The following is a 72089-nucleotide window of genomic DNA, read 5'->3' as shown; positions in this document are numbered from 1 at the left end:
GATAAGGACGGCGCGCCCGTTGCTGCGGGGAAAAGACACCTCAAATTATTCCCCATAGAGAGAGAGAAGGAATGATTGAAATGTATGAAAGGGTTGTTCGAAACTGACTTACTTTGGATGATAAGGCACGAGGAAAATTTCCCGGTCCTTATTCTGTACCATGAAGTTTTGGAGGTAGTCCCTAGCAGTTTCACGCTCAAAGTCGCCGAGACTCAAGAAAGACTCGTGCATGTAGTACGGATCCGCCACACAGATTTGCGAGACTTCTTCACTGTTCATGACAGAGCTCATATGTAGCGCAAAAAGGCGGACGATTGTAAAATCGAGCCGCCTTGTGAGAAACATCTCAAAGATATGGTCAAACCGCAAGAAGAACACCTCCGCGGGACGTGTCTCGATGTAGCACCTCCCCTCAGGCACACGAGCCGCGTATGTCGGATATCCTGGATCCTTTAAGGCTAGTAGGCTTTTCTCAGTCGACAGCACATGGTCGTGCAGTCTCCTGAGATCCCCTGATAGTGCCTTCAGTGGTTTCGGCGGTAGCATCGGCTCGCCCGTGAGATGGAACATGGCCGAACCTTTCACGGGTACACGCTCTTCAGAATGCATCGTTTGGCTGCTATGTGCTCTGGCTTGTTTGGAGGCAGCTATCTTCCCCGATCTCTTTCTCTCCTTTTTCTTGGGCACAGCTTCTACACCCTTCCTTAACCCCTGCCCTAGTGTTCCCGGGCTAAGTACTGTACGACCCTCGCACTGGGATAGTTGAGCCTGTGTTGAGGCGGCATCTTCAGGCGTGTCCTGTGAGGATTTCATGAAGAGAGACTTTTTTCAATCCCTGCTACGACCTTCCTGCCTGGGCATATCATCCATATCCTCATTAGCAAGCTGATAGCCCGATTCGTCATATGGTTGACTCATCAATTCTATGTCACAGTCATACGCATTTGTATTGAGGAAATCCATAGGGTCGACCTCCGTCTCATCATCCATACTCTGTTCTACAGGACAAATTACATCAGCCAACACTATTGCACCCGCTTCATCATGTCGTCCGCCGCTCTCACCCGGCACTACAGGAGCTGGTAATTGCGTAGGCGGGGTGGTGGTCTCCGCACATGCTTGTTGATGTGTGGTTATTGGTGTGCTCTCGGTCGGCTCCAGACGAATAAGATTCTTCGGCCATAGCAGCACCCAACCCATGCACCGCGTGCATCCGCAATATCCATGGCACACCTGGCCTGCCACATATCCGTAACCAAGATAGTCGTGCACTGTCGTGATCAGCGCGGCTCTCATGTTGAAATACTCGCCTTTGTTGGCGTCCCATGTCTTGGCCGGTGTTTTCCATAACGTGTCTAACTCCTCCTGAAGTAGCCCCAGATACAAATTAATATTATTTCCTGGTTGTTTCGGCCCTTGAATAAGCATGCTCATGTGAATGTACTTCGATTTCATGCACAACCAGGGCGGAGGTTGTACATCCATACAAACACGGGCCATGTGCTATGGTTGGTGCTCTGGTTGCCAAACGAATTCATGCCATCGGTACACGCGCCGAGCATGATGTTCCTTGCATCACATTCAAAATACCGATAGAAGCTGTTCAACGCTCTCCACTGGCTTCCATCCTTGACGTGTCTTAGCTTCGGATCATCTCCATCGTAGGGCTTCTTCCTCTCCGCGTGCCAGTGCATTAGCTTTGCTTCCTTGGGATCTACAAAATACCTCTGGAGACGGGGAGTGATCGGTAAGTACCATACCACTTTCTGGGGACATTTCTTCCTGGCCTTCTTGTATCGAGAAGCATTGCACACCGGACAACTTGTTTTTTCCGCGTGCTCCTTCTGATAAATTATGCAATCGTTGATGCATGCATGGTATCTAACATGTGGCAGATCAAGAGGGCACACGATCTTCTTGGCCTCATCAACACTACTAGGACATAGATTACCCTCGGGAAGAACATCCTTTAGGTACTTGAGATGCTCATTGAGGCTAGTGTCGGTCCATTTGTTTTTAGCCTTCGTCTTCAGCACTTGGAGCGTGAAACTCAAGCGAGTCACCTCAGGATTGCAACCATCATACAATGGAGTGGTCGAGTCTACCACTAGTTGCTCCAGCTTAGCCTCCTCTCTAGAAGCAGCTCTCTCAGTACTCGTCTCCTTGCGAAGCAATGCTTGAACATGAGGGTCCCGCACGATTGAACTTAGTACCGATGAACTCTACTGCGTGGAGTCCATGTCGTTCTCTCCGCCGCCATGTCCGGCCCCTTCTCCGCCGCCATGTCCGGCCTCTTCCCCGCCGCCATTATCGATCATCTCTTCGTCTTGCCCCGTGTCATCATTGCCTGCCCTGTCAGCATCCTCAACATCGTCATCCTCATCTTCAGTTATCCACCGAGTATAGCCATCCATGAAACCAGTCATGAGCAGGTGCGCTTCGACACGACCATCGACATGGGGGTCAAGCCAAACTATTCCTTTACATTTTCGACACGGACATAAAACCTCTGTCAGGTTATTTTCCTTCATGTCCTGCACCGCCGACCGCAACCACCTGTCCACCATCGTTCCACTGACCATCGTGAACTCTGCACGGTAATAATAAACAAATTGATTATAAAAATGCGTGCATTCATCAAAGTCATACAAAAATTCGGCATGACCTTCCTTAAAAGTAGGACATATATAGATCTAGAGTTTGCCCGGAATTCGCCGAAACAGAAATAAATCGACATTTCGGCAAAACATAGGCAACTCAAATGCACAATTTGGCGTCAACTCATGCCACACACACAATTTCCATAAAAATATCACACACACATGCATAAACATATTTCCATTTTGCAAAAGCGTGAAATATTAATCACACCTCTATCTCGAGATCGAGCACATGGTGGAGATGATGATGTAGGGAGGTCAAAAGTGCATAAAGCTCTTCTTGACAAAGAAAGATCTAGTTAGGGGGCAAATAGGTCACTTAACTAAATGCTACATCTACCTAGCTAGCTAATTTAGGAGGAGACAACTTCAACTAGTGGAGGGGGGAGGAAAAAGAGAAAGGAGATGAATTAATGGAGGTGGTGTAGTTATAGCTAGGAGTAATGAAGAGAGAGAAAGGTAGGTAGAAGAGGGAGAGTAATGGGGGGAGAAGTATTGAGGAAGAAGAAGAGTGAGAGAGGGAGGATGTGGGAGGGTAGGGGAAAGGGAGGAGAGGAGATGGGGAGGGGGAGGTGGAAAAGGTGGTGGGTACTGCGTCTTAGCAGTAGCGCGGGAGAGAAAATGCGCTGCTGCTAAGAGCGTAGCAACATCGCGCTTTCCTGTCACGCGCTACTGCTAAACGGGCCAAACTTGTGCACATTTTCAGAATTAGCAGCAGCGAGGTGACAAAAAAGTGCGTTGCTACTATGGCATTAGCAGCAGTGCGCTCCCTGGCACCGCGCTACTGGTAAACTTATGTCTTTGTGTACTGTCGGTGGATTTTTGTAGCAGCGCGGTTTAAGCGTCATGCGCTACTGCTAAGTTTGCACCAGTAGCGAGCTTTCCGTAGCCGCGCTGCTACTACTTAGCAGCAGCGCCTGTTTTTATGCCGCGCTGCTGCTAAGATTCTGTGTATTAGGTTTTCCCTAGTAGTGATAGGATGCTAGTTTATCATCAGTGACTCTACATTCTTGTCCGTCTGCCATGCTATACTATCGGGCTATGATCACTAGGGAGGTGATCACGGGTATATACTATATATCTTATACATGATACATGTGATGACTAAAGACGGGTCAGCTCGTAGAGTACCCGCGAGTGATTCACGGATTGGGGGCTAAAAGGACCTTCGTCCCCAGGGCCCTCTGGGTGGATCTTTGTGGCGGAGCCACAGGGCAGGTTGAGACCACCTAGGAGAAAGGTGGGCCTGGCCCTGGTCGGCGTTCGCGATTACTTCAAAATAACACGCTTAATGTGATCTTGGTATTTGATCTGAGTCTGGCCACTGGCCTATACGCACTAACCAACTATGCGGCAACAGTTATGGGCACTCGACATCGTGGTATCAGCCGAAGCCTTCGTGACGTCAGCGATTGAGCGGCGCGCGCCGGGTTGGACTGGAACGCTGATATGTCTCCAACGTATCTATAATTTTTGATTGTTCCATGCTATTATATTATCTGTTTTGGATGTTTATGGGCCTTATTAAACACTTTTATATTATTTTGGGACTAACCTATTAACCCAGAGCCCATTGCGAGTTTCTATTTTTCCTTGTTTTACAGTATCACAGAAAAGGAAAATCAAACGGAGTCCAATTGACCTGAAGTTTCACGGAACTTATTTTTGGACTAGAAGAAGCCCACTGAGTATTGGAGATGGACCAGGAGAGTCCCGGGCGCGCCCACCCCCCTGGGCGCGCCCCCTGCCTCATGGACAGCCCGGAGGTCCACTTACGTACTTCTTCCTCCTATATATACCAATATACCCTAAAACCATCGGGGAGCACAATAGATCGGGAGTTCCGTCGCCAGAAGCCTCCGTAGCCACCTAAAACCAATCTAGACCCGTTCCAGCACCCTGCCAGAGGGGGAAATCCCTCTTCGGTGGCCATCTTCATCATCCCGGTGCTCTGCATGACGAGGAGGGAATAGTTCTCCCTTGGGGCTGAGGGTATGTACTAGTAGCTATGTGTTTGATCTGTCTCTCTCTCTCGTGTTCTTGAGGTGGCACGATCTTGATGTATCGCGAGCTTTGCTATTATTGTTGGATCTTATGATGTTTCTCCCCCCTCTACTCTCTTGTAATGGATTGAGTTTTCCCTTTGAAGTCATCTTATCAGATTGAGTCTTTAAGGATTTGAGAACACTTGATGTATGTCTTGCGTGGGATATCCGTGGTGACAATGGGGTATTCTATTGATCCATTTGATGTATGTTTTGGTGATCAACTTGCGGGTTCCGTGACCTTGTGAATTATGCATAGGGGTTGGCACACGTTTTCGTCTTGACTCTCCGATAAAATCTTTGGGGCACTCTTTGAAGTACTTTCTGTTGGTCGAATAGATGAATCTGAGATTGTGTGATGCATATCGTATAATCATACCCATGGATACTTGAGGTGACATTGGAGTATCTAGGTGACATTAGGGTTTTGGTTGATTTCTGTCTTAAGGTGTTATTCTAGTATGAACTCTAGGATAGATTGAACGGAAAGAATAGCTTCATGTTATTTTACTATGGACTCTTGAATAGATCGATCAGAAAGAATAACTTTGAGGTGGTTTCGTACCCTACCATAATCTCTTCGTTTGTTCTCCGCTATTACTGACTTTGGAGTGACTCTTTGTTGCATGTTCAAGGATAGTTATATGATCCAATTATGTTATTATTGTTGAGAGAACTTGCACTAGTCAAAGTATGAACCCTAGGCCTTGTTTCAAAGCATTGCAATACCGTTTACGCTAACTTTTATTACTTGTTACCTTGCTGTTTTTACATTTTCAGATTACAAATACCTATATCTACCATCCATATTGCACTTGTATCACCTTCTCTTCGCCGAACTAGTGTACCTATACAATTTACCATTGTATTGGGTGTGTTGGGAACACAAGAGACTCTTTGTTATTTGCTTGCAGGGTTGTTTGAGAGACAATATCTTCATCCTACGCCTCCCACGGATTGATAAACCTTAGGTAATCCACTTGAGGGCAATTTGCTACTGTCCTACAAACCTCTGCACTTGGAGGCCCAACAACGTCTACAAGAAGAAGGTTGTGTATTAGACATCAAGCTCTTTACTGGCGCCGTTACCGGGGAGGTTAGTGCTTGAAGGTATATCTTTAGATCTTGCAATCGAATCTTTTTGTTTCTTGTTTTAGCAATAGTTTAGTTTATAAAAGAAAACTACAAAAAAAATATGGAATTGAGTTTGCCTTATACGCTTCATCTTTTTAATATCTTTCGTGAGTATGATGGAAAGGAAAATTGTGCCAAAGTGTTAGAATAAGAATGCATTAAAATGTTTGGCACTAAATATTTGAATGATGAGTATGATTGTAATGTTGTTAGTATGAATTCCTTGAATATCTGTGATGCTAATGATATGCAAAGCCATAAGCTTGGGGAAGCTATGTTTGATGAAGATGATATTTTTTGTCCCCCAAGTTTTGATGAGAAAATTTATTATGATGAAAACATGCCTCCTATTTATGATGATTATATTCATGAAAGTGGATTTGGAGAGGTCATGACTTTATTTTGTGATGAATCCACTATTTCGGAAGAGGTTCCAATTGATTATGAGAACAAAGTTGCTATCTATGATGATTATTGTGATGAATTGTATGCTATAAAGAATAATGATATCCATGAAACTTGTCTCATGATTTTAGTTTTCAATTGGATTATGCCTCACATGATAATTATTTTGTTGAGTTTGCTCCCACTATTATTCATGAGAAGAATTTTGCTTGTGTGGAGAGTAATAAAATTTCTATGCTTGTAGATCATGAAAAGAATGCTCTAGGTGTTGGTTATATTGTTGAATTCATTCATGATGCTACTTAAAATTATAATGAGGCAGGAATATATGCTTGTAGGAGTTGCAATAATATCAAGGTTCCTCTCTATGTGCTGAAAATCTTGAAGTTATGATTGTTTTACCTTCCTATGCAAGTTGATTATTGTTCCCGCAAGTTTTTTGCTCACAAAATCCCTATGCATAGGAAGTGTGTTATGCTTAAATGTTCTAGTCATATTCTTCATGATGCTCTCCTTATGTTTCAATTCTTATCTTTTATGTGAGCATCATTGAAATCATCATGCCTAGCTAGGGGCGTTAAACGATAGCGCTTGTTGGGAGGCAACCCAATTTTATTTTTGTCCCTTGATTTTTGCTCCTGATTAGTAATAAATAATTTATCTAGCCTCTGTTATGATTGAGTTTTTATGTTTTAGTTAGTGTTTGTGCCAAGTAGAACCGTTGGGAAGACTTGGGGAAAGTCTTTGCGATCATGCTATAAAAAACAGAAACTTTAGCGCTCACAAGAATTGCTGCCATTTTTTATTGGAGAGTGCTATTTAGTTAATTATTTTTGCAGGTGATTAATAGATAAATTCCTCACGTCCAGAAATTTATTTTAGAATTTTTTGGGTTCCAGAAGTTTGCGTTAGTTAGAGATTACTACAGACTGTTCTGTTTTTAACAGATTCTGTTTTCTATGTGTTGTTTGCTTATTTTGATGAATCTATGACTAGTAAAATAGTTTATAAACCATAGAGAAGTTGGAATACAGTAGGTTTAACACCAATATAAATCAAGAATGAGTTCATTACAGTACCTTGAAGTGGTGTTTTGTTTTCTTTCGCTAACGGAGCTCACGAGATTTTCTATTTTGAGTTTTGTGTTGTGAAGTTTTCAAGTTTTAGGTTAAGTTTTGATGGATTATGGAACAAGGATTGGAAAGAGCCTAAGCTTGGGGATGCCCATGGCACCCCAAGGTAAAATTCAAGAACAACCAAGAGCCTAAGCTTGGGGATGCCCTGGAAGGCATCCCCTCTTTCGTCTTCGTTCATCGGTAACTTTACTTGGAGCTATATTTTTATTCGCCACACGATATGTGTTTTGCTTGGAGCGTCGTTTTATTTTCTTTAGTTTTGCTTGATGTCTGAATAAAATACCAAGATCTGAAATTCCTTAATTTTAGATAGTCTTCATATAGTTGCATAATTATTCGACTACTCATTGATCTTCACTTATATCTTTCGGAGTAGTTTGTAGTTGCTCTAGTGCTTCACTTATATCTTTTTAGAGCACAGTGGTGGCTTTATTTTGAAGAAATAGATGAACTATCATGCTTCACTTATATCATTTTGAGAGTCTCTAAACAGCATGGTAATTTGCTTTGGTTATGAATTTAGTCCTAATATGATGGGCATCCAAGAGGGATATAATAAAAACTTTCATATAAAGTGCATTGAATACTAAGAGAAGTTTGATACTTGATAATTGTTTTGAGATATGGAGATGGTGATATTAGAGTCATGCTAGTTGAGTAATTGTGAATTTGATAAATACTTGTGTTAAAGTTTGTGATTCCCGTAGCATGCACGTATGGTGAACCGTTATGTGATGAAGTCGGAGCATGATTTATTTATTGATTGTCTTCCTTATGAGTGGCGGTCGGGGACGAGCGATGGTCTTTTCCTACCAATCTATCCCCCTAGGAGCATGCGCGTAATACTCCATTTTGATAACTAATAGTTTTTTGCAATAATTATGTGAGTTCTTTATGACTAATGTTGAGTCCATGGATTATACACACTCTCACCCTTCCACCATTGCTAGCCTCTCTAGTACCGCGCAACTTTCGTCGGTACCTTCAACCCACCATATACCTTCCTCAAAACAGCCACCATACCTACCTATTATGGAATTTCCATAGCCATTCCGAGATATATTGCCATGCAACTCTCCACCATTCCGTTTATTATGACACGCTTCATCATTGTCATATTGCTTTGCATGATCATGTAGTTGACATCGTATTTGTGGCAAAGCCATCGTTCATAACTCTTCCATACATGTCACTCTTGAGTCATTGCACATCCCGGTACACCACCGGAGGCATTCATATAGAGTCATATTTTGTTCTAAGTATCGAGTTGTAATTTTTGAGTTGTAAGTAAATAAAAGTCTAATGATCATCATTATTAGAGAATTGTCCCAGTGAGGAAAGGATGATGGAGACTATGATTCCCCCACAAGTCGGGATGAGACTCCGGACGAAAAAAAAGAGGCCGAAGAAGCCCAAATAAAAAAAGAAAAAAAGAGGCCATAAAAAAGAGAAAGGCCCAAATAAAAAATAAAAAAATGAGAGAAAAAGAGAGAAGGGACAATGCTACTATCTTTTTACCACACTTGTGCTTCAAAGTAGCACCATAATCTTCATGATAGAGAGTCTCCTATGTTGTCACTTTCATATACTAGTGGGAATCTTTCATTATAGAACTTGGCTTGTATATTCCAATGATGGGCTTCCTCAAAATTCCCTCGGTCTTCGTGAGCAAGCAAGTTGGATGCACACCCACTTAGTTTCTTTTTGAGCTTTCATACACTTATAGCTCTAGTGCATCTGTTGCATGGCAATCCCTACTCACTCACATTGATACCTATTGATGGGCATCTCCATAGCCCTTTGATATGCCTAGTTGACGTGAGACTATCTTCTCCCTTCTGTCTTCTCCACAACCACCATAATATTCCACGTATAGTGCTATGTCCATGGCTCACGCTCATGTATTGCGTGAAGATTGAAAAAGTTTGAGAACATCAAAAGTATGAAACAATTGATTGGCTTGTCATCGGGGTCGTGCATGATTTAAATACTTTGTGTGGTGTAGATGGAGCATAGCCAGACTATATGATTTTGTAGGGATAGCTTTCTTTAGCCATGTTATTTTGAGAAGACATGATTGCTTAGTTAGTATGCTTGAAGTATTATTATTTTTATGTCAAAATTAAACTTTTCTCTTGAATCTTATGGATCTGAATATTCTTGCCACAATAAAGAATAATTACTTAGAGAAATATGTTAGGTAGCATTCCACATCAAAATATATGTTTTTATCATTTACCTACTCAAGGACGAGCATGAATTAAGCTTGGGGATGCTGATACGTCTCCAACATATCTATAATTTTTGATTATTCGATGCTATTATATTATCTGTTTTGGATGTTTATGGGCCTTATTAAACACTTTTATATTATTTTTGGGACTAACCTATTAACCTAGAGCCCAGTGCCAGTTTCTGTTTTTTCCTTGTTTTAGAGTATCGCGGAAAAGGAAAATCAAACGGAGTCCAATTGACCTGAAATTTCATTGAACTTATTTTTGGACCAGAAGAAGCCCACGGAGTATCGGAGATGGACAAGGAGAGTCCCAGGCTGCCCATGAGGGTGGGGGGCGCGCCCCCCTGCCTCGTGGACAGCCCGGAGGTCCACCGACGTACTTCTTCCTCCTATATATACCAATATACCCTAAAACCATCGGGGAGCACAATAGATCAGGAGTTTCGCCGCCAGAAGCCTCCGTAGCCACTGAAAAACCAATCTAGACCCATTCCGGCACCCTGCCGGAGGGGGAAATCCCTCTCCGGTGGCCATCTTCATCATCCTGGTGCTCTCCATGTCGAGGAGGGAATAGTTCTCCCTCGGGACTGAGGGTATGTACCAGTAGCTATGTGTTTGATCTCTCTCTCTCTCTCTCGTGTTCTTGAGGTGGCACAATCTTGTTGTATCGCGAGCTTTGCTATTATAGTTGGATCTTATTATGTTTCTTCCTCATCTACTCTCTTGTAATGGATTGAGTTTTCCCTTTGAAGTTATCTTATCGGATTGAGTCTTTAAGGATTTGAGAACACTTGATGTATGTCTTGCGTGGGATATCCGTGGTGACAATGGGATATTCTATTGATCCACTTGATGTATGTTTTGGTGATCAACTTGCGGGTCCGTGACCTTGTGAATCTATGCATAGGGGTTAGCACACGTTTTCGTCTTGACTCTCCGGTAGAATCTTTGGGGCACTCTTTGAAGTACTTTGTGTTGGTTGAATAGATGAATCTGAGATTGTGTGATGCATATCGTATAATCATACCCATGGATACTTGAGGTGACATTGGAGTATCTAGGTGACATTAGGGTTTTGGTTGATTTTTGTCTTAAGGTGTTATTCTAGTACGAACTCTAGGATAGATTGAACGGAAAGAATAGCTTCATGTTATTTTACTACGGACTCTTGAATAGATCGATCAGAAAGAATAACTTTGAGGTGGTTCGTACCCTACCATAATCTCTTCATTTGTTCTCTGCTATTAGTGACTTTGGAGTGACTCTTTGTTGCATGTTGAGGGATAGTTACATGATCCAATTATGTTATTATTGTTGAGAGAACTTGCACTAGTGAAAGTATGAACCCTAGGCCTTGTTTCAAAGCATTGCAATACCGTTTACGCTCACTTTTATTACTTGTTACCTTGCTGTTTTTACATTTTCATATTACAAATACCTATATCTACCATCGATATTGCACTTGTATCACCATCTCTTCATCGAACTAGTGCACCTATACAATTTACCATTGTATTGGGTGTGTTGGGGACACAAGAGACTCTTTGTTATTTGGTTGCAGGGTTGTTTGAGAGACACCATCTTCATCCTACGCCTCCCATGGATTGATAAACCTTAGGTCATCCACTTGAGGGAAATTTGCTACTGTCCTACAAACCTCTGCACTTGGAGGCCCAACAACGTCTACAAGAAGAAGGTTGTGCAGTCGACATCAAACGCCTGCTCTTGTATAAGGGAGGCTAGGTCTGCTCGCCGGCCGCGTACGCAACGTGCAGGTGTGCAATGGGCATGGGCCCAGACCCTTGCGCCATAGGATTTAGACCGGCGTACTGACCTCTCTATTGTGCCTAGGTGGGGTTGCAACGTGTTGATCTTTCAAGGCCGGACATGACCCAGGAAAGTGTGTCCGGCCAAAGGGGATCGAGCGTGTTGGGAAATGTGGTGCACCCCTGCAGGGAAGTTTATCTATTTGAATAGCCGTGTCCCTCGGTAAAACGACGACCCGGAGTTGAACCTTGACCTTATGACAACTAGAACCGGATACTTAATAAAACACACCCTTCCAAGTGCCAGATACAACCCGGTGATCGCTCTCTCACTGGGCAACGAGGATGGGATCGCCGGGTAGGATTATGCTATGCGATGTTACTTGGTGAACTTACCATCTACTCTCTTCTTCTGTTGCAAGATGGAGGTTACCAGAAGCGTAGTCTTCAATAGGACTAGCTATCCCCCTCTTATTTTAGCATTCTGCAGTTCAGTCCACATATACTACCCCCATTCATTGATACCAATACATATGTAGTGTAGCTCCTTGCTTGCGAGTACTTTGGATGAGTACTCACGGTTGCTTTGTTCCCCTTTCCCCCCTTTTTCTATACCTGATTGTTGTGACCAGACGTTGGAGTCCAGGAGCCAGACGCCACTGTCGATGACGACTACTACTACTCGGGAGGTGCCTACTACTACGTGCAAACCGCTATCGACGACCAGGAGTAGTTTAGGAGGATCCCAGGCAGGAGGCCTGCGCCTCTTTCGATTTGTTTCCCAATTTGTGCTAGCCTTCTTATGGAAAACTTGTTTAACTTATGTTTGTACTCAGATATTGTTGCTTCCGCTGACTTGTCTATGATTGAGCTCTTGTATTCGAGCCCTCGAGGCCCCTGGCTTGTAATATGATATTTGTATGGCTTATTTTATTTTTAGAGTTGTGTTGTGATATCTTCCTGTGAGTCCCTGAGCTTGATCGTACACATTTGCGTGTATGATTAGTGTACGGTCAAATCAGGGGCATAACAGTGCATGTAGTGATGGGATAGGCGAATGAGGCTCGACTGGTTGACGGACTTACATGACCCAGGATGGTAACCTCGACGCAGAGCCCATGTTGCCGGTGGCAGTTTGTAGCTTCTCGTAGGAATCGCTCCGAAATCAGCCGGACCTACTAGTTCAAGCTCTCGCCATGTCTCCTTGACTAGCTTGTGATTCGTGAGTTAGCCATTGGTTGAAAAGAAGTCCTCTAGATGCAGAAGAACTCCCAGAAAAAAAATTAGGAAGCACTTTTGAATGCCAGTACGTATTTCTAAGTTATATATATAGTGCAAGCGGATGAGTTGGCTTGAACTTTGTTGTATAGCTCGATGTTCTCGGGTGTGTGCAGGTTACTGTAGCATTATGTATTCTATGATGCTGAATCAATGTTTAATTAGTAGGAATAGTGTAGTGTATATGTAGTTTGTGTGTATTGGCGTGATGCAAATGCTCATGTCTAACATCTGAGATGGTACATAGGTAATGAAAATTCTATGTAATGAACCGATTTCCAAAGTTTATTATGGATCCTAAGAAAATTTGATGTTTGCATATAGTTTGTAATGAGATGTAATGTATCTTTGGATACCTCCATTAAGTGTGCTCCTACTACTATCGATGGTGGCGAGCCTACCATGGTTCTCGTCTTACTACATATCCATGATGAAGATGGTACACCAAGAAGACATTCCTGCGGATGAGGAGGAGCTTGTGATTTTCAGGCTTGGCCTGCCTGACTAGATCATGAAGCACGGAATCATGCATAGGCGGGCGGCGCGCCAAGGTGTCCGCCAAAGCGTGTGGCGCCAAGTAGAAGCCCACCTCACTTGACCCACTAGCACCCATCACCGAACATGAGGAGGAGGATTCGAAGTCTGGCTTTTACACAATTACATTGCTCTTTCCCATGGCCTAATCTATTTTTTTCTATGTTTGGTGGCCTTTGTATCACCCTTCTATTATTTTTTACTCCTTCCCAAAATGTCCGCCCTATGAGTCAGAGTTTATATTTTAGCCGTCATATTCATGTAGTATTATTTTATACCTTCAACAAGAATTCACGGAGTACAGGAATCTCAACAAATGCCTGGTTTACATTGAGGAGCTGATGATTAAATAAGAGCTCTTGGATGGATTGATGGGTTTCTCCTAGGTAATAAGACTGGGATCACTCCTCCCACAACCAATAATTATTGATGAGTTCAATAATTCTTTTCTGGTCCATATATTGATTGTTCATTGTTTTGCAAGTACTAGGTTTTTTCACCATGCATGTATAAGAAAGTAGAAACTAAATAATATTTTACGAGCAATTCACTATCTTTTTATGTAGCATTAAAGTAGGTTTAACTTGGTACTTACGTGGCAAGAGAGTTCAGGGTGAGAAATTGTACCTAGGTTTAATTGAGTAATGTCAAAGTAGCAGAAAAGGCGAACCTTGATTACATCACTTGACTATATCACTCATGCAAGTGTTTTCCCATTGCGATGCATAGGTACATGAGTTAGAGACATGGAAGAAACATTTTTTTTCTCCCAATGCAACGCACGGGCACATTCCCTAGTATATCATATGAGTAAATGGTTGAATGAATTGAATATCATAAATCTGAAATTATATATGTTTTGTATGCTTATCCCATGGGGAGTAATGACTTCACATATAAGAAGTATAGGTGGTAAATTTATTGAAAGTTTGCAAACATAGTATTGGTCACTTGAACAATTCATGAAAGAATATTGAAGGAAGAGAGGTTTCACATATAAATATACTACATCTTCTATGATTGTGAGCCCCATTAATTATTTTCAAACTTGAGAAAATTAGTTGAAGTTGGACAAGGAAGACAACATGATGAGTTATGCTTGGGTATATTTGTATAGACGTTATATTGTTATGGATCCTCCAACATGTGGTGCTTGCTTTTTAGAATCTTCTGCTAGCCAAAAAATTTGTACTAAGCGGGAATACTGTTTGTGCATCCAAAATCCTTGAACCAAGTTTCTTCAATGACTATCCATCATATCTACCTATATGCAGTATTTACTTGTCGTTCCAAGTAAATTAGCATGTGCCAAACTCTAAACCTTCAAATAATAATCTATTTTGTATGGCTGAATCGTTCATGTAGCGACTAGGGGCTGTCGGTATCTTCCATGCTAGGTGGGTTATTCTCACATGAGTGTTTATTCACTTATCATTCACGAGAGAGTATCTAGTAATTGGGATGCCCAATACTATGATCAAAAGATCAAAAACAAAATCATAATTAATTAAACAAAACTCCCCCAGGACTGTTGTTGGTATGGACGGTACCCGTTGTTTCGGACGAGCCGTGGAGTGTGATTGTTGGTGGAGGGGGAGTAAAAACTTTACCATTCTATTTGGGAACCGCCTATAATATGTCTAGCATGGAAGATAGTGAGAACTCTCGGTCGTTACGTTGACAATGAAAGCATACTTTTCAAAATTATATTCATCTCTGTTTTAAAAGCTTCGAGCTCTGGCACCTTTGCAAATCCCCGCTTCCATCTGCAAAGGGCCTATCTTTTACTTTTATGCAAGAGTTAGTAGTATTCCTTCTCATTCGAACCTACTCTTTAGTTGGCAAGCATTATGTGATCGGGAAACATCTAAGCATATATGGCCATTCAAATATATTTGATCATGAATTATTACTGTTGACAATTATCTATATGATAAATAAGTTGGGAGGCAAAACACTAAGCCCCTATCTTTCTCTGTGTTCAATGGATGCTATTTTGTTCTAAAAATATGCTTTGAGTGGTAGCAATCATGGAAGACTATATGATAGTTGAGTATGTGGGATTTTCTAAATCAAAGCTCTTACATAGACCCTTCCTGAAAAGAAGATGAATTGCAATTGTTTGATGACTGAGAACCTAGTTTGTTAGTTTTCAAGAAAGTTTATGATCTATGCTTTAACAAGCTACTGGATCATAAGAAGTTTTATGCGATGAGCTGCTATTTGTGATATATAATGATGCTACAAAAAGTGATTCAAATTATCATTGATCAAACTTGTGCACTTGCTAGCATTCACACATCATAAATTATTTCTTTTATCATTTTCCTCCTCGAGGATGAGAAGGAATTAAGCTTGGGGATGCTGATACATCTCCAATGTATCTATAATTTATGAAGTACTACCAGAAATGCCCGTGCATTGCAACGGGAGAAAGATAATAATATCACGGACATCTAGCCTAATAATCATGACTCGAAGACTCCATCTTGCCTGTCGTGCAAGTCCATGTCCTCTATTTTAACACGGCATCCATCTATCACGGCTTTTCCTAATTTCCGCCCTCACTGACGGGTACCCCGATGTCCATTTGATCATATTGCATCTAGATGTGGTCAATCCCAAGGCGATGAGCTTGACCATCACATGACACACCTATCATTGAATCGCACCAGCCTAATGGATTAAATTGCCCCAATGCAACGGAATGTTTAAACTAACCTGTTGAGGTGGGGTTGAGCGATGCCCTCTGTGTCCCTCGGGCACATGCTCCATACAATTTCTCCTGCACAACCTTTGTGCTTCATTATGGAGCAAACATCCGTGGCCCTGTACGAAGGTTGTCCAAATCAAGGAACTGGGTTACAGTCTAGGTCGCTAATGCAAAAAATGATCGGTCACTCTGTGGTAGGGTTCTTTAGGAGGACAGTTCAGAACATTGGACATGATAATGTGCGGCTAACGACAATGTTGGACACTTATCCCCTACCACATTGAGCGCTAACTCGGTAGCATGCTAGCCGTTCACCGCCAAGGCAACTCGCCTACAACTCCAAGCAACTAATATCAATTTATGATTCTAGGGGATGTGCCCACTCCCATGACATGTTCGCTTCGCTGCATGCGGCCACTGCCTCAACAAGATCTATCGTTTGCTAGTTCTGTGGAAACCATGCTTTCTTGCCCTGATTGGCTCTACCAACTCAGCCAAATCAATAGTTGTCTAATTCTCTCTTCTAGTTGCGTCGCTAAAGTATATATGAACTTAGACTGCACAAGGTTCAGTAAATGAATATGCACACTATCAACTTGTGTGTACTCTTGTCTTAATTTGGATATGTGGCGCCAACATGTTGTTTGAATCCATTAGTAATGGTTGATTGGTGAAGCTATAGTTAGATCTCATAGTACTTTCAGGTTGCAATATGAATTGAGCCGACAACTACTTGAAGAAAAACAAAAAGATGTAGTATTGCAAGTGCAAGTGTGAGTGCGAATTGTTTGGGATTGGGACGAAAAGAATGTTATCTGTTGTAGTGTATAAATATGATATAGCTCATTTTATTCCATGAGAGTCGGCTGGCGTAGTTGGTAAATGTGACTCATGCCCGTATTTTTTGCTCATTTTCCAAAAAAAATGGAACTCCAGTAGGCCCGGGTCCATGAGAGAAGAGTGTTCATCAAGACTTGTTCGCAGAAGGAATGTTGTACACAAATTGTGACTCGGTGTATGAAACGCCGCCGATTCTATTTGACCCTTGTGAGCATCAAAACATTATCGCTTCGCTGAAGGTAGCATTTAGACGGCCGACTTTTTCGGACCTTTCATTCAGAATTTCAAAATTTCTTCAAATTTTTAGAAAATGTTCGTATCTTTTTTCAATAGAAGTTAATAATTCTAAAATTTATTAATGTTCTTAAAAAAAATTCTCATAATAAAAAAAGTTCACCGTATAGAAAAAAAAAATTCGCCATACATTTGAAAACTCATCACTATATATAAGAAAAGTTCATCATGTATAGGAAATTTCTTCAGTGTGCATTTAAACAAATCACTGTATATTTAAAAATGTTTAGTATGTATTTGAAAAATGTGCAATGTATACTAAAAAAACTTCATTTTGTATTTTTAAATTCACTTTTTTCAAACATTTCGGAATTTTGTTGCTAGTTAAAAAATTACATTTGAAAAAATATTCACCATATACTAAAAAATGTTCAGTGTATATTTATGGCCTAGCGCTAATTTTCTCATCACATTGACCTGCAAACTAAAGGCTCTGTGTTCAATTCTCCCTCGGGCCCCCTATTTTTGGCTACTTTTCTAAAGAAAAAATCAGAAATGTCCTATGCACATTTATAGTGTAGCACTGCTTTTCAACACCAAACGTCATAAGGGTGAGTGGCTAGCACCTTAGCCATAAACCTGGAGGTCCCGTGTTCGATCCTCCCTGGGTCCGAAAAACTCAGAAAGTGAAAGAACATGTGGTGCCCCCATGTTTGGTTTTGGTAATTGATGACAATCTCTATGGACTAATGGTTGCCTTGAGTTATATTTGAAGGTTTTGTCCATAGGCTTTTCTTGGAGTACATGTGTTGGTTTCAAGGAGAGTTTGTGTCGACCAAGGTGCTATTAAGGAATTATCCAAAGATTGGTAATGTGAGAGTTGAGCTTATTGCAAGCATGTATTGAAGAAGAAGATTGTGTGATCATTCATGTTTACCTTCAAGACATCATCCAAATGAAGAGAGTTGGAAAGATTCAAGGTTGATCAAGACTAAGTCAAGAGTGAATCAAGTTAATCAACTCACAAAGTGTAGAAGATGTACCGAGAGGGATCAAATGATCCCATGGCATGGTAAGCATTGTCCATTGTGCTTTGTGTACTAACCCATGGTCTATGTGAGAGTTCTATGTGGGGTTAGGTACGTGTTCATGGGCTTGCGTCAAGAGGAAGATATCACTCAACCCATGGAGAGGATGACATCAAGTGATGATCGTCATCAAGATTGTTGTGTGCAAGTTCAAGTGGAGCATCACGAAGAGATCAAGCTTGAAGCTTGCCATCCATTGTGGTGTCAATGGACTTGTGAAGATGTGCCGAAGAGTGGCTCACCCATAGTGGAGTATGGGGGAGCAATCATCTAGTCTCCATCGACCCAACGCAATCAAGAAAGGTGGTCCATCTTGAGGAGGACAAGATCGTCATCATCTAGGCCTACCACCGCAAGACTTGGGACGAGTTTTTGGTCCGGAGCGGTACTACCGCTGTAGGAGCCGCGGTAGTACCACTCTGGAGCGGTAGTAAAAAATTACATCCGCTCCAATTTGCGGTAGTACCGCTGCAGCCTTTTCAGAACACCAAAACTGCCACAACTTTTGCAAATGGACTCCGAATTCGACGAAACCACGTTTGTTGGAAACCTAGCGACAAGGGATAAAACAATCATGATAGAAATACTAATAAGAATAAAATGAGAAAAGGCCCAAAAGAAAATGGTGAGAACCCTTCCTCGGATAAGACCGGTAAAACCTCCAACACCGAAAACATCATAGAAGACGCATGCAAACTCCATTTTCGATGAACTCAAGCTTGTCATCAAGATGACCATAAGCTCTAAGACTCACAAAGAGAACCAAACAAGAACCAAGAAACATGATGCAAGGATGCAATGGTTTGAGCTCTCGACGAACGATACGATCAAGCTACTCACTTGAGAGCCCCTCTTGATAGTACGGCTATCGATCCTATAACCCGGTCTCCCAACTACCACCATGAGACCGGTAAAATAGAAAACCTATCAAGGTCAAACCTTTGCCTTGCACATGACGATCTTGTCCTCCTCAAGATGGACCACCTTTCTTGATTGCGTTGGGTCGATGGAGACTAGATGATTTCTCCCCCATACTCCACTATGGGTGAGCCACTCTTCGGCACATCTTCACAAGTCCATTGACACCACAATGGATGGCAAGCTTCAAGCTTGATCTCTTCGTGATGCTCCACTTGAACTTGCACACAACAATCTTGATGACGATCACCACTTGATGTCATCCTCTCCATGGGTTGAGTGATATCTTCCTCTTGACGCAAGCCCATGAACACGTACCTAACCCCACATAGAACTCTCACATAGACCAGGGGTTAGTACACAAAGCACAATGGACAATGCTTACCATGCCATGGGATCATTTGATCCCTCTCGGTACATCTTCTACACTTTGTGAGTTGATTAACTTGATTCACTCTTGACTTAGTCTTGATCAACCTTGAATCTTTCCAACTCTCTTCATTTGGATGATGTTGATCAAGCTTGAGTTCATTGAAAACGGAGTTTGCATGCGTCTTCTATGATGTTTTCGGTGTTGGAGGTTTTATGGTCTTATCTGAGGAAGGGTTCTCACCATTTTCTTTTGGGACTTTTCTCATTTGCTTCTTATTGGTATTTCTATCAAGATTGTGTTAGCCCTTGTCGCTAGCTTTCGAACAAACATGGTTTCGTCGAATTCAGAGTCCATTTGCAAAAGTTGTGGCAGTTTTGGTGTTCTGAAAAGGCTGCAGCGGTACTACTGCGAATTGGAGCGGATGTAATTTTTTACTACCACTCTAGAGCGGTACTACCGCGGCTCCTACAGCGGTAGTACTGCTCCGGACCAAAAACTCGTCCCAAGTCTTGCGGTGGTAGGCCCGGATGTATTTTTTTAGTACCGCTCGCAAGCAGTAGTACCGCTACCCTTTGCGGTAGTACCGCGATCCCTAGCAGTAGTACCATGAGGACGAGCGGTAGTAGCACTCCGGCGGTTATACTGGTCTTTTGCCTCCTCGCTGTTGTGTTTCAAAGGGCTACTACCGCTCTAGCGGTAGTACCGCTCAGTGCGGGCTGTGAGCATAGCGGTTGGATTTTTCCCCACCTATAAAAGGGGGTCTTCTTCCCCAATGAACCTTATCCTTTTAGCTCGTGTTCTTCCCCCATTGCTGACCTTCTTCGAGCTTGCTAACTCTCAATCCCTCCAATGATTCTTTCTAGTTCTTGAGGGAAAAGAGAGAGGAGATCTAGATCCACGTTTCCACCAATCACTTTCTCCTCTAAGTGAGGGGAACCCGTTGGATCTAGATCTTGGAGTTCTTCGTGTTCTTCTTTCGTTCTTCTTATCATTTTCTTCCCTGGCATTAGTTGCTTTGGTGGGATTGGGAGAGAAGGACTTGGGCACTCCGTGTGCCCTTGCCATTGCATTTGGTGCATCGGTTTGAGTTCTCCACGGTGATACGTGGAAGTGAAGTTTGAGAAGCTTATTACTCTTGGGTGTTTGGGAACCCTAGAGCTTGTTCCTCTTGGGTTCCTTGGTGCCCTAGACGGTTGGTGGTGTTCGGAGCTTAATCATTGTGGTGTAAAGCTCCGGGCAAGCGTCGGGGTCTCCAATTAGGTTGTGGAGATCGCCCCGAGTAATTTGACGGGTACCGGTGACCGCCCCCAAGGGTTGCCAAAGTGTACGGGTTCGGTGACCGCTCCCAAGGGTTGCCATTTGTACGGGTTCGGTGACTGCACTCAACGGTCCCTTAGTGGAATCACGGCATCTTGCATTATGCGAGGGCGTGAGGAGATTACGGTGGCCCTAGTGGCTTCTTGGGGAGCATTGTGCCTCCACACCGCTCCAAACGGAGATTAGCATCCGCAAGGGTGTGAACTTCGGGATACATCATCGTCTCCGCGTGCCTCAGTTATCTCTTACCCGAGCTCTTTACTTATGCACTTTACCTTGTGATAGCCATATTGTTTCTTGTCATATATCTTGCTATCACCTAGTAGTTTATCTTGCTTAGCATAAGTTGTTGGTGCACATAGGTGAGCCTAGTTGTCGTAGGTTTTGTGCTTGACAAATTAACCGCTAGGTTTATTCCGCATTTGTTCAATCCTAAACCGTAATTATTTTAAAAGCGCCTATTCACCCCCTCTAGGCGACATCCACGATCTTTCAGAAAGGACGTGTGGATGGTTTTCAAAAAAAATCTGGAGAGTTCAAAAAAATCTAGAGCGACGTACAAAATTTGTGAATTGACGTAAGAAACCATGCTAGACCAAAAAAAGTGGACAAACAATCCTTCCTTTAATATTAGGGAAAGATTCATGCCATGTGTCAGTGTCAAAACCGGCGGATCTCGGGTAGGGGGTCCCGAACTGTGCGTCTAGGCCGGATGGTAATAGGAGGCAGGGGATATAATGTTTTACCCAGGTTCGGGCCCTCTTGATGGAGGTAAAACCCTACGTCCTGCTTGATTAATATTGATGATATGGGTAGTACAAGAGTAGATCTACCACGAGATCAGAGACGCTAAACCCTAGAAGCTATCCTATGGTATGATTGTATGTTGTAGTTGTTGTGTCCTACGGACTAAAACCCTCCGGTTTATATAGACACCGGAGAGGGTTAGGGTTACACAAGGTCGGTTACAAAGGAGGAGATATCCATATCCGTACCGGCTAGCTTGCCTTCCACGCCAAGTAGAGTCCCATCCGGACACGAGACGAAGTCTTCAATCTTGTATCTTCATAGTCCAACAGTCCGGCCAAAGGATATAGTTCGGCTGTCCGGAGACCCCCTAATCCAGGACTCCCTCAGTAGCCCCTGAACCAGGCTTCAATGACGATGAGTCCGGCGTGCAGTATTGTCTTCGGCATTGCAAGGCGGGTTCCTCCTCCGAATACACCACGAAAGAATTTGAATACAAGGATAGTGTCCGACCCTACAAAATAAGTTCCACATTTCACAAATCTAATTTGCTGACTTGTTTTGGCAGCATGACGTTATGTCATGGCCCGGTGATTATTCAAATTGTTTCCTTTAACTAGCCCCGCACATAACGCAAGGCAGTTTTTTGACACGTCTTGTCAAAGCAGAGATCGTGTCCCCTTATTACGGGATTCTCATCAATACGGGCGTGGGTAACCCAACTGCGCCATCGATTACGGCGCTTGGGGGATAAGCGAGTTTTACCAGGCTAGTGGGGAGCGCATAGTTTCGTCCGCCCATATAAAGGGATAAGGATTCACCTTTTCATCCACGCCTTCTTCCTCCTTTGCTCATCCATTTTCACACACTCGAGCTCTAGCGCCCAAATACGCAGTTCCCACCTCAACCTTCTCCATCCATGTCCGGAGCGGGAGGCAGGTGGATGGTCTCCTCCGTCACGGAGGGAGACATCAAGAAGCTGAGGAGAGCCGGATACCTACCCGACGACATCGCGCACCGGCTCCCAGATGAGGTGCAGCTCATCCCCACCCCCGGGCCCCATGAGAGGGTAGTGTTCCTCACCCATTTCCTCCGCGGACTAGATTCCCTCTCCACCCATTCGTCCGGGGGCTCATGTTCTACTACGGCCTGGATTTCCACGATCTGGCCCCGAACTTTATCCTCAACATCTCGGCGTTTATCCTCATGTGCGAGGCCTTCCTCTGCATCAAGCCCCACTTCGGCTTATGGCTGAAGACCTTCAATGACAAGCCGAAGGTTGTGGGCGGCCGCCAGGCGGAGTGCGGAGACGCCATGGTAGGCAAGATGCCCAACGTTACATGGCTCGAGGGCTCCTTTGTGGAAACCATAAAGGGGTGGCAATCGGGGTGGTTCTACATCACCGAGCCGCGTGACCCTGCATGGGCAGCGGCCCCCCAAGTTCTGATCTGGCATCCCCACGTGGATCACCTCCTGGAAAGGGAAGGGCCTGTCCTGGGGTAGTTCAGGAGAGCTGACCGGACTCCAAACATGTATTCAAAGCTTGGTGAACAAGAAGCTCAAACTCGTCAACGTGATCCAGGTCATGCTCCACCGCCGGATCCTCCCGTGCCAACTACGACACTTCAACTTGTGGGAGTTCCACCCGGCGTAGCACCAAACTCTGAACGGGCTCTTCGACACAACTCACGAAGATGCCTGGAGGGTGCTGTCCAAAAGCGCTGTGGTCCCCCCTCCCATTACTGAGGATCGCGGATTCAGCGTGAAGAGCCAAGCCAGTGCGATAAGCTACTTTACCTTTCACAGGATACTTATTTTTTATAGATTGACTCCATGCGGGATCTAAACTCTCGTACCTTTGACAGGACTGACGGAAAATGACCGGACAGATCGACTGCCTGGCTCCCTTGCCCGAAGGCCCAGCAAACGCTCTCCTGACGGAGATGCTGACTCCGGCTCCTTACAAGGTGCCAGAGAAGACCAAGAAGGCCAAGGGAACCCGAAAGAGTTCCTGACGCCAGGTGTTATTGGACTCATTGTCCGATGACTCCGCGGTGCACTCCTCCCCTGAAGATGAGGAGGAAGAAGAAGATGCTCCCCCTTCAGTTGGGGGAGACAAGAAAAGAAAGGCTGCCCCAGCTGGGGGGCCGAAGGGTCCAAGAAGGGAAGGACTCTTCTTCCGGATAGTTCCACCGCCGACGACGACGGCGAAGACGAGTGGTTGCCCAGGGCCAAGCCCCTGGGGAGATCGTAAGTATTTGGATACCAGAGTAACTCATAGCATTCCTTTGTCGCGCTGCTTTCCCTAACGCCGAACATGATTATGCGGGCCGCCAAGAGCCAGTATCGATGTATCATCGGACGGCTCCCTGGCCTCGTTGGATATGGATAGTGATCCACTTCCGACCGCTACCTCCCCTTGCCCTGTGGACGACGCGGAGGTGCTGTCTCACGAGGCACCGGGTCGAGGGGAGACGGTCCCGGAGGCACCTCAAGGCGGCCTCCCGGACTCCGGGAGCAGAGAGGACAAGGCCCTTGAGGGCCCCAAGTTCGGCCCTCAGCCGAATACCGCATCCGAACCTCCAGCGATTCCAGACTCGGGGCAGGCGGCCTCCTTCTAAGAGGGGAAAGACGCCTGTGCCGGTGACCTCTGCCCATCCAGAGGCGCCGGACAATCTGCTGGAAGCGCTTCGTGGCGCTTCCATCGATGAGGAGCACCGTACTATTATGAGTGCGGTGGTCCGGAAGGTTCAGTCCGCCAAGAGCGGATTGACTGAAGCCTGTGCCATCCTTCTAACAGTCTTTGAGGTAAGTGCTAAAATATAGGAAAAATATTACCACATAAATAGTAGCCCCTGATGCTTTGTTTGGTGTTCACAAAGAAAAGCCGAATAGAGGATCAAATAATATCGCAGGAGTCTAATATAAGTATGTCAATATGCGTATGCAGGCCTCGCTGCAGGCGTCCATCGCACTGAATGCGGAGGTCGCCGTACTGAAGCAGGACCTCGAGGGGTCCAAGAAAGATCTCGGCCTTGCCAAGAGTCAGCTCGAGGAGAACAAGGGTAAGTAATACCCTGTCTATAGATATGTATATATAAAAGAAGACACGATTGCAAAAAGACAGGATCATCGTATATTTGCCAGGGGCCACCGAGGTGGCGACCCTGAAGCAAAGCGCTAACCAAGGCCAAAGATAAAGCGACCAAGGAGCGCACCGAGCGGGAAAAACAAGAGGCTCGTGTAGGCGAGGTGCAGCAAGAGCTCCAGGCTCTCGTGACGAAGCACGAGGCGTTGGAGTTTGACTCGAAGACGCAAGAGCCTGAGCTTGTCGCGGCCCTCGAGAGTGCAAAGAGTGCCAAGGACGAGGCCCAGAAGGCCCTCTAGGAGATCGACACAATGAAGAAGATAGCGGCGGGTAAGGCATTCTATATGCAGAGCAAGCATGTAAAAGTAAATTAGCGATTACTTACCTAAATTCGGAGCTATCCAGGAGCATTCGCAGATTTGCCCCGCAGCTTGTCGGATGCCGCGCAGTTTTACCAGCCGAGGAGGGAAGCTCAACGGAGAAGTTGTTCTGGTCTCAGTATACTGGGAACAAACACCCAATGCCTATGAGCGACCAACTAAAGTAGCTGGTTGAGCTGCACAAGGCGATCGAATAGGCCATGAAGGGCCTTATAGTCCGGCTGTGGCCTGGCGATGTCCTTCCGAACAGCTACTTCGGCCTGGTGAGGCGGCTTATGGATGCCTGCCCACGGCTGGAGGTCATCAAGCGGTCCGTCTGCATCGAAGGTGCACGCCGGGCTTTCGCCCGTGTGAAGGTGAAGTGGGCCAAGCTAGACGCTGTGAAGCTGATCAAGGAAGGGCCGCCGCAGGGCAAGGAGCATCGCACCCCCGAAATTTATTATGAGGGTGTCCTGAAGGGTGCCCGTCTTGTAGCGGACGAATGTTCAAAGGATGTAATATTTGAGTAAACTTGCTCGTGTGATCATGTATGATGAAAACTTGTTTCATATGCGCTATGCAACGCTTGTGTGAATTTAAAATATTACCTTCTATTTGGTCGTTTATCCAATCTGAGAGATGGCTAGTCCTCGACTTCTGCCCCCATGCCACGAGTGCTGGGGTGTTCGGGATAAACCTGAGCACTCTTGTTCCCATGTTTGGGTCCTTCGAGGGAGGTGCTCAGCACAACGAACAAGGCAACCGGACTAATAATTCTTTATCACTCTCACTTAGCCATAGAATTCTATAATTTTAAATTTCGGCGAAGCCCCTGGTATTCGGAAGGCCGAATTCGGGGCGCGATACACGCCTTTAAGCTGGACAGGGCCGGCCCCTCGCCCTAAGCGGCATAAGTCTTTAGGAACTCGAAAACCTCGCCGAACAGCGACCAGTCTCTCGCCTTATCATGACAGTCATTTTTAGCTTTCTCTATTGAGGTGCTAAGCCTGGCAGAACCGGGGCACAATCGCGGTAGTTCTCCTAGGACTACCTTAGCCGATAGAGCGGAACGTAAGGTACCAAAACATAGGAGCCGGGCAAACCCAACATTTGACCAAAGACATGATTCGGAGCTGGTGCATATAATGCTATAAGTTCGGGGTGCCGCACTTATGAAAGTGTTCGGACTTTTCACACCATATTGTGGGTGCTTGAGCCCCTGGCATATGGACTGTACCAAAGTGTACGGGTGCTAAATGTCATAACTGAACATATGTATTGAAAAAGAAATGAATAGAGAATGCAATAATAAGCTGAAGCTAAGCATTGTTTATCCAAAAAGGTGCGTTAAAGCAGAATGATACAGATAGTGCGATAAGCGAAGAGTGGGACTATGTCCCTTCCAAGGGCAAGCTGAGGAATAGTATTAAATCAAATATTTCGCTCGTTATTGTAACCCACCTGAGAATTCCATGGTGTGACGTAGCTTTCTGCCTCCTTGGTTGCTGCATCATGTGTTCGGCAATAGTGCTGCCAGACAGGGTTTCTAGAGATTAAGGTCCTGAAAAAAGAGAAAAATAACCAAACGGGAAGCCCCTAGTGTGGTTTAAGCCGCTTCTTGGGGCGTGCCGCAGTGTGCCCCCCTCCCCACCTGTGCCCATGGTATTTTTAATGTGTAATTATGTACGCGTGGCATGAGCTTCGCCGTTTGGCTGGGACTGGGGTGGGGGCCGCATTGCTATGCGAGCTCAGATCACGCCAGGCGGTCTATTTGCCGATTGCTCCGAGCGCGCTTGAAGGTGTCCAGGTTTTGAAATGCCGAACTGGTGGATTGCCTTGAGAGGTAGTTTTGCGCATCTGCTGCGAGGGCCGCAGTGTGCTCCTCTGTTCAGAGAGAGCGCTATGTGTTTCCATTGACTGTAATAACCCCGCGAGGTCCTGGCATCTTGAGATTGAGGTATGCATAATGCGGTACCGCATTGAATCTCGCAAATGCGGTTCGCCCGAGCAGTGCATGATAACCACTGTGGAAGGGGGCTATATCAAAGATTAACTCTTCGCTTCGAAAGTTATCCGGGGATCCGAAGACCACTTCCAGTGTAATTGAGCCTGTGCAATGGGCCTCTACGCCTAGAATGACGCCCTTGAAGGTCGTTTTTGTGGGTTTGATCCATGAGGGGTCTATACCCATTTTGCGCATTGTGTCCTGATAAAGCAAGTTCAGGCTGCTGCCGACATCCATAAGGACTCGAGTGAGGTGAAATCTGTCAATGATTGGGTCCAAAACCAGTGCGGCGAATCCGCCATGACGGATACTAGTGGGATGGTCCCTGCGGTCGAAAGTGATCGGATAGGAGGACCACGGGTTGAACTTTGGGGCGACTGGCTCCAATGCATATACGTCCCTGAGCGCACGCTTCCGCTCCCTCTTGGGGATGTGGGTTGTGTATATCATGTTCACCATCCGCACTTGTGGGGGAAACCTCTTCTGTCCTCCGGTGTGTGGCTGCCAGGGCTCCTCCTCCTCCTTGCTATGTGGCCCCTTGTCCTTGTTTTCGGCAATTAACTTGCCGGCCTGCTTGAACACCCAACAATCCCTGTTGGTGTGATTGGCAGGCTTTTCTGGGGTGCCGTGTATTTGACACGAGCGATCGAGTATATGGTCCAAGCTGGACGGTCCCTGCGTACTTTGTTTGAATGGCTTTTTCCGCTGACCGGGTTTACAGCCTTTGAATCCGGCATTGACTGTTGTATCCTCGTTATTATCGTTGTTAATGCAACGCTTATGTTTGTTGCGACGTGACCTGCTATTGCCGTCCTTGTTATCCGAAGTACCATGGTTCTTTGATATGTTATAACTACGAGCCAGCCAGCTATCTTCTCCCGCGCAAAAGCAGGTCATGAGTGTCATGAGGGCTACCATAGATTTCAGCTTTTCCTAACCAAGGTGCCGGGCTAGACATTCATTGCAGATGTTTTGCTTGAAAGCCGCTAGGGCCTCTACATCCGGACAATCGACAATTTGATTTTTCTTTGTTAGGAACCGAGTCCAGAATTGCCTGGCCGATTCTTTTGGCTGCTGAATTATGTGGCTCAAGTCATCAGCATCTGGTGGCCGCACATAAGTGCTGAGGGAGTCCTGGATTAGGGGGTGTTCGGATGGCCGGACTATACCTTCAGCCGGACTCCTGGACTACGAAGATGCAAGATTGAAGACTCCGTCCCGTGTCCGGAAGGGACTTTCCTTGGTGTGGAAGGCAAGCTTGGCGATACGGATATGAAGATCTCCTACCATTGTAACCGACTCTATGTAACCCTAACCCTATCCAGTGTCTATATAAATCGGAGGGTTTTAGTCCGTAGGACAACATCCACATCAACAATCATACCATAGGCTAGCTTCTAGGGTTTAGCCTCCTCGATCTTGTGGTAGATCTACTCTTGTACTACCCATATCATCAATATTAATCAAGTAGGACGTAGGGTTTTACCTCCATCGAGAGGGCCCGGAACTGGGTAAAACTTCGTGTCCCTTGTCTCCTGTTACCATCTGGCCTAGATGCACAGTTCGGGACCCCCTACCCGAGATCCGCCGGTTTTGACACCGACATTGGTCCTTTCATTGAGAGTTCCTCTGTCTCGTCGCTGTCAGGCTTGATGGCTCCGACGATTATCGATAGCGATGCAGTCCAGGGTGAGACCTTCCTCCCCGAACAGATCTTCGTCTTTGGAGGATTCGCACTGCGGGCCAATTCGCTTGGCCGTATGGAGCAGATCGAAAGCTACGCCCCTGGCCGTCAGGTCAGATTTGGAAGTTTAAACTACATGGCTGACATCCGCGGGGACTTGATCTTCGACGGATTCGAGCCACTACCGAGCGCGCCGCATTGTCACGACGAGCATGATCTAGCTCTGCCACCAAATAGTACCCTGGAGGCCGCATCCGCATCGGCTCTAACCCTTAATTCGGAGCCAACTGCGCTGATCGAGGATGGGTGGTTGGACGCCACTTCAGGGGCTGCAACCCCAACGGTGATTGAGCCAAACACCAGCCCCGTACTCTGTGAGACTCGTGACTCCAAGGAGCTGGACTCCTCTCCGGACTCCAAACCCTCCGCGCCCCTGCCAATCGAATCCGATTGGGCGCCGATCATGGAGTTCACCGCCGCGGACATCTTTCAGCACTCGCTTTTCGGCGATATCCTGAAGTCACTGAAGTCTCTCTCTTTATCAGGAGAGGCCTGGCCGAACTACGGTCAGCAAGGTTGGGGTACGGACGATGAAGAAATTCAAAGCCCACCCACCACCCACTTTGTAGCCACTGTCGACGACTTAACCGACATGCTCGACTTCGACTCCGAAGATATCGACGGTATGGACGCCGATGAAGGAGATGCTGAAGAACCAGCGCCTACTAGGCCCTGGAAAGCCACCTCATCATATGACATATACATGGTGGACACCCCAAAAGAGGGAGATGGCGATGGAACAGCGGAGGATGACCCCTCCAAGAAACAACCTAATCGCCGGCGTCAGCGGCACCGCTCAAAATCCAACCAAAACAAACATGGTGATTCCAGCATGGGAGATAATAATACTCCGGAAAGCGCCGAAGAAAACCCCCTCCAGCAAGATTTAGCACAGGCGGATGGAGAAACCAGCCCTCATGAGAGAGTGGCAGACAAAGAGGTCGAGGACGATAATTATATGCCTCCCTCCAAAGATGAGGCAAGCCTCGACAATGACGAATTCGTCATGCCAAAGGATCCCGTCGAGCAAAAGCGTTTTCAACACAGGCTTATGGCCACGGCAAGAAGCCTCAAGAAAAAACAGCAATAGCTTAGAGCTGATCAAGATTTGCTAGTCGACAGATGGACTGAAGTCCTTGCGGCCGAAGAGCATAAACTCGAACGCCCCTCCAAGAGCTACCCAAAGTGCAGGTTGCTACCCTAATTAGAGGAGGAAGCACTTGATGCGGCCGACCGACCACCTCGTGGTCGCGACAGAGAGGCCTTTTGGCCCTCCACTCAAGCCGCACCCGGTACCAAGGCACGGGAATATGCGCCGGACTTACGAGACATGTTGGAGGACAAGGCAAGGCAAACAAGATCGATCTACGGATTGCGTGGGCGCCCCATGGCTCTAGACGGTAACCGTCATGCCGGCCACAAATTCGGCGGGGCCGAACACAGTAGACAAGGCTCATTGGATCTACGTCACGATATAGCCCAGTACAGAGGTGCCGCACACCCACTCTGCTTTACAGACGAAATAATGGATAATCAAATCCCCGAGGGTTTCAAACCCATAAACATCGAATCATATGATGGCACAATAGATCATGTGGTATGGATCGAGGATTATCTCCTTCATATCCACATGGCCCGCGGCGATGATTTCCACGCCATCAAATACCTCCCACTCAAGCTTAAAGGACCAGCTCGGCATTGGCTTAACAGCTTGCCAACAGGATCAATCAGTTGTTGGGAGGACCTGGAAGCCGCATTCCTCGACAATTTCCAGGGCACTTATGTGCGACCCCCAGACGCCGATGACCTAAGTCACGTAATTCAGCAGCCAGAGGAATCGGCCAGGCAATTCTGGACACGGTTCCTAACAAAGAAAAATCAAATAGTCGACTGTCCGGACGCTGAGGCCCTAGCAGCCTTCAAACACAATATCCGTGACGAGTGGCTGGCCCGGCACCTTGGACAGGAAAAGCCGAAATCTATGGCAGCACTCACGACACTCATGACCCGCTTTTGCGCGGGAGAAGACAGCTGGCTTGCTCGTAGCAACAATATGACCAAGAACCCTGGTAATTCGGACACCAGGGACAGTAGTGGCAGGTCGCGTCGCAACAAGCAGAAGCGCCGCATTAACGGCGACAATGCTGAGGATACGGCAGTTAATGCCGGATTCAGAGGCTCTAAATCCGGTCAGCGGAAAAATCCATTCAAAAGGAATCCTAGGGGCCCGTCCAGTTTGGACCGAATACTCGATCGCTTGTGCCAGATACATGGCACCCCCGAAAAGCCGGCCAATCACACCAACAGGGATTGTTGGGTGTTCAAGCAGGCAGGCAAGTTAAACGCCGAAAACGAAGACAAGGGGCTGCATAGCGATGACGACGAGGAGCCCCGGCCGCCGAACAACAGTGGACAGAAGGGTTTTCCCCCACAAGTGCGGACGGTGAACATGATATACGCAACCCACGTCCCCAAAAGGGAGCGGAAGCGCGCGTTAAGGGACGTATACGCGGTAGAGCCAGTCGCCCCAAAGTTCAACCCATGGTCCTCCTGCCCGATCACCTTTGATCGAAGGGACCATCCCACTAGCATCCGTCATGGCGGATTCGCCGCATTGGTTCTAGACCCAATTATTGACGGATTTCATCTCACTAGAGTCCTTATGGACGGCGGCAGCAGCCTGAACCTGCTTTACCAGGATACAGTGCGGAAAATGGGCATAGATCCCTCGAGGATTAAGCCCACCAAAACGACCTTTAAAGGCGTAATACCAGGTGTAGAGGCCAACTGTACAGGCTCAGTCACACTTGAAGTGGTCTTCGGATCTCCGGATAATTTCCGAAGCGAGGAGTTAATCTTCGACATAGTCCCGTTTCGCAGTGGCTATCACGCACTGCTCGGGCGAACCGCATTCGCTAAGTTCAATGCGGTACCGCATTACGCATACCTTAAGCTCAAGATGCCAGGCCCTCGAGGAGTAATTACGGTCAATGGAAACACCGAACGCTCCCTCCGAACGGAGGAGCACACGGCGGCCCTTGCAGCGGAAGTTCAAAGCAGCCTCTCCAGGCAGTTCTCCAGTCCGGCCACTAAACGACCGGACACCGTCAAGCGCGCCCGGAGTAACCTACAACAAGACCGCCTGGCACGATCCGAGCAGGCGTAGCAATGCGGCCCCAACCCCAACCCTCGCAAAAAGGCGACGCCAGTACTTCGCGTACATAACTACGCTCTAGAGATACCATGGGCACAGGGGGAGGGGCACCATCACGGCACGCCCAAAACACGGCTTAAACCGTACCAGGGGCTGCCGATTTTTTAATTTTCTCTTACTTTCAGGACTTCATCCTTCGGAAGGCCTGTTCGGCAGTTCAATTGCCGCACAAACGATGCAAGAACCAGGGAAGCAGACAAGCCACGCCGCACTACGGAACTCCCAGGTGGTCTCTATCACGAGCAGTATACCCGTTCCGCATACTATTCCGCAGCTTGCCCCTGGAACGGACATGTTAACTAGTCCAACCTTCCACTTATCGCATTATTTGTATCGTTCTGCTTTGATCGCAGCCCTTTTTAATAAACAATGCATAGCTTTCGTCTATTTTTGCATTACCTTTTTTCTTTATATATGTTCCTTAACGACATGTTGCACCCGTACACGTTGGTACGGCCAAAATACGCCAGGGGCTTTAGTACCCCTCAATATGGTGTGAGAAGTCCGAACACTTTAACAAGTGCGGCACCCCGAACTTATAGCATTATATGCATCGGCTCCGAATCATGTCTTGGGTCAATAGTTGGGTTTGCCCGGCTCCTATGTTTTGGTGCCTTACGTTCCGCTATATCGGCTAAGGTAGCACTAGGAGAACCACTGCGATTGTGCCCCAGTTGAGCTGGGTCGAGCACCTCAGTGGAGAAAGCTAAAACTGACTGTCATGATGAAGCGAGAGCTGGTCGCTGTTCGAGAGGTTTTTTCGAGTCCCTAAAGACTTATGCCGCTTAGGGCGAGGAGCCGGCTCTGTCCGGCCAAGGCGTGGATAGCGCCCCGAACTCGGTCTTCCGAATACCAGGGGCTTCGCCGAAATTTAAAATTATAGAATTCTATGGCTAAGTGAGAGTGTTCACGCATTATAGTCCGATTGCCTTGTTCGTTGGGCTGAGCGCCTCCCTCGAAGGACCCAAACATGGGAAAAAGAGCGCTCAGGTTTATCCCCGAACACCCCAGCACTAGCGGCACGGGGGCAGAAGCCGACGACTCGCCATCTCTCAGAATTGATAAACAGCCGCACAGAAGGTAATATTTTAAATTCCAACAGCATTGCTTAGCGCATATAAACAAGTTTTCAGCGCACAGGACAAAACGAGCAAGTTTCACTCAAAAATTACATCCCTAGAACATTCATCCGCCACAAGGCGGGCACCCTTCAGAACATCCTTATAGTAATTCTCGGGCTTGCGATGCTCTTTCCCCGGCGGTGGCCCGTCCTTCACCAGCTTCTCAGCATCCAGCTTGCCCCAGTGCACCTTAGCACGGGCAAGGGCCCTACGGGCACCTTCAATGCAGACGGAGCGCTTGATGACTTCGAGCCTTGGACAGGCCTCCACCAACCGCCGCACCAGCCCGAAATAGCTCCCAGGCAGAGCCCCTCCAGGCCACAGCCGAACAATGAGGCCCTTCATGGCCTGTTCGGCCGCCTTGTGGAGCTCGACCAGTTGCTTCAGCTGGTCGCTCAGGGGCACGGGGTGTCCGGCCTCAGCGTACTGAGACCAGAACACCTTCTCCGTCGAGCTGCCCTCCTCGGCTCGATAGAATGCGGCGGCATCGGATACACTCCGGGGAAGATCTGCGAACGCTCCTGGAGAGCTCCGGATTCGGGTAAGTAACAAGTAACTCACGTTTATGTGTTTGCTTTGCATAAAGAATGCCTTACCCGCCGCTATGATCTTCACCTCATCCAACTCCTGGAGGGTCTTCTGGGATTCGGCCTTGGCAGACTTGGCATTTTCAATAGCCACCGCGAGCTCGGACGCTTGCGTCTTTGAGTCAAGCTCCAAACTCTCATGTTTTTCCATGAGAGCCTGGAGCTCTTGCCGCACCTTGCCAACCTCGGCCTCATACTTCTCCCGCTCGGTGCGCTCCGAGGCCGCCCTCTTCTCGGCCTCGACCAGCGCTTGCTTAAGGGTCGCCACTTCAGACGTGGCCCCTACAATAGCCACGATAATCTTGTCATTCTTTGCAATTGCACCTTTTTATATATATTTAAACAAGGTATTTCTTACCTTCATTGTCCTCGAGCTGCTTCTTGGCACGTCCGAGCTCTTGCTCGGACCGCTCGAGGTTCTGCTTTAGCGTGTCCACTTCCTCAGTCATTGCGGCGGACGCAAGCAGGGAAGCCTGCATATGCATATTGACTCATTTTTGTTAGACTCCTGCGAATTCTATTTGATCCTCTATTCGGCTTTTCTTCCCGAATGCCAAACAGAGCATCAGGGGCTACTGTCTATGCGGTACTATTATTTACACATTCTTTACCTACCTCAAAGCCTGTTAAAAGGCTAGTACAAGCTTCAGTCAGTCCGCTCTTGGCGGACTGAACCTTCTGGACCACCACACTCATAATAGCGCGGTGCTCCTCATCGATGGAGGCGCCTTGGAGCGCCTCCAACATATTGTCCGCGCCTCCGGTTGGACGGGGGCCACCGGCACAGCGGACTTGCTCCTCTTGTAAGGAGGTCCCCCGCCGGACTCTGGAACCTTTGAAGGATCCGGAGCAGTGTCCAGCCTAGAGTCGGACTTGGAGCCCCGAGGGGTTTCATCCCCTTTACTCCTGGAGTCCGGGAGGTCGCCTTGCGGCGCCTCTAGGACCACCTCCTCCCGGCTTGGAACCTGTTGGGACAACACTTCGGTGTCGTCCGTAGGGCGGGGGGAGGAAGCCGTCGGAAGCGAGTTCACATCCGACGAGTCCAGTGAGCCGCTCGACGACGCGTCGAGCCGGTCTTTGGGTGGGCTGCATAAACATATTCGACATGAGGGAAAGCTGTGCAATAAACGAATACTATGAATTACTCTGGTATCCGGATACTTACGATTTGGCCAGGGGCTTGGCCCTAGGCGCCCACTCCTCTGCGCCGCCGTCGGCGTCGGTGGAGCAGTCTAGAGGAAGGGTTTTCCCCTTCTTGGACCCTTCGGCCTCCCCAGTTGGGGCGGCCTTCCTTTTCTTCCCTTCCCCCGCTGGAGGGGGAGGGGTCTGTTCTTCCTCCTCCTCGTCTTCACGGGAGGAGTGCGTCTTGGATTCGTCGGATGATGAATCCGACACCTCCGGGCGTCGGGCACTCTTTCGAGTCCCCGTGGCCTTCTTCTTGACCTTCTTCTCCGGCACCACATAGGGTGCCGGAACCAGCAGCTTCGCCAAGCGAGCATCCGCTGGGCCTTCGGGCAAAGGAGCCGGACAGTTGATCTGTCCGGATGTCACCTGCCAATCCTGTCAAAGGTAAGGGAGTTTAGATCCCGCATGGAGTCAAACTATGAAAAACTGATACCCTGTAAAAGGAAAAAACAGCTTACCGCGAGAGCGTGACGCTGCGCACTGAATCCGCGATCCTCAGTAGCGGATGCGGGAGCCTCGGCGCCCTTGAAAAGCACCTTCCAGGCATCTTCGTACGTCGTGTCGAAGAGCCTGCTCAGAGTTTGGTGCCGCGCCGGGTCGAACTCCCACAGGTTGAAAGCCCGTTGTTGGCACGGGAGGATCAAGCGGATGAGCATAACCTGGACTACGTTGACAAGTTTGAGCTTCTTGTCCACCAGGGTTTTGACGCATGTTTGGAGTCCGGTCAGCTCTCCTTTTTTACCCCACGACAGGCCCGTCTCTTTCCAGGACGTGAGCCGCGTTGGGGGTCCGGACCGGAACTCAGGGGGTGCGACCCATTCGGCGTCGCGCGGCTCGGTGATGTAAAACCACCCCGATTGCCACCCCTTCAGGGTCTCCACAAAGGAGCCCTCGAGCCAGAGGACGTTGGCCATCTTGCCCACCATGGCGCCTCCGCACTCCGCCTGGCTGCCGCGCACCACCTTCGGCTTGACGTTGAAAGTCTTGAGCCATAGGCCGAAATGGGGGCGGATGCGGAGGAAGGCCTCGCACACGATGATAAACGCCGAGATGTTGAGGACGAAGTTCGGGGCCAGATCGTGGAAATCCAGGCCGTAGTAGAACATGAGCCCCCGGACAAATGGGTGGAGAGGGAAGCCCAGTCCGCGGAGGAAATGGGGGAGGAACACCACCCTCTCATGGGGCCTAGGGGTGGGGATGAGCTGCCCCTTTTCGGGGAGCCGGTACGCGATGTCGTTAGACAGGTATCCGGCCTTCCTCAGCTTTTTGATATGTCCCTCCGTGACGGAGGAGACCATCCACTTGCCTCCCGCTCCGGACATGGCTGGAGAAGGTTGAGGTGGGGAGTGCGGACTTGGGCGCTGGAGCTCGAGTGCGCAAGAATGGATAGGCGAAGGAGGAAGAAGGCGTAGGTGAAAAGGTGGATCTTATCCCCTTATATGGGTGGACGCAACTACATGTCCCCACCAGCCTGGTAAAACTCGCTTATCTCCAAGCGCCGTAATCGATGGCGCGGTTGGGTTACCCACGCCCGTATTGATGAGAATCCCGGAATAAGGGGACACGATCTCTGCTTTAACAAGACGTGCCAAGGAAACCGCCTCGCATAACGCGCTGAGATGGGACAGTAAAACGGTTCGAATAAAAGCTTGGCCGTGGTGTGATGTCACACTACGGAATACGTCAGCAGATTAGATTTGTGTAAATATTATTCTCTCTATGGCAATATGTGGAAACTTATTTTGCAGAGCCGGACACTATCTTTGTGTTCAAAATCTTCTATGAAGTACTTGGAGGAGGAACCCGTCTTGCAATGCCGAAGACAATATGCGCGCCAGACTCGTCGTCATTGAAGCCTGGTTCAGGGGCTACTGAGGGAGTCTTGGATTAGGGGGTGTTCGGATGGCCGGACTATACCTTCAGCCGGACTCCTGGACTATGAAGATGCAAGATTGAAGACTCCGTCCCGTGTCCAGAAGGGACTTTCCTTGGCGTGGAAGGAAAGCTTGGCGATACGGATATGAAGATTCCTACCATTGTAACCGACTCTATGTAACCCTAACCCTATCCGGTCTCTATATAAACCGGAGGGTTTTAGTCCGTAGGCCAACATCCACATCAACAATCATACCATAGGCTAGCTTCTAGGGTTTAGCCTCCTCGATCTCGGGGTAGATCTACTCTTGTACTACCCATATCATCAATATTAATCAAGCAGTACGTAGGGTTTTACCTCCATCGAGAGGGCCCGAACCTGGGTAAAACTTCGTGTCCCTTGTCTCCTGTTACCATCCAGCCTAGACGCACAGTTCGGGACCCCCTACCCGAGATCCGCCGGTTTTGACACCGACAAGTGCCCTGAAAGTTGTCGAGGAATGCGGCTTCCAGATCTTTTCCCAATAGCTGATGGACTTGGCTGGCAAGCTGTTAAGCCAATGCCGTGCTGGTCCCTTGAGATTTAGTGGGAGGTATTTCATGGCGTGTAAGTCGTCACCGCGGGCCATGTGGATGTGGAGGAGGAAATCCTCGATCCATACTGCGGGATCTGTTATGCCGTTGTATGATTCAATATTTACAGGTTTGAAACCTTCTGGGATTTGATGGTCCATTACTTCGTCTGTGGAGCATAAGGGGTGTGCGGCGCCTCTGTATTGGGCTATATCGTGACGCAGCTCGAATGGGTCTTGCCCGTTGTGTTCGGCCCGGCCGGATTTGCTTTTACTGTATCCGGCGTGACGTTTATCGTCTCGCAGAGTGGTGCGCCCTCGTGATCCGTAGATCGATCTTGCATGCTTTGCTTTGTGCTCCAATATGTCTCACAGGTCTGGCGTATCTCCCCATGCCTTTTTATTTGAATGGCGTCAGGGTGGAGGCTGAGTTTTTGGCTTGAATGCCTCTCTATCGCGGCCACGAGGTGGCCGATCAGCCGTATCATAAGCTTCTTCCTCCAGTCGAGGTAGCAACCTGCACTTTGGGTGACTCTTGGAGGGGTGCTCGAGTTTATATTCCTCGGCCGTGAGGACTTCAGTCCATCTGTCAGCTAGCAGATCCTGATCAGCTTGAAGCTGCTGCTGCTTTTTCTTAAGGCTATTTGTCGTGGCTATAAGCCGGCGTTTGAAGCGCTCTTGTTCGACGGGATCCTCTGGCACAGCGAATTCGTCATCGCCGAGGCTTGCCTCGTCTTCGGAGGGGGGCATGTAATTATCATCCTCCTCTTCTTCATCTACCGCTCTATCAGAGGGGCTGGCTCCTCCATTCTCCTGTTCTAAATCTTGCTGGAGGGGATTGTTGTTGTCTTCGGCACTATCCGGAGTATTATTATTTCCTGTGCCGGTATCACCACTTTTGCTTTGGCGGGACTTAGAGCGGCGCTGCTGACGTCGGCGCTTGGGTTGCTTCTTGGAGGTGTCATCCTCCGCTATCTCGTCGCCATTGCCTTCTTTGGGTGTATCCACCATGTATATGTCTGTCAGGACCCCGATTCCAAGTCACATCGATCTAGACGGTAACACCTCATATCACATTGCGGCCTCACGCACGGTATCCCCACGGGTGTCGACTTACCATGGCCCGAGACCGTTTGCGCCTTTTGTCTCACGTATACGATAGTGTCGCTAGCATCCATATGACAGAGAACCCGGGCCGACATGGCTAGTCGTGAACCCAAAGCGGCGCAGACCTATGGAGACAGGCATACATGAATCACATCGAGCATGTCGGTCATCAGCGAGTGAATCCAGGCTGTAGAACTGGGCTAACAGGACTCCGAGGAACCCGGGCTGTAGCAGGCTAGGCAGGACTCCGGATGTCACCGCGTGACATTTCCCCGAAGGGACAGACATAGGAACAAAGTGAAACACATGCCGGCCAGTCAAGTGTCCTGGGCAGTAGTGCTGGGCTAGCAGGACTCCGGTGAACCTGGCTGTAGCGGACTACTATGGCTCGAGGAGCACTAGACTACATTTCCCCATAAGAAGGGCTACCAAGGATAAACAACTAGATTGTCGGATCCCACACATACCAAGCATTTCAATCATACACACAATATGCTCGATATGTGCAAATACAACATGGCATCACAACAAAACTCTACAACTCAAGTACTTTATTTAAAGGCTCCATAGAGCCATACATAACATGTTCATACAGGTAGGGGTCACATGACCCGACACTCAAGTCATACAAGCATACAAGCACATGCGGAAGCAAATAGTCTGAGTACAGACACTAGAAAGCAAGAAGGCTTCTCAAAGCATGTCTATCTACATAGGGCCCTCCATGGCCAGGATCACCACCTGGGTGGCAAGTCACTCATCGACGTCGAGATCTACATAAAACCCATCGGAGGGGACGGTGTTTTCGTCTGGAAACAGTAATTAAGCAAACATGAGTACAAAGGTACTCAACAAGTCTTACATCAGAACCTACTATACATGCTCATTCTCAAGAAGGTGGTGGAGTTATTGCAACAAGCCAGCTTTGACTATTGGCTAGGCTATCCTACGAGACTCCACTAGTAAAACAGTTTTTCGCACACGAGTCCACTAATCACCAACACAATACTCCATCGGGGATCCTCCCTCGTCATCCTACGAGAGGGCCATCCTCGGTACTCACACTTATCTTGAGTCTTTTAGTAGTATCCATTAACTTGTCTATGAACTGTATAGGCAACCAAGTAGTCCTTTACCGCGGACGCAACTATTCGAATAGTTTTATACCCTACAGGGGTGTAATTCTTCATACACGCTTTCACCACTTACAACCGTTTACACGACATGTACTCGGCAACCTTCAAGCGGAAGCCCAACGAGGGTGTCGGCCACGGCCTACCTAAACACTCAAGCCTCTAGTCCAGGTTTATCGCCTATCCAGGTTCCATCCGCAGGGAGTCCGGCCAAGGTTTCCACATACGGCCCTGAACAATGTGAACAGGGTTCCTGAGACACCAAACGGGTGACTCGGTACACCGTGCCACGGTGTATCTACCGCAACATAGCCCACCCCTAGGGTCAGCGCTATGCACGGCCGCCAACACATAACCTACAAACACCAGAAACTAATTGCAACTCCTGGACAGAGTACTAGGGTGAATAAGAAGCCGAGAAGGTCCATTGGTTTCGAGCCCAATGTATGGTAGTAACTGAATCTTAAATCACACATACAGATCTCAGTTCTTATGGACGGCCTCAGTGAAACAACCCACCATGTACTCCTACATGGCCTCTCATCGATACCTTTACCAAATCATGTTCAACACATCCCTCACATTACCGACATAATCATTTCACTCTAGCCCATCATCCAGATGAACCAGACCTGACGGAACTCTAAGCATAGCAGGCATAGCACGGTAGGAAACACATACATGGCTCAATCAACTCCTACACATGCTAGTGGGTTTCATCTAGTTACTGTGGCAATGACAGGTCATGCAGAGGATAAGGGTTCAACTACCGTAGCACACACAGTTTGAATCACGTTGTCTTAATGCAGTAAACAAGAGCAGAAGCGAGAACATGGGTTTGTATCGGAATGATCAATGGGTTGCTTGCCTGATGTAGTGGTAGTAGGGTACTGCCCTGCAGACGGATACTCGGGGTTATCCTCGGAGGCAGAACCTACCACGAAAGACACACCGAACATAATCAACACATGACAATATGCAACAATATGATGCATGCTATGACATGGCAAAATGAATGTGTCTTGGCCTAATGCAAGCTAAAACAGAAGGGAATGAACTCATTTGAATCAAAGATTCAAATGTTAGCTCATTTAACATAGCCTTATTAGTGTATTATCTTATTTTTCTTAAACAGCAAGGTTAACTTGTTTTGTCATGCATGAAACCATTACAGATGGATAGATTGAATTTTTCTGATCATTTTTCATATATAATTTGTTTGATTTGGAGCTATGGTTGATTTTCAATGATTTTTAGAAATGTTGGCTATTTTCTGGAATTTTCTATATAAGAATAATTCCAGTAATTGAATTAATGCGTCAGCATGACATAGGTGTGACGTCAGCGAGTCAAAGGCGCCAGGGCCAGTCAAACCTGAGTGGTGGGCCCTGTCTGTCAGTGTCTCAGCTAATTAACAGGATTAAGTTAGTACTAATTAACTGTCAGTGGGGCCTGGGCCCACATGTCAGTGACTAAAATAATTAAAATTAGTTAACACTAATCCTAAACTAATTAGCAGGCCGGCCCCACCCATCATAGGCTCAGGGGGGAAGTCAACCTGGGCCCACGCGTCAGTCCACGGTCAAAAAGTGGTCAAACTCACCGGCGTTTAGCCGCCGGCGAGGCCAGACGCGGCGGAGGGGCTCGGGTTTTGCACTCCGGCGACCAAAAGGACGGCGGACACCATCTACGTGATGCGGGGAGTGAGCCGCGTCGAGTGGTGGCAGTAGGTGGAGCTGGGGTGGCCGGAGACGACGGTGGCGAGCACGTCTGCGGCGGCCGGAGTTCAGGCGAGGTTGAACTAGTCGCTAGCAGGCACGGCGAGGGGCGTGCGGGGGTGCTACGGGATCCTGCAAGTGCGTTGAAGATGATGGCGTGCTCGGTTGTGACCCAACGTGGTTGTGGCCACGACGGGGATGTGCAGTGGTGGCGGCAAGCTTCGGCTCTGATGGCCATGGTGGTTATAGGACGCGGACGAGCGCGTGGAGAGGGGGAAACGGTGGCGGAGCTCACAATGATCATGAAGAGGGGCTCGGCTTGCTCGGAGACGGCTTGGCAACGGCGAATCCGTCGATGGAGTCCAGCGGCCGTGCTCGGGGAAGACGACTCGTAGCGGCGATGTGGGGCTCCCGTGGTGGCGTGGCTCGGGGTGGAAGGAAGAGGGGGTCGAGGCGGAGCCTCTGGGCCGGTCAAAGAAGCGAGGGAGAGGCGGTGGCCGCGATGGTGCTTGTCGGCAGCAACGGCTGCGCTCGGCAAGGGATGGGGAGAGAGCTAGAGGGGCGAGAGGGGCACGTGGGGGAGTGCGTGGCACTCGTAGGCGCGTCCAGGGCGTCGACGGAAGCAGGAGGTGGCCAGCGTGTGGCCGCGGGCGCCGCCTCTCGTCCTCCTGGCGAGAGGAGGAGGACGACTGGCAGGGGCCAGTGGGCTGGGCCGAGCTGGGCCAGGCCAGGCGACAGGTAAGTCCTCTAACTCTCTCTCTCTCTCTCTTTCTGTTTGCTTTTATTTATTTCATGCTATGTGTATTGAAATAGAATAAATACTATTTCATTTCCAAAAACTCTGGAAATATTCAGAGACACATTTGGGAATATTCCCAACTGCCTAAAAATGCTTCCAAGATTATTTGAGCACTTTAAATAATTTATAGCATTTAAAATGCCCAAATTCAAATACTTATGGCTTGTTCAAAAAATCCAGAATGGCTCCATAAATTAGAAGACCATTTTTGGCAGAGGTTTTAGTCAAGACCAAAAATGGTGGGCTTTTATGAAGGGCATTTTGGGTTCATTGAAATTCCAATTGTTGGAAATTAGCATTTTCAGGGGCGGTGTTGGGGTTGATTAGGCCCCATTTCAAGTTTAAGAGAAATTTAAACATGATGCACAAGTTCATCAACCCTAATGCATGACTAAAAGCAGGGATGTGACAATTTCATATGGCGAGGTGGCTTTCCAGTGCCCTATAGGCGCTGGTTCATGTTCGTCTCCTACATCGTCGTCCATACCGTCGATGTCTTCGGAGTCAAAGTCGAGCATGTCGGTTAAATCATCGACAGTGGCTACGAAGTGGGTGGTGGGTGGGTGTTGAGTTTCTTCGTCGTCCGCATCCCAATCCTGTTGGCCATAGTCCGGCCAGGGCTCTCCTAACAAAGAGAGAGACCTTACTGAATTCAGAATGTCGCCGAAGGGCGAGTGCTGAAAGATATCCGTGGCGGTGAATTCCATGATCGGCGCCCAATCGGATTCGATTGACAGGGGCCCGGAAGGTTCGGAGTCCGGAAAAGAGTCCGGCACCTTGGAGTCACGGGCTTCGCAGAGGATGAGGCTGGTGTTCGGCTCGATCGCTGTTGAGACTGCAGCCCCCGAGTCGGTGTCTAGCCACCCGTCCTCGACTAGAACAGTTGGCTCCGAGCTAAAGGTCGGAGCTGATGCGGGTGTGGCCTCTAGGGTACTGTTCGGTGGCAGAGCTAGGTCATACCCATCGTGACAGTGCGGCGTGCCCGGCTGTGGCTCGAATCCGTCGAAGATCAAGTCTCTGCGGATGTCGGCCGTGTAGTTCAAACTTCCAAATCTGACCTCATGGCCAGGGGTGTAGGTTTTAATCTGCTCCAGATGGCCAAGCAAATTAGCCCGCCATGCAAAGCCGCGGAACAGGAAGATCTGTCCAGGGAGAAAGGTCTCACCCTGGACCGCATCGTTGTTGATGATCGGGGGAGCCATCGGGCCTAAAGGTGACGACACAGAGGAACTCTCAATGAAAGCACCAATGTCAGTGTCAAAACCGGCGGATCTCGGGTAGGGGGTCCCGAACTGTGCGTCTAGGCCGGATGGTAACAGGAGGCAGGGGACACAATGTTTTACCCAGGTTCGGGCCCTCTTGATGGAGGTAAAACCCTATGTCCTGCTTGATTAATATTGATGATATGGGTAGTACAAGAGTAGATCTACCACGAGAATAGAGAGGCTAAACCCTAGAAGCTAGCCTATGGTATGATTGTATGTTGTAGTTGTTGTGTCCTACGTTCTAAAACCCTCCGGTTTATATAGACACCGGAGAGGGTTAGGGTTACACAAGGTCGGTTACAAAGGAGGAGATATCCATATCCGTACCGGGTAGCTTGCCTTCCACGCCAAGTAGAGTCCCATCCGGACACGAGACGAAGTCTTCAATCTTGTATCTTCATAGTCCAACAGTCCGGCCAAAGGATATAGTCCGGCTGTCCGGAGACCCCCTAATCCAGGACTCCCTCACCATGTTTACAACAATTTTATATGATTTTGGTATGATTTGATTAGAACTAACCCGAACCGACGTTGTTTTCAGCAGAACTATTGTGGTATCATTTTTTGTGCAGAAATAGAAGTTCTCGGAATGGGATAAAAATTTACGGTGATTTTTTATGGACCAAAAGAGACCCTCAAAGCACCTGAGTTGGGCCAGAAGAGTCCCGACATGACGACAAGGGTGGAAGGCGTGCCCACCCCCCTAGGGCGCACCCCCTGTCTTGTCGCCACCTCATGGACCCCCTTGACGTGAGACCGACGCCAAAAATTCCTATAAATCCTAAAACCCCTAGAAAGAAACCTAGATCAGAAGATCCGCCGCCGCAAGCCTCTGTAGGCATGAAAAACCAATTAGGAGCCCATTCAGTCAACCTACCGGAGGAGTAAACCATCACCGGTGGCTATCTTCATCATCCCGACGATCTCCATGACGAGGAGGGAGTAGTTCACCCTCGAGGCTGAGGGTATGTACCTGTAGCTATGTGTTTGATCTCTCTCTCTCTCTCTCTCTCGTGTTCTTGATTTGGCAGGATCTTGATGTACCACGAGCTTTGTTACTATAGTTGGATCATATGGTGTTTCCCCCTCTACCTTCTTGTGATGAATTGAGTTTTACCTTTGAGGTTTCACTATTATCGGATTGAATACTTTTATGGATTTGAGAACACTTGATGTATGTCTTGCGTGGGATACCCGTGGTGACAATGGGGTGTTCTATTGATTCACTTGATGTATGTTTTGGCACTCAACTCACAGATTCCCGAGGTGATATTGGGGTAATCTATGCATAGGGGTTGATGCACGTTTTCGTCCTTGTTTCTCTGGTAGAAATATTGGGGAACTCTTTGAAGTTCTTTGTGTCGAGTTGGATATTATGAATCTTAAGTTGTCTGATGCATATCGTATAATTGACCGATGGATAATTGTGGTGACATTGGAGTATCTAGGTGACATTAGGGTTGATTGATGTGTATCATATGGTGTTATTTTACTACGAACTCTAGGGCTGTTTGTGACACTTATAGGAATAGCTCAATGGATTGGTCGGAAAAAAGAATAACTTTGAGATGGTTTCGTACCCTACAAGAAATTTCATCTTATGTTCTCCGCAATAGGAACTTTGGAGTGACTCTTTGTCGCACGTTGAGGTATTTTCATATGATTCAGTTATGTTATCATTGTTGAGAGAACTTGCACTAGTGAAAGTATGAACCCTAGGCCTTGTTTCCAAGCATTGCTATACTGTTTTTGCTCACTTTTATCGTTTGCTACCTTGTTGTTTTTATATTTTCAGATTACAAAAACCTATATCTACCATCCATATTACACTTGTATCACCCTCTCTTCGCCGAACTAATGCACCTATACAATTTACCATTGTATTGGGTGTGTTGGGGACACAAGAGACTCTTTGTTATTTGGTTGCAGGGTTGTTTGAGAGAGATCATCTTCATCCTATGCCTCCCACGGATTGATAAACCTTAGGTCATCCACTTGAGGGAAATTTCCTACTATCCTACAAAACTCTGCGCTTGGAGGCCCAACACGAGTCTACAAGATGAAGGTTGTGTAGTAGACATCAGTATGCTCTATCAGCGACCTGCTAGGCAACGGCATTGGCGTGCCGGAGAAGCAGGAGGAAGGTGCCAAGACCACCAGGCCCAAGAGAGAAAGGAGGCCCAACCACAAGTTCACAGGCCCACAGTGGATCTCCTACATGTTCGAGCCCAAGGCCCAGACTCAACAAAGAGATAAGAGGAGCGACGACCAGCAGAGAATGGTATCTCGGCTAGGATCAGAATAGGTGGCGGCGGCGTGTGTGTGTGTGTGTGTTCCTCTTTCCCATCATTCATCTCCTACCTTGGGTTGAATCCATGGTTGTATCCAAACCACTATAACCGAGAGATAATTAAGGGAGTACCTAACACTTGTGATACATCTCCAACGTACCTATAATTTTTGGGCATTATTATATCCTGTTTTGGACATTATTGGGATTCATTATACACTTTTATATTATTTTTGGGACTAACCTATTAACCGGAGGCCCAGCCCAGAATTGCTGTTTTTTGCCTATTTTAGGGTTTCGTAGAAAAAGAATATCAAACGGAGTCCAAACGGAATGAAACCTTGGGGGACGTGATTTTCGGAACGAACATGATCCAGAGGACTTGGACCCTACGTCAAGCAATCAATGAGGAAGGCACGAGGTAGGGGGCGCGCCTACCCCCCCCCCAGGCGCACCCTCCACCCTCGTGGGGCCCATGTTGCTCCACCGACGTACTCCGTCCTCCTATATATACCTACGTACCCCAAAACTACCAGATACGGAGCCAAAACCCTAATTCCACCGTCCTAACTTTCTGTATCCATGAGATCCCATCTTGGGGCCTTTTCTGATGCTCCGCCGGAGGGGGTATCGATCATGGAGGGCTTCTACATCAACACCATAGCCTCTCTGATGAAGTGTGAGTAGTTTACTTCAGACCTACGGGTCCATAGTTATTGGCTAGATGGCTTCTTCTCTCTTTTTGGATCTCAATACAAAGTTCTCCCCCTCTCTTGTGGATATCTATTCGATGTAATCTTCTTTTGCGGTGTGTTTGTTGAGACCGATGAATTGTGGGTTTACGATCAAGTTTATCTATGAACAATATTTGAATCTTCTATGAATTCTTTTATCTATGATTGGTTATCTTTGCAAGTCTCTTCAAATTATCAGTTTGGTTTGGCCTACTAGATTGATCTTTCTTGCAATGGGAGAACTGCTTAGCTTTGGGTTCAATCTTGCAGTGTCCTTTCCCAGTGACAGTAGGGGCAGCAAGGCACGTATTAAATTGTTGCCATCGAGGATAACAAGATGGGGTTTATATCATATTGCATGAGTTTACCCTCTACATCATGTCATCTTGCTTAAAGTGTTACTTTGTTCTCTTGAACTTAATACTCTAGATGCATGCTGGATAGCGGTCGATGTGTGGAGTAATAGTAGTAAATGCAGGCAGGAGTCGGTCTACTTGTCTCGGACGTGATGCCTATATATATGATCATACCTAGATATTCTCATAACTATGCTCAATTCTGTCAATTGCTCAACAGTAATTTGTTCACCCACCATAATACTTATACTCTCGAGAGAAGCCTCTAGTGAAACCTATGGCCCCGGGTCTATTTTCCATCATATTAATCTTCCAATACTTAGTTATTTCCTTTGCCATTTATTTTACTTGCATCTTTATTTCTCTTTATCATAAAAATACCAAAAATATTATCTTATCATATCTATCAGATCTCACTATCGTTGGTGACCTTGAAGGAATTGACAACCCCTTTATCGCATTGGTTGCGAGGAGTTTATTTGTTTGTGTAGGTGCGAGGGACTCGTGCGTGGCCTCCTACTGGATTGATACCTTGGTTCTCAAAAACTGAGGGAAATACTTACGCTGCTCTGCTGCATCACCCTTTCCTCTTCAAGGGAAAACCAATGCAGTGCTCAAGAGGTAGCAACTTGGTATCAGAGCCAATCCACCACTCATCATCACGCTGGAAACACGCAAGCAAGTGATACAACTCCAGCGTATCTATAATTTTTTATTGTTCCATGTTGTTATATTATCATTCTTGGATGTTTCACAATCATTTTATATCATTTTTTGGTACAAACCTATTGAAATAATGCCCAGTGCAAGTTGCTGTTTTTTGCTTTTTTCACATTGCAGAAAATCAATATCAAACAGAGTCCAAATGCAGCGAAACTTTTTGTGGAATTTTTATGGAACAAAAGACACCCAATGGGCCGGAGAAGCACCTCGAGGGTGCCCCGAGGGGGGCACAACCCACCAGGGCGTCCCTGGCCCCCCAGGTGGGTTGTGCCCACCTCGGTGGCCTCCCGCACCGCCTCTTTGCTCTATAAATACCCCAATATTCCATAAACCCTAGGGGAGTCGACGAAAATCAATTCCAGCTGCCGCAAGTTCCAGAACCACTAGATCCAATCTAGACACCATCGCGGAGGGGTTCATCATCCTCATTGGTGCCTCTCCGATGATGCGTGAGTAGTTCATTGTAGACCTTCGGGTCCGTAGTTAGTAGCTAGATTGCTTACCCTCTCTCTCTCTTTTGATTCTCAATACAATGGTCTCTTGGAGATCTATTTGATGTAAGTCTTTAGGCGGTGTGTTTGTTGGGATCCGATGAACCTCGAGTTTATGATCAGATCTATGTTTTTATCCATGAAAGTTATTTGAGTCTTTTGATCTCTTATATGCATGATTACTTATAGTCTCGTATTTCTTCTTTGAATCTTTGGTTTAGTTAGGCCAACTAGATCGAATTTTTTTGCCATGGGAAGAGGTGCTTTGTGATGGGTTTGATCTTATGGTGGTTGATCCTAGTAATAGAAGGGGAACCGACACATATGTTTCGTTGCTATTAAGGATAACAAGATGGGTCTATTTCTACACAAATATATCTTGTCTACACCATGTCATCATTCTTATTGCATTACTTCGTTTCTCCATGAACTGAATACACTAGATGCATGATGGATAGCGGTCGATGTGTGGAGTAATAGTAGTAGATGCAGGGAGGAGTCGGAATACTAATATTGGATTGATGGCTATATAATAATCATTGCCTGGATATCGCCATGGCTATTTGAAGTTCTATCAATTGCCCAACAGTAATTTGTTTACCCACTGTTGCTATTTTTCTCGAGAGAAGCCACTAGTGAAACCTACGGCCCCCGGGTCTCTTCTTTATTATATTTGACTTTGTGATCTATTTTTATTTGCTTTTATTTCTTGATCTATTAATACAAAAATACAAAAATACCTTGTTGCGATTTTTATTTATTTTATCTCGCGTTCCCGCGAGATCTAATTATGCAATGTACTACAATTCTACCTGTCTTTTTACCCGTGTGGGATTGACAACCCCTCTCTTACGCCGGGTTGCAAGTATTTGTTCTTTGTGTGCAGGAAATGGTTACGTCGTGTTGCATGGTTCTCCTACTGGTTCGATAACCTTGGTCTCCTCACTATGGGAAATACCTACCGTAGATGTGCTGCATCATCCCTTCCTCTTTGGGGAAATACCGACGTAGTTCAAGCTGCATCAGCAAGTGAGCGATCGCCAGGAGCTCTTCGACATCATGGATCCGGCGTTGAAAGCATATCTAGACAAGCTCCAGCACAACCTGGCAAGGGCGAGCGAGGACACCCGCGCTGACATTAGGTACCTCAGCAAGCGGATCGACCACCAAGCGGCGCTGGTTGAGGCTCTCACGACCTGGAAGCCTGATCTTGAGTCCCGCCTCTCCAAGCCCTAGGAGGTGGAGGGGAGCCTGCAACGTGCGTAGCCCCCATGGGCATGTTTGTTGCGGGTGGATCGAAGAAGCCGGTTCTCTCTGATCTGGTGGTGCAAGAAGCGATCCATGGGCCCGATGGCCACGACGAGTCCCACCTTCCTCGGAGCGGGCTGTTAGGGGACACGGCTCCTCTGGCGGCCAGTCCGGCCAATGGTATGATCAATGTCCGTACTCATATGCCCTCTCGTCTGTTGGATTCTTCCTTGGGGACTAGATTCGCGTTGAGGCAGCTCATTGTCGGCCTCGGCCAAACGCCTCCCTCTCTGTCGTTTCCACAATTTTCTAGTGAAAATCCTAAGCTCTGGAAAACGATGTGTGAGCAGTATTTTGCAATGTTTCAAATCCATCATACGTATTTCAGTCCTGCGGCTATTTAGCTACAATCGGTCCAAAGCAAAATTAGCACACTTGATTGGAAGTCATTCTGTACGCTTCTATGTACTCGATTTTGTCGTGACCGACACCAGATTTTGATTCGGCAATTTTATTCTCTGCGACAAACATTTTCAGTTTTCGAATATATTGAGCAATTTGAATCATTGATGAACCACCTCATTTCCTACTCCGATGCTATGCACTCGTTGTATTTATTGACAAGGTTTGTGGAGGGGCTCCACAAGGACATTCGAGTTGTGGTCATGGTGCAGCGACCCAACGATCTGGACATGGCTTGTTCACTTACATTTCTCCAAGAAGAAGTGGTGGACGGACAGAAAGGGGCATGGTAGAAGCAACCAGAGTTTGTCCCACTAGTGGGGAGGGCTTGTATTGCCACTCCTCTACCATTGCCTGCACCACCAATGCGAGCATCGACCACGATGACTACTGGAGAAGATCGCAGAGGTACAAATGGGGCACGGGCAGGGGGAGACACAACCAAGATCATGGCTCTCTGCAATTTCTGGCGTGCCAAGGGGTTATGTATTAAGTGCGGCGAGCATTGGGGACATGACCATGTGTGTCCCCCAACTGTCAAATTGCATGTCTGATGTGGTTTGAACTACGTTGGTATTTCCCCAAAGAGGAAGGCATGATGCAGAAAGCTACGGTAGGTGTTTCCCTCAGTGATGAAACCAAGGTTATCGAACCAGTAGGAGAACCACGCAACACTACGTGAACACACCTGCACACAAATAACAAATAATCGCAACCTGGCGTATTAAAGGGGTTGTCAATCCCTTTCGGGTAATGGCACCAGAAATTGGCAAGTAGACGGGAAAAAATTGTAGTTGATTGACAAATAGATCTCGCGGGAAGGCAAGATAAAATAAATAAATAAAATTGCAGCAAGGTATTTTTGGGTTTTTGGATTAATAGATCTAAAAATAGAAGCAAATAAAAATACATCATGAAGGCAAATATAATAAAGAAGAGACCCAGGGGTCGTAGGTTTTGCTAGTGGATTCTCTCAAGAAAAATAGCAAAAGGTGGGTAAAAAAATTACTGTTGGGCAATTGATAGAACTTCAAATAATCATGACGATATCCAGGCAATGATCATTATATAGGCATCACGTCCAAGATTAGTAGACCGACTCCTGCCTGCATCTACTACTATTACTCCACACATTGACCGGTATCCAGCATGCATCTAGTGTATTAAGTTCATGGAGAAACGAAGTAATGCAATAAGAATGATGACATGATGTAAACGAGATCTATTTATGTAGAAATAGACCCCATCTTGTTATCCTTAATAGCAATGATACATACGTGTCAGTTCCCCTTCTGTCACTCGGATCAAGCACCGTAAGATCGAACCCATCACAAAGCACCTCTTCCCATTGCAAGATAAATAGATCAAGTTGGCCAAACAAAACCCAAATATCGGAGAAGAAATACGAGGCTATAAGTAATCATGCATATTAAGAGATCAAAAGACTCAGATAAGTTTCATGGATAAAAACATAGATCTGGTCATCCAATGGGCCAAACGATTTTCTGCGGCGTAAATAAAATAAAAAAACAGCAACTAGCACTTGGCACTATGTCAATAGGTTAGTACCAAAAAATGATTATAAAACATCCAAGAATGATAATATAACAGCATGGAACAATCAAAAATTATAGATACGTTGGAGACGTATCAATGTCATTGAGGAACTCCTTGATCTGTTTGAACTGGAAGCTCTGGCCCAACCGGATGAAGCTTGAACTGAACCAACAGGTAGTACCACAATAGAGTAGGTATGGCATCTTTCAGTGCATGCAGTGGCTGGAACGGAAGGCCCGAGCTGCTTATAGATACGTGGATGGGTTCAAGGCCAGGAAGTTCTCAAGCTGATCGATTCGGGCAACTCTGCATCCTTCATCTCGCGGCAATTACTACCCAAGCTTGTCGGAGTCTAGAACATGCCCACACCAATAAGAGTACACTACAAAATAAGACACATTCGTGACATTTTGGGCCGAACGAAATTTTTTTGTCATACATATGATACTTCTAGATGTGGTGGACTCCTACTTCTATGACAGAAAATCATGACAGAAAATGGGCTTTTCGTCCTGGGCGGGCCGGAGACACAGTTGCATGACATTCTTTGGGCCATCCATGACGGAAAAAACTATGGTAGAAGCGAGGGGGAGGAAAATTTCAGGGAGTTCTCGGTTACGGTGGGAGGTCGGGGACCGAGCGATGCATGTTTCTCTCGTACACGTACGCGCGTGTGTGCGAGGCGTTGGCTGTAACTGAACCTGAGTGAGGCGTTGGGCTCTAACTGAACCCGAGCGATTGCACTCCAGGCTACGCGTTACTGAACCCGAGCGATCGATCGATGGCTGTTAACTAAACCCGATCGAGCGATTCCTTCGCTACTGCTGCTAATTGAAGCCGATCGATGGGATGAACAGTGAGCATTGCGGGGGGATTTGGATGAACAGTGAGCGGTGGCATTGCCTATGGATGAACAGGACCCCGTGGTGTGGTGGAGGGCTGGATGAACAGTAGACGGTGGAGGGGTGCCCGTGGAGGGGTGGATGAATAGGACCTCGTGGTGTGGACGGCTGGACGAACAGTAGACGGTGGAGGGGTGGTTGAACAGGACCCCGTGGTGTGGAGGGCTGGATGAACAGTAGACGGTGGAGGGGTGGTTGAACAGTAGTCGGTGGAGTAGCGCGCGGTGGAGGCTGGATGAATAGTATCCCGTGGAGTCCCATTTTGCAGTACGCCACACCCCTCCTGATGAACAGGACCCAGTTTCGACCGTAGCGCTCCAACACAAGTCCGTTTCCTCCGTTTTGTGGTACGCCACACCCCTCTCGATCAACAAGACCCCCGTTTCGACCGTAGGAGGTCCATTTCCTCCATTTTGCGGTACGCCAGCCCCTCCCAATGAACAAGATCCCGTTTCAAACGTGGCTGGTCGAACACAATGCCGTTTCCTCCGTTCTGCGGTACGCCAGGCCTCGTTTCCATCGTCTGTTCCGTCCAAGCCCTCCCGATGAACATGACGCATTCCGTTGCCTCCCCATGAACACGACGCATTCCGTTGCCTCCCCATGAACACGACGACGACACTGTTTCTCCGTTCCGACCCAGCCATTTACACAAGTCGTCACCGTACGTATGCGCGAGTAGGCGTTCGAGACCCCACCCGTATGTACACATACGTGGCCGTATTTTCTTTCTTGCACCCTGGCCGATGTACGTACGTGTAAATGCTACGTGCGTGCCTCTACTACAACACATGCGCGCCTCTACTACGACACGTGCGCGCCTCTACATCGACCAGTATGTACATACACGTTCGCGACCAGAATGGCAACGCTACGTACGCTTCGACTAGGTGGGTCCCGACTGTCAGGCACTTCCTTGCCTGCGAAGATGTAGCTGGTCAATCCCAACAGTCAAGGGGCGAATCGTTTTGTTTTTTTTTTCATACGCACTTCCCTTGTGTGCGAAGATGTAGCTGGTGGGTCCAAGCAGTCAGGGGGGTCATTTTTTCGCAAAATACGGTGGCCTGTCTGGTGGGTCCCGCTGTCAAGTGGAGGAATAATTATTGTGCATGTAATAAGGAGGCACTTCCTTCCTGCGGCCGTGGACCCAGCTGTCAGCCTCTCCACGTACAGTCCACGTCCGACGGAAGCCGTTCCTTGACCACATTGACCACGCCACACCAAGAGCACCAGGGCGGTGGACGACGGCGAGTCCTAGGAAGGGGATGATGCGGAGCCGGGGAAGATGCGGGAGTGGATGCCCACGCGTAGAGTATGAGGGTTCACTGGTTCTCTGCGGTGTGAGGCTGCCGTCGCCGCAGAATAACAGGGGGTGTGGGTGAGTAGAGGGATGGCCTGGCCAGCGGTGGGAGTAGTAGGGGGCGGTGAGGCCTCCGCCGCATCGCAGCCGGACACGGGAGGCAGGAGCACGAGGCACGACCGGCGCTGGTTTGGGCGGCTGGAGCAAGAAGACCAGAGGTTGAAGAAGCACTACGGCCATTGGATGGACATCGTACGGCCACTGGAGCTAGAATCGTGCATATTGACTAAGTTGACAAAGCCCTCCATCCCCGTCAACTTAGTAGGCCCACAAGTCAGCCTCCCACCAAGGTGGGTCCCAACTAGCAGGGGGTATTCATTTTTTTGAGCGTAATAAGGAGGCACTTCCTTGCGTGCGAAGATATAGCTGGTGGGTCCGAGCTGTCAGCGGCGGTACCGTTTTTTCGCGAAATACAGAGGCCCTTTTGGTGGGTCCCTGATGTCAGGTGGAGGAATCATTATTTTGCGCGTAATAAGGAGGCATTTCCTTGCGTGCGGCCGTGGACCCAGCTGTCGGCCTCTCCACGTACAGTCCACTTCAGATGCATGTCAGTCGTTGACCACGTTGACCAGGCCGCGCCGAGAGCACCAGGGCGGTGGACGACGGCGAGGCCTAGGAAGGGAACGACACGGAGGCAGGGAAGACTCGGCAGTTGTTTCCCATGCGGAGGGGAGTACGACTGTACGAGGGTTTACTAGTTCGTCTGCCGTCGCCGGAGAATAACAGCAGGTGTGGGTGAGTAGAGGGATGGCTAGGCCAGCGATGGGAGTACGGTGGGGCGGTGAGGCCTGCACGGCAGCAGAGCCGGCCGCGGGGAGGAGGGAGCAGGCAGTCCCGCTGGCGCCTGTTTGAGCGGCTGGAGCAGGAAGAGCAGAGATTGAAGAAGCACGATGGCCGTTGGATGGCCATCCAACAGTCATTTCTTGTGCGTCAACCTTATTTTAGGAAAGCCTCAAATCTGTGGAAAACAGCATACAGCCCATTTGCTAATTTTTAAGGTTTTTTTTGGAGCCCATATTCTTTTTGTTAGCATTACATCCCATATTGTGGCAACGGTTAAAAAATTATACGAAATTTTGCATATTTCGGTGCGGTCCGAACTGTTTTTAATCCCGAAATTTTGACTCACATTCAAACTGATTTTAAAAATAAATGTATATCAAGATAAAATCCAACAAATTCTCCATGCATAAAAATTAATGTAATTTAAAATCTTGAAATGAAAAAAAACATATTTGAAACTAATTGCCGGTTTGATGTGTTTTAAAAATGTACAACCCATTGCTCATTACTGATGGGCCATTTTCTCGGCCAGCCGAATGAAAGCTCTCCTCGTCTTGAAAGATTTGCAGCCCAACAGGCCTGACAAAGCGACTTACTTGGCAAATCACAAAAAAACTGGGATGTGGCCGTGGACCCAGCTGTCACCGGCCCTCTCCACATACAGTACTCTTCTGATGGAACCTGTTCCTTGACCACATTGACCACGTCGCGCGGAGAGCACCACGGCGGTGGATGACGGCGAGGCCTAGGAAGGGGATGACTCGGAGCCGGGGAAGACGCAGCAGTGGATGCCCACGTGAAGAGGAGTACGAGGGTTCACTGGTTCGGCTGCGGTGTGAGGCTGCTGGCACCGCAGAATAACAGGGGGTGTGGGTGAGTAGAGGGATGGCCTGGCCAGCGGTGGGAGTAGTAGGGGGGGTGAGGCCTCCGCGGCATCACAGCCGGCCACGGGAGGCAGGAGCACGCGGCACGACCGGTGCTGGTTTGGGCGGCTGGAGCAAGAAGACCAGAGGTTGAAGAAGCACTACGGCCGTTGGATGAATATCGTACGGTAACAGGAGCTAGAATCGTTCATATTGACTAAGTTGACAAAGCCCTCCGTCCCCGTCAACTTGGTAGGCCCACAAGTCAGACTCCCACTATGCTAGGTTCCAGCTGGCAGGGGGAATATTCATTTTTTTGTGATAATAAGGAGGCACTTCCTTGCGTGCGAAGATTGCTGGTGGGTCCGCCATGTCAGCGGGGGGCACTTTATTTCGCGAAATATAGAGGCCCTTCCGGTGGGTCCCAGATGTCAGGTGGAGGAATCATTATTTTGCGCGTAATAAGGAGGCATTTCCTTGTGTGCGGCCATGGACCCAGCTGTCAGCCTCTCCACGCACAGTCTACTTCTGATGGTGTCATTCGTTTACCACGTTGACCACACAGCACCGAGCGCATCCAAGGTGGTGGAAGACGGCGAGGTCCCGGACAGCAACGAACCGGAGATGGGAAGATGCAGGAGTAGAGTCGCGGACAGAGAGGTGTACGAGGGTTAACTGGTTCTAGTGTGGTGTGGTTCGGCAGTCGGTGGAGAAGGACAGGAGGTGTGGAGGGGTGGAGGGATGGCCTGGCCAACGGTGGAGTAGAGCTTCATAGCGAAGCGTGCTACCAGCAAGAGGCGGGAGGTGGTCCCGGCGGTGCTGGAGGAAGAAGACGAGAGATTGAAGATGGATGCCGGTTGTTGGATGTAAATCCAACGGCTAACATGTCAGAATCATTTGTTGACTAAATTGACAATGACTTGCATTGGCTTCGACCTATTGGCCCACATTTCAGCCTCCAAAAATGTGGCACGTATTCAACCCATTTTTCAGAATTTACAGTCTTTTTTTGCGCAGTAGAATTTACAGTCAATTTGTTCTTTTTTTTTGAATTACAGCCATTAGCTGGGCTGGGTGAACAAATAATGTAGCGTCCATGCGGCCCGTTTATTTTATTTCCTAAAACATTACAGCCCATTTGCACTTTCTCAAAATACACGATTTTGCTGGGCTGATTCTAATTATAATGTTGGGTTGGGCCAGCAATGTTATCAAAAAATAAAAAGGGGCTGAGCATTTTGTTATAAATATATTTAAATAATAAGTGATATTATTACATTCGTCCTTAAATTTATAGTCTTACCAAGCTTTATATAATAACATATAAAATAATTTTTTTTAGAAAAATAGGGAGCATCTCCCCGGTTCCATTGCTGAGAACGAAACCACAACATATTCTGATATAGCAGCTCAAAGAGCAGTTCGAAAGCAAAGGTAGAAAAGCTACAAACTAGGGGGTGGATGAACAAGTTCTCTGAATAACACAAATCACCCGAGCGGTGCCAAAGGCAGAGCGGATAGAGCACTCAAATGACATAATGAGGGTCCAGTGAAGCCTTCATGGTCTTCAGCCGAGGGGTCGTGTCAGCCTGCGGCGACCAGTAAGCAAGCGGAGACACCGGGCTGGAAGGCGTAGCATGATGGATGTCCCTATTTTTCGGCGCCAGGTGCCCATCATCTTCATCAGAGATCTTGAGATGAGCTCACGGGTCCAGCCACAAGCCTTGTTCAGCCACAAGTGATCGCCAACGGTTTCTGGAGGGATCTTGTTAGGGTTTCCACGAAGCTCATCAACTTGTCCTTGTCCGATCCAGAGGAGAGAATCGCCCAGTTCCTCACCATGTTCCTGATCAACCTCAAGACCTGCAGAATGGAAATCCAGGAGGTGTTACTGAAAATCATAGCATTTCTATATTTCCAGAGGCACCAAAGGACAGCTGAGCTAACAGTGTTTAAAACTGAGCACTTTTTGGTAGCAATCCAGAATCGGGCGATAGATTCGAAGGATGAGCCAATCTGACTAGAGAAATATTCCTCAATATGGGCCCAGAGATGTTTAGCAACTATACATTCAAAAAATAGGTGAGAACAAGACTCTTGTTCCAAGCAGTAAACACAATCAAGGGGTTTGATGATGTGTCTCTTCCTAAGGTTATCCCTAGTCATCAAATTTTTTTTGGAGAGAAGCCAGAGAAATACATGAATTTTAGGGGGAACTCTCAATTTCCAGACAGCAGGGATAAACACGGGTTGAACCCCTCTAAAGTTGATAAAATGATAGAGGGAGCTGGAGGAATACTTCCCCTTATTGTCCAGCTGCCAAATCAGGGCATTCGGCTCGGCAGTAAAGGTAATGCTTTTGGCAATTTCCTCCAACTGGAACCATTGTTCCATGAGACTATCACTAAAGTTCCTTCTAAAAGTTCCTGCCAAATCAGGGCATTCGGCTCGGCAGTAAAGGTAAAAACATGGGATTATAGTGGAATGTCGTCTTGAATCCTACAGGATTGTATGAGTGTTTGATTGTGCATAGAAAAAACGCAGAATTCTTTCAAATAGGTTTGAGTGGATGGGATGTTTCCTATGAAATCTAGTGCAAATGAATCATATGGAAAAATTCCTATGGTTTACAATCCTATGAATCAAACAACCAAGATAGGAAAAATTCCTAATGATTAGAATCCTCCAAAATTCCTTTCAGAATCCTTTGAATCAAAGAAGCCCTTAATCTATTTTATGATTCATGGAATTGTGCGTTGTAAAGCATAAAGTAAAAACAAATAATGGCAATTCAACTAGAAAAAAGTTTGGGCAGTTATCATACGAAAGATTCTAGAACAAAAGAGAACCATTGTTGTTTTGAGGTTTGTGCATTATGCTTAAGCTCAACCATGGAGTCTGCTAGACTGTACATGTGGCAAAATCCGGTGGGGGCTAGAAGATGGTGCGAGGGGCCGAGTGGAGGGAGACTATGAAGGAATGCACAAGTGCGAGATCGATATTCAGAGAGAGAGGGCGAACACATGCGCTGATGCGCGCAGTGGCGGAGCCATGAAAAATAAATGAGCTAGGGGGCCAAGCATTGCTAATCCTTTACGAGGAGGGTCAATTCATTAACTTAAACCATTTTTAGCAGCAATTGTCTAATAATCACATTCATATTAGCCTTGATATAAAGTGATGTTAGGGGGAGGGGGCAGGGCCCTTACTGCCCCCTGTCTTCGCCATTGTGCACTCGTCTGAGAGATGAAGCGGAAGGCATGGATGATGAGAGGGGGACGTTGGATACATAATTAATGTGGGTGTGTTAGCTATATATGTTAATCCTATATAGAGAGGTATAGATTGATCGATGTGGACGTGGGAAACAGGGTGAGAGCTCACTGAATATATCGATTGATTGGTTTGTGTGGAAAACTATGAAAGACCTAGCTATATACACACATACATAGAGGAACATCGATCGTTGTGCATGCACGCGTGAGAGATAAAGAATGCCCGATATGATGGAGAGGGGGATGTGTGTTGGTGTGTGCCTTCATGGGAGACCGACCTGAAGAAAAAGATTGCATGCGTGCGATGGATAATGCCGACTGCTAGTGTGTGTGCATGCATGCACAAGAGAAGGTTAGTGGTACAATTATAAAGAGAAGACTACTGCGTGGGTGTAAAAGAATAGCTGAATAGGTGAGGTCACAATCAATGTAAAGTTGAATTCAAATATTTGAATAAGAGATCCTGATGTTTGAAACCCATGCATGCATGAATATAACAGAGATCTGCGCGGTGTGGTTTGGAAACGAGCATGTTGTAATGTATACACATTGAACAAGGTCAGACTGATTTGAATTTGAGATACCGATGGCAGACATCATTTGTCCACGTCGCATTCGTGCATGGACACACTATTCTAATTGGAGATGATGGGCGGCTTTTGCATCACATATATATAGCAAAAGTGCGTGTGCGTTGCAACGGGTGAACAACAAAAAGTTCACATTATAAATTTTGACAATCAAGGCAATTTTTTTACATGGTAGATTCTGAACAAAAATATCATTTATAACTCTTAAATTGATTTAATTCAGTGCTAAAGATTAACCAGAGATAAAGGGATAAATTCAAGTATCACAGTTTGAAAAATTAATTGACAGCCATAGAAGTGATTTCTTTTCTATTGGGGGCAGGAATGTTAATAAAGCTTTCACTGATTTATATTAACATCGAGTAGATTCCAACATTTATTTTGCACGTTTGTCCATCTCTCACTTATGCCACGTTCTCACAAATATGTGCAAATTCACATGTTTGCTGCTAATGTCATAGGTCCTTTCATAATCGCTAAAATTCTCTTAGAAATCTTCTTGTGAGAATTGAATTGTTGTTCTGGTTGAATACTACGTGCTCCCAACTCAGAGACACCTCATAAGAATATTAATAACTGGGAACATTCAGATTTATTTTGTATAGTCGAATATTGATCAAATCAAAGACAGGAAGATTGTCATGTAGCAATCTGGAGCGAACAACTCGCCTTCTTTTCCTCTCTTCTTTCCCCCTGTTTACTTTGATCTTGTCTTTATCACACGAGGACGGCTACAACACATCATAATATTCTCTAGCTTCTTCGGACTCTCCCTCCTCCATCTCCGCATTCATGCAGAGGCATGGCAAGGCTCCGCGTGGCTTGTTCAGGTTTAATGATGCCATGAATTCACAATTTCGCACAAAGTTTGTGCAAACCTATATTAGAAAAGGAACAGAAAAATAAGCATCAGACTCACGCATCTTGTACCAAAAGCAAACAGTTCATGTGTGCACTTAACACAGCAGGAGCTGATTGATCAGCATATGGTTTCTGCACTGCTGAGCCTAAGCTAGATGTTTTAAGCATCCAATAATTCAAACGGATGGCACAAATGAAGTAGCAACAGACAGCATTGTGATATCCATGCACCACAACCACCCAAATGTAACATGTGGATTATATATATATATATATATATACATATATATATGGCCAATCTTACTTTCATCTAAGAAAATAAAAATTATGTTTGCATGGCAGAATATAACTTCTACAGCAGCCAAATCTTAAAGCAGGAAAACTAATGTGAGCACTTTTTTCCCATCAAGTTGTGATGTTGTCTCTTCTCCTCTAGCAATAATGTGGTCAATATCTTCTCCTTAGAACTGGATACCATTTCAGCAACAAATCTCACCATCATCTCATTCTTATTGGCAGCTAATAAAGAACACAACAACAAAAGCACATTAATACTTGTTCCACTTTAACATAAAAAATAATTACATTACATGCAGTGAGAAGAAACAAAAGCAACTTTTCTGTTCTGGCAATCAATCTTGTTGAATGACCAAAGCATCTAAGTCAAGCTTCTTATATGTTCTCTCGATTACTTTCGCCTCAATAGTAATACTACAATGGAACATTTTCTGTACGGCACAAGTAAAACATACCGCTACCCTTCTATTTCCAAATAGAAATTAAGAACCTCGGTGCAAAAACGGAAAGACATGAACTTTTTTGTTACAAGTTCTATATGCACGGTCTTCACCTTGCAAACCCACTCGAGTGTTCCTAAGAAACAGAAGAATTCAACCCCAAACACCATGGTAACAATAATAAAAGGGAACTATCGCATGGATGTGCTGGCAGTTTAACGTCTGACCATCTTGTTGTTGTGTCTACCGTACATCTGAAAGCATGTGCAGATGATGGTGGCATGACATGTTGAACTATGAGTATCGTGCGGATGTAGCATCACTTGGTAGTGCATTCCATAAAGAAAATACTATTTGAGAAGACTATACCAGTCACTATCACAAAGAATTGCAATATTAATGGTGGAGAGATTGATCCCACCACTTTCCCTAGTTGAAAGCAAGAAGATGAACTTTTCACTCTCTGGCTTGTTGAAAGCTTAAATAAAAGGATCACGATCACCGCAACCAGTTTTGCGATCAATCTAGCAATACTAATACCCTCTATATGTTTGATAATCTCCCAAGATGTGTAAAAGATGGGTCATCTGCAGGATACACAACTGTGATAAAATACTAAAATGGCAGGCATACATAAGAAAATACGGGATAACCGTATAAGATGGGTCACAAAACTGAAGATAGAATGTGAGCATGGACACAAAATCACCTCACAAGCAGAATTTCCGTAACTCATATTGCTATCATATTTTTATCATAGTCATGATCCTTTCTTAAGCAACCAAGCTAGGTGCATGAGTAACAGAGAGAATCAGTACCTCACAGAATATTAGTACTTCGGAGCCATGGGCCTTTAGCTTGGGAAGACATTTATCTAACAGAACCATCTTTTCCTGTAGAAAGGGAAGTAATTTTCCTTATCTCAAAGAAAGGAACCATTTTTCCTGTAGAAAGCATCAAGCCTTGAGGAGGCACACAAGGACGATGCCCTCGAGCTGCTTCAGGACTCCAAGGAGACCGCTGATATTGCGGTCCGCGGCAGGGTAGGGGAGGGTTGATACCAGTGGAATCGTCGGGGAGCACGGCGGACATAAAAATTTACAAAACATTGTCACGTACTTTTATATATTTTTACTCACTACTGCAGTTAGTGAATCATGAAAATGTATTCAAGGACAAGACTGAATTCTATACACCAAATATATTTTTCGGGATGAGGATAGCATATACGTGAAGGACTATTCGTTGTTGAGTCACCATCCTGACGGACGGGTGGGCGGATGGTTCAGAATTCTTCAGATTCAGAAGCCTACAGATAGATAGGACACTGAACATGGTGAGGCAGGCTTCAATTCAAAGATGAACCTAGCCTTCTTTGCTGCCCCACAGTAGAACGCCTGTTCTCCCCATTGAATTTTAGATTTATTACTTCACATTTTCTTTTTGTCTACTATTCTTCGAGCGAACTGGCGTTGCAGAAACTACATTGATGTATCTTTTGTTGATAAAAACACAAACTGGGCTATGCATGATGAAAGGCCGAAGAATAAAAAGAACAGTTACAGAGCGGCGATGGCCCCCAGGGGTACAAACCATGCCACAGACCTGCTGCACAAGCACTACACGAGCAGGCCATCCACTCAGATGAATACGGCAGGCGAGTGATGCATAGAAGGACCACAAGGTACTGACAAATGTCTTTTCCATTCCTCCTTTGATTTTTCTTTGAGGTGAATCTCTCTCACCTGGGCTTGTTGGTCGAGGAAAGGGTGTGTGGCCACCAGTACGGCATGAAGAGATCTCACTGTATGTGGTGGAGATGAGATGGTACTCCCGTCCCGCCTACTACGAGTGTCGTATCGCGGCCTCGCGCCAGGTCCGGGCTTGCGAAAGAGTAGGAGCAGCACCAACGGTTGAGCATGGAGAGGATCTGCCAAGCAGGAGCATGACCAATTGCTAAAACACAAAGAGGATCCGTCGCCGCATGGGCAGCAACATCGACTCGCTGATCTGCCCCGCTATGGCCTTGGAGGTCTCCCTGCCAGCCATGGAGGTGAGCCCCCACCTGCAAGGACTTTGCGCTGCCATGCTGGAACCCTCCGTCTCTGTGCCTGGCTCCGGTGAGCTCCTTCCTAGGCCGCCCCCTTCTTCTCTCCCTGCTGCGGATGCCATGAATCTGCCCAGAAAGCCGCGATCTGGCCTTGGTGCGTCGAGTGGCATGGTCCGCGCACGCGAGACGCGTTGCCGCCGCTGCCGTCCCCATGCATCTCTTGGACTTGGGACGGGAAGAAGGCTGCCGGGGAGGTCGAAGATCGAGGGAGAGGGAGGAGCTGGAGAGATGGAGACCGTGCTCCCGGCGTGGAATTTGGCCACGGACTCGGCGAGGAATGCAGTGGCGCGCCCGCTCGTGCGTGGGAGGATGAAGGGGATCATGCGTGGGGAGGATAAAGGGAATCGGAGGAGGCCGGCGGCGTGCGGGGTGAGGTAGGCGGGGTGGACCGCTCGAGGGATAGTGTGGCTGCGTTTTCTTTTTTTCCTTCGTACCGGTTTGACTTGGACGGCGGGTTAGTTCCTAAAAAGCACAGGGACCTTTGTGTAAAAACTCTGCAACGGTGAACCCGGAGACTCAATCCGTGCTTTATTATTAGGGAGAGATATATATTATTTTATATATTTTTTATATTATGTGCGGGTAACTTTAACTTTGAAAGATGGTCATTGGATGAGGCGAGTCTGATGGTCCAAAGATGGCAAATTTGAGCACTACTGGCCGTTGGATATCATCTAGATTCCACCAGATTTCGCCACATGTATAATCTAGAAGACTCCATGGTTGAACGTAAGCATAAAGCACAAACATCAAAACGCAAGCACTACTTATTTGTTCTAGAATCTTCCGTATCAGAATTGGCCAAATGTTTTTCTACATGATTTGCCATTATTTGTTTTTACTTTATGTCTTACGACGCACAATTCCATGAATCTTAAAATAGATTAGCTTTCTTATAAAAACTAGATGATTTTGAGAACTATAAGAATTAAACGAACATCTACATCATGCATATATGACTCAAATCTTGCATGCTATAATGTGGTATTTATTCATAATTTGGTTGCCAAATCTCATGCGTGCAATGCACGTGTACCTTACTCTAGTCTAAATGGTGTTTGTGTGTGTGTTGTGCGTGTTGAGGTGCAAATTGTCTTTTTTTGGTACACGTTAAGCTTGTTCTTCCAAAATTTCAAGCCGCGCCTTGTTATGCCGAAAATTCAAGCTAGCGTCTCTATCTATCGTGCTGGGAAACTCCTGCCTCTTCAACCCGCGCCTTGTTAGCCCAAAATATTTAAGATATATCTCTGTCTCGTTGTGCTCCGACAACTCCCTCCATCTCAACCCGCGCCTTGCTATTCCGAAATTACAACGCGCGCGAAAACGTGACACGTGAAATGCTCGTGGTACCCCTGAACCGAAAGAACCGCCTCAAATCGGTGGGGGTACTTTCATAACATACCCCACATTTCGGACAAGCGCGTCTCTAAGCCATGGTTCCCCACTGCCACCCCATCCGCCCACCCATTCGTACACTGAGGCCGCGAAAACCCGCGACGAAACCCCACACCCTACTCCGTCCGCCACCCAGCCGGAGCCGCTTCCCCGACGATGTCGTCCATAGCAACACCTCGACGTCCCTCATCCACCGTACCGGATGAGGATCCGTCGTCGATCTCATCGTCCCGCCGGTTCAGCCACACCGTCCTCCACCTCCAAGGAGCTGCCCCGATGTTCCCCTTGTCTTTTGCGCCACCTCCATTCCCACACCACCGTCTTCACCTGCACCACCCGAAGAGCATCATCATCACCATTTCCACGGATGAAGCGATGAAGCTGCAGCCTAATCGGCGCCACCAAAGAGGTTGTACACTAATCGCCGCATTTTCTTCTTGATTCGATCTCACGGTGCTGCCGGCGCTCGGTCTCGAGCCGACACAGCGCGGCTCCATCCACAGCGGCGTCGCCGGCCACTTCCTCCACGGTGTCGCTCCCTCAGCGGCGATGTCCACATCAGTAGGACCTGCTGCTGCTTTAGCTCTCGCCCGCGCTGCTGCTCTGCTCTTGCTCTCGGTCCCTTGCCTAGTCTGCTCTTGCTATTGCTCTTGCTCGCGCTGCTGCTCTCGCTCTTGCTCTTGCTTGCGATGCTGCTCCGATTTAGCTACACATCACTCCGATGCCGCCGGGGTGAAAGAAGAACCAGTCGCAGCGGGGAGGGGGGCTCGCCGGAGAGGTACCCCACTATCTATCTTAGGGTTCAGGGTGGGGGCGGTGGTCGCCGGCGGTGGCGGGGCGGTGGCGTGTGGATCGCCGGAGAAAAAGCTTGGCACAGGGGGGGCCTAGAGGGATGGCCGGGGCAGCGGCGGACCGGCGGTGGGGAGTGTTTTCGGGGCGGGCGGGGCGGCGCACCGCTGGCCGCGGGCGGCGAGGGCGACGGGGGGCTGCTGTTTGGCTGGCTCAGGGGGGTGGAGGTTGAAGATAAACCACATGCCCTTGATTTCGTATCCAATGGCTGCAAAATCGACTGACCAGAGATGAAAAAGTTAGTCGTCCGACGTGTAGCCTCACCTTGCTAGTGCGTCTAGTTTCGACAGCAAAATTCAATTTCGACAGCAAAATTCAGTTTCGACAGTTAAGTTCAGTTTCAACAGTTAAGTTCAGTTTTGACAGTTAAATTCAGTTTCAACAGTTAAGTTCAGAGATGAGCGGCTGATGTATTTTACATCTAGCACTTTGTGTTTATGTATTTTACGGCATGTATTGGAGATGCTATTAGAATTCCACTCAGGTTAACATTGTTCGTTGTCTCTCTTGTCCTGCTTCAGCCTCGGCGTCGCACAACTCACCAGAGCTGCTCCAACGATGAAACCCTCCATCACAGCGGAGCAGTACCTCGGGCTCCATCTCCAGACGCCTAAGATCTTCTTCCCCACCTTCGACAGCCAAGTCAGCCGGAGCATCCTCACCGGCCAACCCAATCACGCTGAGATCGACTTGGCTTCGCCAAAGAGGTTGTACACTTGTTGCATCTCTTTTTTACTCTACATGTTATATATATTGTCCACTGAGCACTCGTAGTAACGGGAAATACGATTATTTTATCCTACTATATGACAAGCAGTGAGGTACCAGGCAACTTAGCTATCCGTGATGGACTCTCTTGAACGCCATCATTATTTATCTCTGCATGTTTGAGCTGTGCATTTGTCGATGGGCCTGGGAGTTGAGCTAGTATGGCAGTTGCCTGGGTCCAAAGTAATAGAAGTAGCACAAAAACATTTTTTAGTGTAGGATTTTCCTTGCTCAAGCCTGCCTACTAGAATCGCCAGTGCTTGAAAGGAAAAGTGAATGAAAAACATCAGAATTGGAAAGTTTCCTATGGTACTACTTCTCATGAATTTGGTGCAAAGGAATGGAGCAAAGGTAAACTGTAGGATTTGTTCCTTTAGTGTCTCCTTGAAAGAAAAACCGTAGGAATTCTAATTTCCACTTCTCCTCCTTTTCATATTCCTATTCATCAAGTACAAGACTAAGAGATAGTAGCATAATAGCATTATAACCGTACATTTTCTTGTGGTTTGACTTAATATCACCATGCTTTTTTGCATCTATTGATCTTCCAATTGTTGTGAATCAAACACCCAGATTGGCAGAAATCCTGTGTTTTAAAATTCTCTATTTTGCACATGCATTCCTATCCTATTCATGTCTATTTTCTATCCCTGCATTCTTAGAATCCTCAAATTCAAACAAGCCCTTACTCAATTACTTCTGTTACAGATATGTGTCAAAGAAAACCTTGTGTGGTTTGTCCTGCTCCTGCGGCGCTGTGTTCCACCCCAGCTCAGCTGCTCCAATGACGGAATTAGGGTTCACCACAGCAGGGATCCGCTCTCCAGACTTTCTTTCGCCGCCTCAGATCTTCTTCCCCGCCGCCGGCAGCCACGACAACTGCATTACCATCATCAACTGAGCAGATGACCTTGAGGACTACACGGGTCCGCAAGAGAGGTCGCACTCTTCTGTGTCTGCTTACGTTATGCGTCGCTTAATATGATGACATGCTATATTATCGTCGTGTTCACCTATTAGACTCCGAGTCAGGTCCAAACTAATGCTGAAACTTGAGTTTTTAAATGGTTGTGGGGTACATATTAGGGCAGCAATCAGTACTATATGTCTACTATCTGGTTAATCTCCGGTGTCTACTATGAGTTTCATGTTGGGTGCAAACAAACATTAAAGGAGCCATTATCTGTATTTTTTAACTAAAGCTATTATGTGCCTGCTATCATTGGTTTTGGGTCTATCCACAGTTTGCTACCATCACTCTGGATTTGTGCATGCACTCCTTACATAATCTCACTATGTTTTATTCCTATGCAAGCCAGTTATTGTACATAATGGAACTGATCATGTAGAGCAAAAGAGACGAGCCTTGTGTGGCAATAAAATTTCATGCAGACGTCGTTCCATGGTGGGCGCAAAGGCAACCCCCCCTCCACCCATTTCGGATCGTAATCAAGAGGAAGATAACTGTTATGAGGGGGATTCAGAAGGAGAAGACCACTCCTATTTACCCCATGAGGTCTTCGCTCTAACTTGGCATGTTGATGTTGGTAATATCATGCATATGGTGTCTTGCATTGCTTACTGTATACATTAAAGATGTCATCTGCTTAGTTTAGACATGCTTTGTGTCAATGCCATCTGTTTAGTTTCTTTATCGTATATATGAATCATGCAATGCCATCTTGTCTAGCCAGACATCATATATGTGAATTTTGCAATGCCACCCTGGTTAGCCAGTCATCTTATATGTGAATTATATCATGCCATCATTTTTTTTATTACGTGTTAAATTTGTCAACAATTTTAGTACATTCAATTAATCTTCCTATGCATCAGCCATTTGGCACGGTCATGGAAAAATCTGAAGTGCATGTCTTGTTGGTTACCGATAGCTCCTCAGAGGAGGATTCAGAGGCAGATGACCAGTCATATTTCCCCCCCGAGGTGCATGCCCTAACTTGGCAGGGTTATGTTGCTCATATCGTGCGTATGGTATCTTGCATTGCTATGTCATTTGCTTAGTTTAGACATGCTTTGTGTGAATGCCACCTATTTAGTGTCTAATTACCATATATGTGAATTATGCAATGCCATCTTGTTGCAAGACATTATATATGTGAATTATGCAATGTTATCTTGTTGCACGGCATTATGTATGTGAATTAAGCAATGCCATGCTATTTAGGCAAGCGTCATATATGTGAATTATATCATGCCATCCTTTTTTTTGTATTTCTCATTGCTTTTGTCGACAATGTTTGTATATTCAACTGCTCTTCCTGTGCATCAGCCATTTGAATTGGGGGTGGAGAAAGCTGGAGTGAAAACAAGGTCTTCAGAGCAGACAATGCTACCTGCTGAAGCAGATATCTTGTTGGTTACAGATAGCTCTTCAGAGGAGGATTCAGAGGCAGATGACCAGTCCTATTATCCCCCTGAGGTGTATGCTCAAACTTGGCAGGGTTATATTACTCATATAATGCATATGTTGTATTGCAATCCTTAGTTTTTACATCATATACACAATATTGAATGCCATCTCCTTAGTTGACACATCATATATGTGATTGCCCTCTGCTCACTTCCTTAGTATATAAATCATATATTTGAATTATGTCATGCCATGATGTTTACATAGACAGCATGTATTAGAATTATGGCATGCCAACCCATTTTCTAAAGACATAATATAGTTATATCATCTCATCCTGTTTACATAGTCATCATATTTAAATTATGTCATTCTATCCGTGAATTATATCATGCCATCATGTTTCCATCGACGGCATGTTTGTGATTTATGGCATGCCAACCACTTTAATAGACACATCGTATAGTTATATCATGTCATCCTGTTTACATAGTCATCATATTTTGAAGTACGTCATTCTATCCTGTTTAGTTAGCCATCATACATGTGAAATTGTGTCATGCTATCATGTTTAATTAGCCATCATATATGTGAAATTATGTCCTGCTATTCTGTTTGCTTAGACAACATAGATGTGAATTATTTCATGCCCTATTTTCTTCCCTACTATCCATTGCACATGTCTATCTTACAACGTCTGTATATTCAATTACTTTTCTTGTTTATCAGCCATTTCAATTGGAGGGAGTGATGACAGTATCTGTGGGAGTAAAAACACGGTCTTCAGAAAAGATCGTGCTACCTGTTGATGCAGATAGAACCACGGTTGTACTTGCCCAGGAACCAGCCCCACCACACATAACCCACACTCATGCAGATTGTACCCCTACCTAGTTGGACAGAGAACCAGCTACACCCCTTCTAACCCCCAACCCCAGCAGATAGACACCCAGTTCCCGTTGACACAGCACCGTCTCCACCACAGAGCACCCAAACACGAGCAGTTAGTAAGGCAACTGCAGTGCCCAAATCACGAGGACCACCACTCCGAACCCGAAGTCAACGCTTAAAGCAGAAGAAGAATTGTTCTCAGGTCAGGTTCCATAGCTATGGTTCATACTACTTTGCTCTTGCATCACTATATTTACTGATACCAACTAATTTCAAATTTAAAGGATGCAACTGAAACTCCAATGGCGCAACAGGTATGTTTTAAACCTATTTCTTCAACGTGTTTGGTTGTTTGCTGTTGTAACTTGCTCTATGTTGATTTCAGTTTCAATTGAATAAACAGTTATGTTCTCATGCCATGCACATTACAAGTGTTGTTATTGCTGTGTAGTTTCCCACACTTATATTCTGTCTATGCTACTTTGTCTTAAATAGATATGATTCGAACTGTATCTATCTTGATTTGGCAACATAAACTAGAATGATATAGACCATACAGTGACCATACTACATAGATATATGTTTGTTTCATGATGTTATCCTGTCCACCTTACTACTGAACTGGTTTACCAAAATGAGTTTCATATACTACATTGTAAACCTGAGATGTGTTTGTTTGTTTCTCTTTTAGAACGCGGATAAAATATTGGAGAAGAGTACCCTGTTATGCAATGGTAAAGGAAGTAATGCAGATAAGGTTCAAGATAGTGAGATATCCTTGTTGATCTCCAAGAAAGCTGATAAAAACTATATTGAAGACACTGAGACAACCCCAAAGTCCTGTCTTGATGTAGTGTTCGAGTTACTGGCTACCACTGCTAGCACCAGCTCTTCAAACTCATTGCCTGAATCAGTTCGGCTTCTTGAGTCTCAACTTCAAGTTGAAAGACATCGATCAGATGTTATGCGACAGGAAGCCGAAGGACTGAGGAAGTCCCTACATAATTCAAATGCATACTTTCTGGTGCAACAGCAAGCGCTGGAGGACTTAAGCGCCAAACAAGAGAAACTTAATAAGCTTGCTAAGCATCTTGCCAGCATTATGGGTACCCAGGATATTATTTCTTGAGCTCTTCTAAAGTGGTTTGAGTTTTGGACTTGTGTTGCTGTGACGTTTATATGCTGTTGTGTTCCCTATATTTGCACTGGTGGCGAACTTTGATGCCTAGTGGATGTAATATGTGTAATAGCCGTGATAGCCTAGTGTAAGTTGCTTGCTTATTTATTTCCTTGTTGTCTTGTTTATTTGTTTGCTTGTAGTCAGTGCAGTTCTTTTTCTATGGTTTGCTAGTGGCTGCAATAACCTATTTTTTAAACTAGGCCACAATAACCATGGGCTAATATTTACTGTAGTGACACTAGGCCTCCTACGGGCCGTAGAAATAGTGGGCCTTCTACGGGCCGTAGAAACAATGGGCCTTCTACGGGCCGTATCATCAATGGGCCTTCTATGGGTCGTATCATCAATGGGCCTTATACGGGACGTATGATCGATTGGCCAAACATGGGCCAAACAGACCTCATTCTGGCCATAAACGGGCTAGAGTTGGAATCGTCCGTTCATGGTCCGACCATAACGGGCCATCGTTAATAGGCCTTATTTGATGATGCTATGAAAACGGCCCAACGTATTAACAGACCACAAACGGGCCGACTGTAACCACGGGCTGAATTTGGCCCAGAAGCAGAAAATGACAGTAACGGGCCGTAAGTAAACGAATGCTGGATATGAGCCCAAGAATAAATGGGCTCTAAGAAGGCCGAAAGATAACATGGGCTAGAGACGGCCCAACGGAATAACGGGTCGTTAATGGGTATAAAGTGATACACTGTTCATTACGGGCCAGTTTCACCACGGGTCGTTAATGGGTGTAAAGTGATACACTGTTCATTACGGGCCAGTTTCAGCACAGGCCTCTAATGGGCCAAGAGTTACAAAGGGCCTCATATGGGCCGAAAGACATCATGGGCTATACATGGGCCAGAAGTGAAAACGGGCTGGAATCTATTGGACGGCCCAGATGACGCTACTGGGCCTAATTCGGATAGGGCGTAACGGGCCTTGGGTTAGCGGGCTGTAAATGGGATATATGCGAACAGGCCGTTAACAGGCTTTCCATGGGCCGGCCCGCCAGCTTTTGACCAAGTCAAATGGGCCGGCCTTTTCACAGGAATGGGCCACTGTTGGGCCGTGCCACATGTCGACGTATCATAGGCGCCTTCTGTCCAGTGAGTGGATGACATCTGTCCCAACGATGAGCCGACACGTGTTTCCTCTAGCCAATGATGATTTTACACGTGGAAATCCCCATTGGTCGGGGCTGTTAACGGGTTATCGGATCCAAAACCCGACCCGATAGCTTAACAGCGTTCCGTTACGGTGGATGCCACGTGTCGGTCACCCTTGATGAAAGCACTTCTGTGACGCACGATTTATTGTCATGGAAGTGGACACTTCCATGATGATAATTTTGGTAATGTCATGGAACACTTCTACGACAGCACAGGTATGACTATCTTGATTCTGTCATAAATTTGTCATGGATGTACATGCATGACAAAAAAAGCGACCTACTGTGACAAACACGTATCATCACGGAAGTGTATTTTTTTGTAGTGGTATATGTTGGAAATGGTAATGAGCTACAAAGCACACAGGAGGTGGTTGATTGTCCCTGATTTACTCAAGGGCACGCCTTTTCCTCCACATTCAAAGTCTTGCCTCTAGGATCTTATCACGTGATCCTTGGAATGGACTGGTTGGAATACCACCGCTCGATGTTGATCGATTGGCCACGCAAGTGTATGCAGATTGAGGATTGGGGCCACACAATCGTACTCCAGGGAGTGGAAGCCAAACAGCGGACACATGCGCTAGTATCCAATGCACAATTGGCCAGTGTACACAAGCTATAAGTAGTAGCTTTTATAGTTCACTTGTGCTACAACTCTGAAGCAGAACAAGGGTGGAAATACAATACCAAGAACTTCCCCTTGGAGTAGTAGAAATCTTGCTTGAATTTGAAGGTATCGTCAAGGAACCAACCGAGCTTCTTCCCCCAAGATCATGTGACCACAAGATCCCTCTTATGCTAGGAGCACAACCCATAAATATACGGCCATACAGACACAAACCTGAGCTCAAGGATGAGATCGAGAGGCAGATACGAGAGCTGTTAAAAGCAGGGATAATTCAGAAAAGTGACAGTATGTTCTC

Source organism: Triticum aestivum, chromosome 2A, assembly GCF_018294505.1.
Source record: "Triticum aestivum cultivar Chinese Spring chromosome 2A, IWGSC CS RefSeq v2.1, whole genome shotgun sequence".
NCBI classification, from domain to species: domain Eukaryota; kingdom Viridiplantae; phylum Streptophyta; class Magnoliopsida; order Poales; family Poaceae; genus Triticum; species Triticum aestivum.
The sequence above is the reverse complement of the archived record's forward strand: the minus strand, read 5'-3'. Positions refer to the sequence as shown.